The sequence below is a fragment of the Melospiza melodia genome, chromosome 1, assembly GCF_035770615.1.
Source record: "Melospiza melodia melodia isolate bMelMel2 chromosome 1, bMelMel2.pri, whole genome shotgun sequence".
Classification (NCBI taxonomy): domain Eukaryota; kingdom Metazoa; phylum Chordata; class Aves; order Passeriformes; family Passerellidae; genus Melospiza; species Melospiza melodia.
The window spans coordinates 5,599,876-5,671,540 of NC_086194.1; the positions used below are offsets into that span (position 1 = coordinate 5,599,876).

At 45.9% G+C, this 71,665-nt stretch overlaps 1 protein-coding gene across 2 annotated transcripts; it reads left to right on the forward strand.

Annotated features, from left to right (window-relative positions):
• Window positions 1-25,387: 25,387 nt before the first annotated feature.
• On the forward strand, window positions 25,388-40,145 carry CSRNP1 (cysteine and serine rich nuclear protein 1). 2 transcript variants are annotated; one of them, XM_063177498.1, is made up of 5 exons: window positions 25,388-25,467; window positions 32,326-32,521; window positions 34,797-35,056; window positions 35,509-35,805; window positions 36,871-40,145. In XM_063177498.1, the coding sequence occupies exons 2-5, from the start codon at window positions 32,350-32,352 to the stop codon at window positions 37,855-37,857; spliced, it is 1,716 nt and encodes a 571-aa protein (XP_063033568.1). In that variant the 5' UTR covers window positions 25,388-25,467; window positions 32,326-32,349; the 3' UTR covers window positions 37,858-40,145. The 2 variants fall into 2 exon arrangements, with proteins under 2 accessions (XP_063033568.1, XP_063033487.1); XM_063177417.1 differs by lacking the exon at window positions 25,388-25,467 and adding an exon at window positions 27,166-27,561.
• Window positions 40,146-71,665: the final 31,520 nt, after the last annotated feature.

Consider the following 71,665-nt stretch of genomic DNA (forward strand, 5'->3'; position numbering starts at 1 on the left):
ACAGCAATCCCTGTTTGGTGACTCAGGCTCCCTCCCTTAGGATGCTGTAGGTACAGAGAGGTGTTGGCTGCTGCTGGCGTTGACTTGGCAGTGGGGGCTGAAATGCAGGCAGACCATCAGCATTCCCACCACCCAGAGCCACGTTTCCCTCCCACCAGAGCCGTGGTGAGAGCAGGGAAGCGTTGCCTGGTGTGTGACAGTGTTCACAGGGTTCCAGGATGAGGGAAGAGTTGAGGATCTGACTCCATGTTTCAGAAGACTTGATTTATTATTTTATGATATATATTACATTAAAACTATACTAAAATAATAGAAGAAAGGATTTCATCAGAAGGCTGGCTAAGAATAGAAAGAATGATAACAAAGGCTTGTATCTCAGACTCTCTGTCTGTGATTGGCCATTAATTAGAAACAACCACATGAGACCAATCACAGATTCACCACAGCATTCCACAGCAGCAGATAATCAATGTTTACATTTTGTTGCCGAGGCGCCTCAGCTTCTCAGGAGGAAAAATCCTAAGGAAAGGATTTTTCATAAAAGATGTCTGCGACACAAGGGTGATGCCTTCCACGAGCCGTGGAAGCAAATGGCACGTGGGTGAGGAGCAGAGCTCTGGAGATGTCATGAGGGAGGAGAGCAGATGGCAGGAGAGCAGAGGTGGGTGTTGTGATTGATAGCTGAGAGCTCTGGGTGGCTGAGTCCAGCTGAGTCACAAGCCCTGGCACGGCTGGAGGCAATGGGACAGCAGAGCAGCCTGAGGAGCAGGAGAAAATGCACAAAGGGCTCTTTTGTGGTGGGAGGTGAGCCTGGCTCCGCTTGCACCACTCAAACCTGTGGCCACAGGAGCCAGGCTGTGCTCTGAGGCTGCAGCAGACTCATTTAGCATTTTGAGGGCCGTAATTTACAAGCAAATATAAACACTGGCCACCCACAGAATATACCCAAAGCTGGTGGGTGGGGAAGCACGGGCACCCCTCAGCCCCTGCCCTCCCTGTGCCATCTGGCTGGCTGCTGCCAGGCCTGTCATGGCCATCTGCCTTGGGGCTGCCATGGAGAAAGTTAATTATATTTTTCTGTAGAGTGGCCACGGCAGCTGGAGATGCCAACCCAGCATAAGTGGATAAATCACACCCAAATTCCATTGCCAGAACTCCAAGGGAAGTTGTTCCTGCGTTAGCCATGCTTCAGCCCCACCACACCAGCAAGAACAAGGCTTTCCAAGGGTTTGGGAGCATGCTTAGGCTTTGCCATGATGCCTCAGAGTGAGGGGAGCTCTCTGCTCTCAGCATGTGTGCTGGGGCAGCCTGCTCCAAACCCTGCCTGGGCTTGCTGGGGGACAGGAGGAAACGCTCCTTCACCTGATCTCCCGGTTCCCACATCCATCAAGAGAGCACAGCCATTCCCACTTCCTTTGCAAAACGCCTCAAGCAGGAAAAAAAATAGTGTAAGGACACAGTACAAGCAAAAACAGAGCTTTCTTTGGCTCTGCTAAAACGCCTGAGAGACAGAACAGCTGTGCAGGGGCACTGAGCAAATTATTTTCTTTGCAAAAACTCACCTTTTTTGTAGCAACCTTCAGCCTAATCACAACTCACAGACATCCTCACTGTCACCTCTGGTACATCAGCACAGTCCTGAGCCCAAATGAAGCATCTTTCCTTTGGCTCCTGAGGGGTACAGAGGCAATGCCACACTCCAGGCCCCTGCACTCCCCACCCTGTGCTGTGCTGAAATAACTCTGCACCTTTCCATTTTGCTTCATAGGTGAGCCCCCAGAGACCAGACCTTTCCTCCCCTGTGATTTTCGGGGCACCAAACATATTCTGACAGACACTCAAGGGTCCTGTTTTCATTTAGGTCTGGAGGAAGCTGCCTTGTCCTCACACAAAAGAAGCACCAGGGCATGGATTAAACCCTCTCAAGAGACTGGAGTTTTCCAAACTGCCTCATAAAGGGAGCAGCACGTTGTGAGAGAGAAAGCTCCTTTGTTTTGGACAGCAGCTGTAATCTCCACATCAAGCACGTTGGAATGTGTAAGTGGCCATTTAGCCATATTCTGACAGCAGAACAAGGAACCTCGGGGCAGCAGCCAGGCCTATTTATAGAGAGGAGGTTTGAGGTAATATCCTTACCTTGGATGCACTGCCTGCACTTAAGAGCCCAGCTTATGAGGGAAAGTGATGCCAGACAGGCAGCCAGCAAGGAAGGAAAAGAGTCACAGCTCACTCTGCCTGGCTTGCTCTGCAGCAGAGCAAATTACGTTCTACAGCAACAATGGAATTCTCTGAAAACTCAGTTTCTTCCCTAACAAGAAAAGGAATGGCAGGAGATAACCAGCTGGAGGGATTCCTCAGGCCAAACCTGCATGAGCTTATCAGGTTAATGCATCACTGTTGTCACAGCACGGGAGCGTTGGGAAATCACGAGCTGCCCAGGAGGTCAGAGATCTGCCCACAAAATGTACTGACCTTCCTCTTGTTGACGTTGCTGATGACACCCAAAGGCTCAGGAAAGTTCTTGGGACACTCACCGAGTGACATCAGGAACCTGGGCTGTCCCCCCTGACCGTGCCAAGTATTGATGCTTTGAGCCCTCTAAGGCCAGGCTCAAGCAGTGCCAGCTTAGGTGTGCCCACAGGGATGGGCTGGGATCCAAGCCCTGCTGAAACCACAGGGCTGCTCTGGGACACCTGAGAAATGGGGATTGTTCCAGAAACAAACAGGAATGGGGAACCCATGGAAAGCACGAGAAGGGGATGGATTTCCATCTTTAGTCAACCCGAATTAATGCATTTTTTTTCTTTTTTTTTTTTTTTTTTAATTTGCTTGAGTCAGCCAGCAAACCTGAAAGATCAGCTCTTTGCACAGCTTCATCTGACAATGTCAGGACACCAAGGTGGTGGTGAAACACCTTTGATTAAGTGTCAGAACCCAGGACATCCCTTTGGCTGTCCTGGAGGACTCAAGAACCTGGCAAGGAGCTCAGAAACCTTGGCATGAAGCCAAAGACACCTTTTGATTTTAACCCATGGAGAAATTTACCAACTTTATGTGAAGATTTACGAGCCACAAGAGTTTAAGTAGAATGATAGTTAGTTTGTCACAAGGTAGAAAAGTAGAATTTTGGGGTTTTTAAATGGGGGTTCAGAAGCCAAGATGGAGGGATTTGGGTGTGCCTCGTCCTTCTTCTTAGCCTCCATCTTCTGCTGTGATAGTGGCACTTCTGGATTGGTTTAGAGTAAAAACAGACTGTCTAACACGGGTATTGGAAATTTATTGTAAATAATGTACACATAGATTTTAGAATAAAAAGATAACACTGCCCTGAAGGTGGTCAGTGTGCCATGAACCAACCTGCTGGACAAATCTCAGCAGCTCAGAAAAAGAATGTTATAGATAACAGCAAATAAACAACCTTGAAAACCAGAACAGAAGAATCCTGACTCCTTCTGCCACTGCGGGGCAGGAAAAAGAGACTCTAACATCTTGGGGTCATCCTGACCACAGACACTCTGAGAGGTTAGCAGAGATCTTTGAGAGGCTGCACTCACAATAACAGGGCGGAGATGTAATAATTCAGGGGTATACTGTGGTATTTAACAAGATGTGGTGGGATGAGATTCATCTCACAGACAAAAAAATTCTAAATGTAATTTTTCATTTAATTTCAATTAAATTTATTGTTGCATTACCCACAGGTCAGCTGCAAGTTCTGTGTGGAGAGGGATCCCAGTGGCCCCAGGTGAGTGGTCACCTTCAGGACCGTTGCACAGCTGAGATCTTCATTCAACACTGGCCAGCCCAGCACTGCTTTTCCCAAAGGAAGGAAGTTCCTTTCCACTGACTCTTGAAGCCATGACAATGCACCTTGAACCTTTAGGTCACACCTGTCATTGACCTGGTCTGCTTCTGAAGCTCCTCCTCCATGGAGGTAAGATGATTTCCCAGTCATGGAACAAGGAAATTTTATTCTTCAGGTAAGGAAAAGAGGAATATGTATAGGAATATATATTTATAGGAATATCAATTCTAACATCAAAGTTGCTCTGAGGAGTTTTAAGAAGGTTCCAGCCCTGCTCCTTTATCTTCCCAGGACATCTCCAGCCACTCCTTCACTGCCTGAATTAAACAGAAGCAGGGATTGTACTGGGAGGATGCAGATTGTCCAATGTGCACACAAAGAGCAGCAGATTGAGGAGAAAATCCACATGCATCTACACACACACGTGTGGGCACACTACATGAATTTTGAACTGCTAAAAATGGCCAGCTTCCTGAGGCTGATAGTTACAAGCCAAAAAAAGTTAAAAAAAATAATTTAAGGGAAAATGTGACTGATAATTACAAGTTGAGTGAAGCATATTTTGCCTTTGCCCCAAAACGCATATGCACTACATACAGGCTAATGTCTGGGTGACCACTGACAGAGTCAAACATCCAGAGGAAAGAAAAGGTTATTTTAACAATAAGTGAAAAGGAGGAGTAAGAAATTGTAGGATATTGATAAAGGAGGCAAAAGGACAGAGGGAAGAATTGTTCAGTGGCTGCTTCTGTGCCGTGCTTGTGAAACAGCGCAGTGACAGAGTCTTATTGTGTGTTGAAAATTAAATACCTCCACTCCACCAGTACTTGTTGTGGTCATTAAGCAGCAAGTGACTCAAGCTAAATGGATAACTTGAACCCCAGGATTTTCACCAAGCTGCCTGAGGGCTATTAGTATTGAATTTCATTATTTCCAGAGTGTCTGCGAGCTACAATTGGAGACTGTATCAATTCTAGCACAATAATAAACTGCTGATAAGTACATCAGTTCAAATGTACCAGATTAATAAAGACACTAATGTAGTCAATACCAATCAGCACTGGTTCATGGAAAGGAGATCCTGTCAAAGTAAACTTACCTTTTCCCTGTTGAGAGGGACAACAGTGCTAATAGAGTTGGCACTTTATAAAGGTATCAGTAGCACAAGGTATTTTAAGCTGATTAAATCCACTTGGCATAGGTAAAATCTGTTAAGAACTGGACATTTGATAGATCTCAAACTCTAATTGCAACAGGAGACAGTTCATTGAGCTCCTGTGCTTCTAGTGGTGTTTTGCAGAGTTGTTTGGGTCTTATACTTCAACCTCTTTTACTGATATTTCTGGAGAAAAACATGTTATTGCTGTCTGCAAGTGATGGGGAAATCTGGGAACGCCAAGAAAGAAGAGATTGGGGTAGTGGCACCCTGATTTGGTTGCTGTGCCCATTGCAGGCAATCAATGTTTAATATATATTGTACATCTGTCTTCTGAGCAGTGAAGATTTTCTGTTCACATTAACTGTGCAGCACAGCATCCCAGGAAGCAAAAATTTTGGAGAATACTTTCAAGGGGTTTAGAGTGCAAACTGAAGAAGTGTTAATAAACTGGAGGGAGTCACAGGACTGATGAAAGGATTTAAATATGTTTATCTGGCTTGCACTGAAAGGCTTAAAGGGCCCTCAAGATGTATAGGAAAGCAAGGAAACAGCTAAAGGGTGGCTTGATTCTGGTAGGGCATCAAAAGATGACAGAAGAATATTCTGACATGGGCATAATAATATTGGACATCAAAAAATTTGAGATGGACAAATTCATATTAGAAAAAAAAATTTAGTAATTTGTTTGTTTGTTTGTTTTCCCAACAATAAGAACTGTCAATCCCAAAAAACAATTTCTAATGTTAGTATTTGATTTTCCATCTATAGAATTATTTTCTTCATGACATGTTTTTCTTTTTTTCCCTAAATAAAATATATTTAAGTGATAAACCCAAGAATTATTTCCTCCAGGTCGTACAATGAATAAACCTAATTAAAATGTAAATCTATCAGGTTTATATTTGCCCAGGTTCCAGGAGATGCCTAAGGGACCATGAAGTAACCTACTCTGCCTCTTGGACCTGGGATGGAAAGCCAGCACCAAAGTGATCACCTGATGGAAAATTCACTGTAAAATCAGTTCTTCTACAGGTCAGGCTTTATCTGCCAGGCCATGGACATTGTCTCCATGAGTTTTGTCATTCTGCCTTTCAGGTTCTGCAGGATTTACCTGGATTCCCTGGTGTGCCTGAACCCCTGGATGTGTTCATCCAAACAGGAGAATAGAGGAAATAAATCTGGAGTATTTCTGCTGTGTCCTCTAGTCTGGCTCTTCTGAGTCATCACTTAATGACATATTTAATCACATTAATGCTTTCCCTAGTCCTGGTGAGACTTACTTGTGTGCTTAACTTTATACTTTACCAGGTTGACCTACTATTTAATGCAAACCAGGTCCAACCTGGAACTTCCTCCATCTGAACTCAGATAAATTTATCTCCTAATGCCTTAATGGTTACTGTGTCACATGCAAGAGGAGAACATGATAGCTGGATTTTTTAAATTAATTAGTTTGTCAAGCTTATTTTAAAAAGGAGTAACCTGAGCCTAAGTTTGCCTGTCAAGCAAAAAAAAAAAAAAATACTATGGCTAGGCAGGTTTTCCAAAGCATGAAATTCAAGAGGAGTTAGGTTTCCTTTTGTGCCTTTGAAGAACTCTCCTTAGTGCCCAAGAGCTTCATCTTGGCTGAAATGCTCCGGGCACTTCCCCACAGCCATTCCTGGCACGTTTGGCTGCTTCCAGGAGGCCCCGTGACCAGAGGGCTCCAAAACGTGCTGCCAAAATGTCACAGTGCTCATTGCAGCATCCCTAAGGTTCATCCCCGTTTTTTTTTCCCCCCTCATATTCAAGGACTCAGTCACAGAAATGCCTTTGGCTACACACAGGGAATCAGACCACAGCATGATGACTCTGACCTATTTTCCTGTCCCAGCACATGTCTGCTTGACAGCGCTGCCTCCAGAGCCCTGGAGTGCTCCAGCTGGGCTCAGAGCAAGGATGCTTGACAGTGGACACTGAGAGTGGCCTTCCCAGCCTCTTCAGTCAGTCCCAAACAAGATTTAAATACAAGCTGCTGTGGTTTTAATTCATTTTCTTATTTTCTCTTTCTCAGCAGTGATTCCGACAAAGCTGCTTGAGAGGAAAGGGAAATTCTCCACGTCACCAGAGCATCCAAAAATGAGGGGGAACCTATTGCAATACCAGCTCAGATGTTTTTGGAGTGAAGTTCAGCTGAATTGTAGAAAAATTAGATATTTATATTTACTGGTTAAACTAATTTTATTAAATAAGCGACTCATTATGGGCAAATGATGCAAAACAGACTTGCATGAAAATGTTAAAACAAAGTCTGGAAAGATCCTGAGAAAGATTTATCATAGAATCATCTCCTGGTTTGGATTGAAAGGGACCTTAAAGATCATCTAATTCCAACCCCTGCCATGGCAGGGACACCTTCCATTATCCCAGGTTGCTCCAAGCCCCATCCAACCTGGCCTTGGACACTTGCAGGGATCCAGGGGCAGCCACAGCTTCTCTGGGCACCTGTGCCAGGGCCTCAACACCCTCACAGAGAAGAATTTATTGCAGAAAGCCCATCTAAACCTACTTTCTTAGTTTTAATTTCTTCCATCATTGCTGCTGGGGAGGACTCTAATTTGCTTTCCAATCTCAATGAGCCTTGCCTTGTATATGTGTCTTAAAACCTTCTATTGTCCTTCTGAGAGGGCATTTTCAATGTCAATGCTCCTTAAAGCGCTAAAATTAACCTTCAAAACGACCCTGCAAGATGAATCCAGATGCTCCTCATGTAGCACGTCCTCCCTGATGTGCTCCCATTTATGTTCCTTCTCCCTTTTTCCTAGCATGCTTTACTCTTGTGGAAATTGAAGTGCAGAATCAAGTACAAGAGCCACATTTCTTACCATTTTACTTCAATTAAATCTCCAAACCCTCTGCAGAAACCCCAGCCAGCTTCAGTGGGGCCAGGTGGCAACCAAAAAATACCCCTAAATTGGGAATTCCAGAGCATCCTTCAAACATTACAGGCTCAGGAGCACACCCATGTCCTAAGGAGGGCACAACAAGGCTGCTCCAGCCAGGACAGAGGAAGAGCAAGAAGTGAGATGAAGTGCAGAAAAGGCTAATTTGTTCAGTGAACACTGATGTATCATGTATATTTTATTATTCCCGCTTTGTAGGATTCTCATAGGATTTCCTGGGGAAAAAAAAAAAAATTATGCAGCACATGAATATCCCAGGCTTGTCAGGCTGCTGAAAATGCTCTGTATGGATGGGCTGAGCACACAGAACATCTGTGGCTGGGGCAGGCTGAAATCCCAGGCAAGTGTCTGACATCCCAAACACACAGAGCCTTGATCTCCACTCAGAGACACAGGGGCTGCCTGGGAAAACCTGGGGAAATATTCACCTCCCCCATGCCTCTCTCCTTTTTTATTTCCTCACTTTGAAGTTTTATAAGGAACCAAGACATCAGTTTTTAAAGATTGTTAGAGGGGGAAGGGAGTTCATTGTGGCTGGCCATAGCTCAAGGAAGGCTTTAGGCACTGGGAGCCATATCTGATGTTTTGCCTAAACGTGATGCTAATTCAGCTGCCTCTTTTCCTTTTAATATGGTTTTTTTTTAGCCTTTAGGAGCCATCTTGAACTCCAGTCAGAGAGTTTGGCTGTGGCTACAGAACCAAACCAAGCAGGGCCAGATTGACCCAGATCCACCTGGGAGATAAGGACAAGAACATGGCTCATATCTCCAGAGTTATCTCCTCCTTGACCCTTCAAAACACCTCACAGATGTGGGATACCTTGAGGTGACACCCTCTGGCCCTCGCAGTGCCCAGCTGGGAGCCTGAGCAGAGGTCAAAGCAATGAGAAGATCTTGGAGCTCTTTGGAGGTGTTTGATCCCTTGCCCAGGCTCTGGGGAGCTACCAGAGCATTCAGACCACCTACTACCAAGCTCTAGAGACAGAGACAAGAAAATGGCTCATATCTACAGATTTATCTCCTCCTTGACCCTCCAAAACACCCCACAGATGTGGGATGCCTTGAGGTGACACCCCTGGCCCTTGCAGTGCCCAGCTGGGAGCCTGAGCAGGGGCCAAAGCAATGAGAAGATCTTGGAGCTCTTTGGAGGTGTTTGATCCCTTGCCCAGGCTCTGGGGAGCTACCAGAGCATTCAGACCACCTACTACCAAGCCCTAGAGATAAGGACAAGAACATGGCCAGTTCTTACCGTGTTACCTCCTCCCTGACCCTCCAAAACACCTCACAGATGTGGGATACCTTGAGGTGACACCCCTGGCCCTTGCAGTGCCCTGAACAGTGCCCAGGTGCGATGAGAAGCATCTTGGTGCTCCTGGGATGTGTTTGATCCCTTGTCCAGGCTCTGGGGAGCTACCAGAGCATTCACACCTCTTACTGCCAAGCCTCATTCAAGGGCTGCCATCGCCTCCCTCCACGAGGCCCAGGAGGAAGCAGGAACCAGCCAGGGGCAGCAGGAGCCCCTTTGATCTCTGCACAAAGGTGACAACACCTGCAGACAGCGTGGCTGTGACCTGGGTTCATCCATCCCCAGCCTCTCCTGATAAGCTGTATCTGGGGCAGGGAGGTGTTTTTGCCCTGTTTGTACCTGATGGGGATCACCTGGGCAGGCAGACAAACACATCCTACATCCCTCCAGCTCCAGGGGGGTTCAGCCCTGCCCTGCTCCCCTCCCCAGGTTAATCTGGGGGTGCACATCAGTGATTTTGCCCTGCCAAGACAATGCAAACATTCTGCCTTGAGGCTCAGCCCGCTATTTCTTCATGGTATTTTCTAGGGAGGATATTTATTAATATGCCTCCATTGTATTCTGGAGTGGGGAGATGGATGTTGTGCTTTCATTTTCAGTTAGACATGAAGACTCAGCATGAAAAGCTTCAAACTTTTCATCTCCAATGACAGAGGAGCACAGAGGGGTGTTTTTCAGAGCCAGGCTGGCTAGGAAGCCTTGGGAATACATGAAGCTATTTCAATACTTAGTCAAGCAACTTTCAGATTATGAGGAGAATTTCTTTACCAGACCTTAAACTACGTTTTCCATCAGACATCTAAGAAAACTGATTATTATTATTATTATTAGATTTTAAATTTTGATTTCTTAAGGGCTCTGTCTAGTAGGGTGTGCAATGTAGAAATAACTTGCATGGCTTGTAATGATGCCAGTGTTATATGTCAGATTTTAGGGCCTTTTCCTTATTTAATGACAAAATAGGGGTTCAACCTGCAGCCCCATTTATCCTGCCCATTTGCACCAGAGTGTGGTTGTTGATGTATTAATGAGATAATTTGGATATTTGTGCTCTTACTGCCTTTTTTTTGTCCTTCACAAGATCTTGGGAACTTTATATTTTATTGATTTTTTTTTTTTTTTGCCTTTCTGAATGTGGAGAAAAGCTCCTTAACCTACCAGGGAGTCATGTGCAGATTCAAAAACCAGAAGGCATGAGCAGAACTTACAAAGCTGAAGAATTTCCATGAAAACCTTGTGATTCTTAAGTTGATCTTTTCCTTTTGGAGGGGCTCATGAGGCTGAGATTTGACACAACCACAGGTGGATTTTGCTTTCAGTGAAGAAGGTATAAGGCATAAACTGAGTACCTGCAAAGGGGAACTGCTCTCAGCTCTCCCAGCCTCTCTGCTGAGGGACTGAAAAACTCAGTTCTGGCTCATTATGGACTTGATGGTATCTGCCTTGTAAGTTACTAAACCCATTTTGTTCATTTTGCAACACATCAATTTTATGGCTGAGGTTGAAGTATTTACTCGTCCTTGGGGTTTGCAGTTGTTGAGATACAGGATGGAAAAGCAGCCTGCATGTAAAATGTGGCTGAACTCTGCTATCCATTCAGCAGAGAGTCAATAGTTCAGGAGTTAATTCATGAGAAGAAGGGAGTCAAAACACACCAAGGTCAGGATCTCATGACCCACAGGCTGTCTATAGCTCCATCTGAAAGACCCTGTGTAATAGATAGGTATGTGCCTTGGAAAATGCATAATATTGTGGTTAAGGGAGGCATTTCACAAGTTCTGTAACATCACACTCCTGGCAAACCTTCTGGAGTGAACATCACATTCACACCAGAGCTCTCTGCAGCATGGGAAACGTGAGGGTGATGAAGGCTTTAAATCTCACGACGCACAAATTGATACGCCAGAAAAATATTCACAAGCCAGTGAGTGTCCCATAAACTCCCACCAAAGCTTTTTCTCTCCAGGGGCTGTGCTGATTTACACCAGGGCTCTGGTGCTCTCCATCCCGTATCCCAGAGCCAGGCAGTGCCAGGCCCTGGTGGTTTCCCCCAGCTCCCCACTTGCTGCTCCTCCTCACAGCACCTGAGATTCGTGCAGTGTCAGCACTGACAGCCAGTTTCCTGCCTTCCCCTCAGCTCATCGCTGCTGTGCTGCAGATAGCGTTCAGGTTTCCAGCTCTGCACATCCCAAAGTGCAAGCAAGTTGGATTTCAAGGCATTCTCCTTCCTGCCTTGCCTTTAAAACTCCAAACTGCCCCAGCCCAGAAGAGAAGACTGTAGAGAGCAAGTGAAACATGGATCTGGAGAGGCAGGAGAGCAGAGCTGAGATCAGCAGGGCTCAGGGATTCCTGCCCAGCGGGCCCTTAGCCTGGAGACCTTGGGATTCCTTGCTCCAGCCCATCACTTGCAAGCTGGAAATGTTCTAGGAGCTGGTACACCTTTGAAGAGTGGGCAGTGGGTTTGATCCTCAAGGGCTGCAGTGGTGGCACCCAAGGGGTTGATGGCATGGTCACACCTGGCCAGACACTCTCTGCCTCCTCTGACCTGGATCCACTCTCCTAACTGGCCTCAGGACATGACCTGGCTTCAAAAAACAAGGGGAAGGGAATGGAAGACCAGGTTTCCAAAATCTGGATCCTTGAATGGGAAGGAATCAGGGCTGCCACAGCAGGAGAGGGGTCAGGGACGGGGAGGATGGCAAGGAGAGCTGCTCCCAGCCACCACTGCCTCAAGCACTCATTCCATGGTTCCTGAGGCTGCCACCAGCAATGTGTGTGAACTGGGGGGGAAAATCACTGGACTTTCTGTTCCTCTTGTGCAGGACTAAGCTCTTTAACTTCCCTCCAGACCTATCCTGTTTGCTGGCAGCCCGGGACAGATGTGGCAGAGTGTCTCTTGCTGTGTGCAAGCTCCCAGCACCACAAGCTCCCCTCGGGGCCCGGAGCTGCTGCTAGAGAATTAATTCAGAGCAAGATTTGCACCCCAGCCCTCAGTGTACCCTGTGCCCATGGAGGGCCTCTCCTTTTCCACTTGCAGGTTTTTCTTGCAGCAATTTGAAGAGCAAGGGGTAGGAGGAGGGAGGGAGCATTAATGGAACAAACGCTCCAAAAGCGGTTCCAAAAACATTTCCATCTTCCGGCAGAGCAGCAGCTGTGGCATGTCCTAGGCTGTAATGGTCACCAGCTGTGGGGAGCTGCTTTTTTATTGACCAGAGCATTTCTTTGGGGCTGCAATGGATACCAGACACCTCCAGCTCCAAGTTTTGCAGGTGCCCAGAGTTGGGGCTGAATTTGCCCTGTGCCCACGCTGCCCTTCAGGCCCTGAGCAGCAGCAATCTCACTCAGGATGGGAGAGCTGGGGCTGAGCTCTCCTTACCCAGTGCTCCCCAAAGCCAAATGCACACCAGCCCTAAAGCCGCAGTAATTAAAGGACATTTAATGAGGTAATACCCAAGATAAATCATATGGCAATAATAATTTAAAAATAATAAAAGCTAAGGGTTTTATTTCAGGAAGATCTTTTGAGGAGGGGGGCTGGATATAATCTTTTTGAGTGCTCTATTATAGGCTCTGAGTTATAAATAAATCCATATTTTAACATCTGGGATTCATAACATCTTGCTGACAGTCAAATCTCATAAAAGATGTGGTGACTTCTACAGATGTGGGAAACCTCATTCAATGAGCTGCGTAACAAAGGAAATCTCGTTCTTTTTCATTATTCCCTGTTAAATCTGTGTCTCTCTGGCTCCAGAGAGGGAGCAAAGCTGTGGGGTCACCAATTCTTAAACACCTCCTTGCTAGGAAACTCAAGAGCAGCAGCATTGTCTGGAAGGCAGGGGTGAAACCAGCACTCTGTGCTTCATGGGCTGCCTGCAAAGCCCAGGATTTTGGTCCCCCCTGAAAGCCAGGGGTGAAACCAGCGCTCTGTGCTTCATGGGCTGCCTGCAAAGCCCAGGATTTTGATCCCTCCCTGATGCTCCAGGCTGGGGGTTCATGCAATAGCAAGCAGTCCCTGGAAAAATGGTGGGGCACGAGAAGGTAAGCACTGCCTGGGCATCAAAGATGTGAAGATTGGCATGAATTCAGTCTCAACTTGGGATTTTAACAAAGCAAAAACAGAGGAAAGGGAAAAGGAGGGGAGAGAAAAGGCAGCACACCCCATCTCCAAACTCTCATGAGACACTGCCTCCTCAGTGAGGATGTCACTAATCAAGGCTACAGCTCCAACACTTTACAATTAGCTACAATTCCAAAGGAAGAAGGGGAAAATATTTAAGTATTTTCCAGCAAAACTTAGTTACAGCAACCATACCCCACGATCTACACCCAACACTTGCACTGGCACAGGCATTACAGCAAGCTGGAATCTCCTTTTGACTGGGTAAACCCAAAGAAAGCAAACAGTTTATTATGGTCACATTTAATTTGGGCTTATACAAAGCTGCAGCCCTGTAGCCTATGTTTAATGCAGTTGTGGTGGTGGGGATTTGTTTTTCTCCCTCCCCAAATAGCTCGCTATTGATTTTCCTCTTAACAAGTGCTCTTGTTCTGACAGTCCACCTCACTCTCTGTGTTCACACTAAGAGGTTGTAATCTCCTTGTTGGTGATACCTGAATCCCCTGGCCATGGGCATGTTATGTTTTCACTAAAATGGGATTATGACCTATTAATCAAAAAAGATGAAGTGGGTTAGCCGAGCTGTGACAAAGATGTGATTATTTTGCACGGTGCTGGAGGAGCAGGCAGGTGTCAGGCATGAAAGAAAGCAGCACTTCAGCAGCCTCATCCTGGGTTTTCTGTGCCCAACAGAATGGGTGCTGTAAAGTAAAAGTCACACAAATAGCTGCTGCTTGTCTTTGAGTGACCAATCTGCTCTTTTGCTGGGACCCACACAGGAGGAGAGGCTGCCCTGCTCTTCTCAGTGCCAAATCTCAAAGCATTTTATAGCAGAGAATAGAAATCTCTGTGTTTGACAGAGGGGGAAAACCGAGGCAGGCAAAGGTGCTGGGATTTGCTGGTGAGCCTATAGGAAATGAGAGGCAGGGCTGGATAGCAGAAAATGGGATTTGTGTGTTCAGTGAGTCCAGCCCAGCTGGCTGCACTGTGTGACTTGCACTAAGGGGCTGGCAGGACTCTAGAGCTGAGCTGAAGCACTGGAACTATGAACTTCCAAGCTTTCAAATATTTGGATAGCCTATAAAAATAATTTTAAGCTCCTAATCCCTCCCTGTCAAATGGCATAATTTTTTTCCCCTCCTTTTTAGTTTCAACCTTCCTTCTCCTTTGGTTTTGCTAACGCAGCCTCAGCTCTGACATCATCTGAGAATTTCATTTAACAAAATGTTTTGAATCATTTGTGCTGGTTCTGGCAGCTTTGCCAATGGAAACATCCCCTGCAGCAAGTGATTTTAAACCTTGAATATGGATTTTTTCCCCTCCTGTAGTTATATTCAGAGCAATACTGTTCCCTTGACTTCTGGCCAAGTGACCCAGAGGAAAGGATTGCTCTGGGATGTGAGGAGAACATGGTTTGCACAACCTGGAGAGCCCATCTGGTTACAGGGCAGCTTCCACTCATGTCCCTGCTCCCTCTCAGTCCTCCTGGGTGGGAAGAGGAGGAAGAGGATGGGCTGATGGAATGTTTGGGCATTTTTGGGGCTGCATCCCAAAGCAGTTGTTGAGTTGTTGTGAGACTCACAACTTTTAAAGGGAGAAGGCGCAGCTGGGAATGAAAGCTGTGAGCAAAGCACACTCTGTACCTTCCAATATTATGTTTTATTATTATGGCAGTGTTTGCATGTTCTGTTCACCAATACTGCTTCAGAAATTGATGTTCTTGTACTGGGTTCTCCTTCAGCATCTTTTCAATGGTCATAGAAGTTGGAACATCATGTCCTGGGGCCAAACAAGGCAGCAATGCAGGGTTCCATCCTGGAGGCCACATTTAATACTCAACAACCTTCAGATACCCAAAACAAGCAAAATAACCCAATGTGGCCCTCAGATATCCCTGATGCACCACTGCCAGATCTCCTCCTTGTCATAATGCAAAAATATTTGGTGCTTGAAGTTGCCTTTAGGAAGCAGGAATGCACTTTGCAGGTCCTTGACCCACCACAATATGTCTCTGCCCTACCAAACCCAAAAGGCACACATTAAAAGCCTGGTGCTAAATATCAGGACTGGGGGAGTGAAGTTATAAGTTAATTCCAAACAAAATGCTCCCTGAGTCCTTCTGCACCCCAGAACGACCCCATGAAACCTTTGGGTGAGGCGACACCTCTCTTCCAACAGCAAAAGAGACTCCAAAAGGGGAGGTGAGGGAGATTTTATGGCACCATTGTGGCTCCAGTGATATTATTTGAAGCAAATGCAAACACATTCAGGCATATAATAAGAGGGTGTAATAGATAGTAAGTGCAAATGACTCATTGCCTGAGATTTGCCAGGATTAGACAGCAGCAGAAGGACAACAGCTGTGTAAAACGGACTTTAAAAAATAATCTTCTAATAAGATTTTAATAAACCTGTTAGTAAATTATAATGCTTGACTTCAAGAACTGTTTCTCCCCTGCAGTGTTTCTCTGTGGAGCTGGAGCTGTGGTGTTCTCCAAGTGTGCGTGATACAACCTCAGCCAGGCAGGGCAGGGGCTCCTTAGGTCCATGGATGGACAGAAATCACACCTGTGGGGAGAAGCTGAGCCCTGGAAAGCAACTTCAGGCCTCCTGCAACATTAACTTTCTGAATTAAACTCAACCTCTGGTTTTATACTATTCTTGCCACCTTTTTCTTTCTGTTGACCCGAGTGGAATAATTTCAAATATAATATAAAGAGTGTTTTATGAAACAAGGAGCCTGCTCTTTTCATTGCACTCCAGACTGCATGTAGTCAGTGCTGGCTTACCAAAGCCTTCCCCTAAATCCCATGTCTGGACACACATGTGCATATTGCCATGCAGGGGCACTGCCACAGTTTTGGTCCTTTTTAGTGCAGTCTGTCCCCTGGGGTCACATCATTCCATGGCAATCTTGGCTTTTCTTTGGAGGAGAGAACTCATTTTTGCAGCTGCCACAGTTTAGGAGAAAATCCTGTATGTGCAAAGGTTTAGGAACTCAAAAACCAGAATGGAAAACAAACAAAATCAGGTTTATTTCCCTTTCTTAATCCTCTCTGAATTGCAGCAGGGTTGGGTTTAAGCTGGAGTGGCCAAGCTGCTCCTATTTCCTACGAGTTTGTGGGTGTTTCAGCCTCGACAGAACAGTGCTCATCTCCATTTCCCCCTCTGCTTTGTGTTAAGTGAGGTGTCAATCGTTCATCCTGCTGTCTTACAGAGGTTTCTACCAACCACAGATGTCACCACAATGCACACATTATGCTAATAACTGTATCTGTGAGTGTGTGTACTGCAACTTACATCTTCAGTTTTGCTCTTTGGGGCAAGTTCAGGGGCAGAAATCACCCTCAGTTTGACTGCATGATTAGAGAAAATAAACTTCATGTGGGATGAGATGCATCAAACCCCAAATCATCCATCCTGCATTGGGGGCAGGTTGTGCTGCGAACATGTCTGGCTCCCTAAGAGCTTTGCAGGGTTAATGGGGCACAGTGTGAACCAGAAATTTTTGTCCTCCATGACTGTGAGCATTGCAGATTTAGGCGATTTCACACCCCTGATGAGGTCCCAAAAAGAGAGATGTGCCTTCATGCAGGGCATGAAGCCTGCTCAGCCTGCCTGCCAGACAAGACCTGAATCTCACTGCTACCACCACTGTGATGTTTGCCACCCTTTTTGTGGGTTTAAAATTTACAGCAAGGAGTGAAATGGCTCAGAGCAGCCCCAGCGAGGCAGGAGCCCTCCCTGCACCCCAGTTTCTGCTCTTTGCACCCACCATGAGGTCGGGGGGCACTGAGATGGTGGGGCCACATCTCCAGCCCCTGGTGGGGCACAGCCCCATTCCATGCTGGGAACATGTAATGGTGTTCACAGGGGTCTGAGGCTGAGGGAAGAGACGAGGATCTGACTCCATGTTTCAGAAGGCTTGATTTATTATTTTATTATATATATTACATTAAAACTATACTAAAAGAATGGAAGAAAAAGTTTCATCTCAGAAGGCTAGCTAAGCTAAGAATAGCAAAGAATGATAACAAAGGTTTGTGTCTCAGACTCTCTGTCTGAGCCAGCTGGGCTGTGATTGGCCATTAATTACAAACATCCAACGTGGGCCAATCCCAGATGCATCTGTTGCATTCCACAGCAGCAGATAATCAATGTTTACATTTTGTTCCTGAGGCCTCTCAGCTTCTCAGGAGGAAAAATCCTAAGGAAAGGGTTTTTAATGAAAAGATGTCTGCGACAGGGACACAGCCCCATTCCATGGTGGGCACACAGCCCCACTCCACGCTGGCTGTGTAGCAGGAATCACCTCCTGCAGGCTCAGCAGTGCAACCTCTCAGAGCACTGCAGCCCCTGCTCCATGGAGAGGAGCCAGAGCTGAGCAGCATCTCCTGGTGAGTGCAGCCTGCCAGGGGGACAGTGCTTGCAGGGAAGCTGGAGAGGAAAAGCCCAGATCAGTCACAAATTATTCAAGCAAAACTGATGCAAGTGGCTCCTGGCTGCAGAAGGGAGGAGAGGTGGATGCTCCCAGGTCCTCTGAGGTCTGGCCTCCAGGTTTTGAAGGTCATCTCTTTTGTCTGGCAATGAAATCATCAAAGGTTTCAATATTCAATATTTTCTCTTGCAGCTTCCACCTCCCAGGGCGGTGCTCGTCCTCCCTGAGTACCTGTGCTCAGTAGGTGCTGTGAGGGTTTAGGATTCCTACAGAAACCCCTGAGCTCCTGCATGGAGGAATCTGTTTCTAGAGCTTTTCCCCTGCACTGATCTTGGCAACAGCTGCTTTAGGCCCAGCCTCACAACCTCGGGCCTGTGCCCACCCTTCTGCCTCAGTTTCCCATTGGTAAAAGAGGAGTAAGAGCCAGGATCCTGTCCGCAGGGAACAATGAGGGTGGCACAGTGACATTGGGAACACCAAGACCCCTGGCCATGACTTGCTGGGAGTTAAAGAGCTTTACAGCAGATGAGAATTTGGCTCAGAAGCCCCAACATTAACCACAAGGACTTTGGGAGCATGACCTGCCACCAAACCCATACAGAACATGCCAAGACAAATAATAATTAGCTCTCTGTGCTTAATTCCACACAGCTGACCTTTTCAGAGCAAGTTTTTCATGCCACCAGGATCTGCCTCTAAAAAGCCAGTTACCCTGGGCATCCTGCAAGTGTCACAAGGACAGTGACAGCTCACAGATAAAACCAGCACACAAACGTGGACCTGGTGCCCTTTTTGTAGCTCCCAGTTTTAAACAAGAACCATCATCTAGAGCTCTGGAACTGAGGAAAAAGCACTGAAGCATCACTTGCAGCCACTGTGGCCACCAAACACTGCTCCAGCTCTTGGTGGTGCAGAAGAAACAATTTTTTTCAGCTGTGAGTTCTGTCCATCAAGTAAAATATAAAGAGATGCACACACACCTAGCTGTATATATAATTTTACATGGATTTTACTGCTGTTTCAGCCCAGCTCAAGCACGACAAGAGCTGCTCAGGGGAAGCAGTGCCACTGTCCCGTACTGTGGGCTTGTAAAAGGAGAAAATTGAGAGAGGAGAGGGGAAAATTGAGCTTTAGTCATAGAGTTATTTTTAATGGATTTGGATCCTGACTTCTCTGCTCTGAAACCCTTCACTCTTAAGGAGCCACTGCAGCCCTGTGCTGTGCTGGAGGCTTCACCAGCACTCATGGGGGCAGGTGTGCAGCCCCCCAGATGTTCCCATTCACAGTCCAGCCCATTTGCTCTGAATTTGCATCAAAATAGGATCATGCTGAGACCCTGGATTCAACTCTCCAGCCTTTGCTGGAGGCAGGGGGTATTAACTTTTTCAGAGAGCTCAGGTATTTCCTCCAGAGCTTGTCTGTCACATCACTGCAAATGCCCCTGCTCTGGAAGGTTTTTTGCTGGTTAAGAATGGGCTGTGATGAAGGTTTAGGGTGCTCCTTGAAAGGAGGGCAGGGGCTGGTGGGGGCTGGCAGGCAAAAGCCAGACAGAGCAAGTGAGGCTGGAGCTGTGCTGTTGCCACTGTGAGCCACCAAAGTGACAGGGCAGGGGCTTACCAAAGCTCACAGGGTAGGAAAGGAGCCCCAGTGGTATCTGGCCAACCCCACTACCCTACACAGCTTGGGGTCTAGAGCAGCTCCACTGCAAAGTGACAAACAGACAACCAAAATTGCTTTTTCTCTCCAAATGCTGTCCCCAGGCAGCCCAGCAGCAGTGAAATAACCCTCTAGCCCAGTCTCCCCCACAGTTTATGATAAAGAGTCTTTTGTTGCAATTTAATTTGCAAACTTTCTCTTCTCTGCCATTCTCATGTGCCACGGTTCTGGAGACTCATATAAGTATTTTTACAAGAAACTCTTTCAGACAAATAAGTCTGGGGAGGTTTGTAATTTCTATTACCTCATGGTGACTCCATTGATAGACAGCAGCACACCTTGGGAGAATTAGGGAGCATAAAGTAATGGAGGTTTTTGTCCTCTCAAGACAGAGCTGTGAGTGCTGCCTGGCTCGCAGCCAACACCACCAATTACCAACCTGGAGCAGGAGACAGGTCCTAGTGCTGAAAAATTGCATTTTTCCAACAGGCCTGGTAATGATGGAGCTGTGCTGTGAGCTACCATTTCCTCCTGGGCCTGTTAGGCACCCAGGCCTGTGCAGGGTTTGGGCCACCTCAATGTTTGGGGACAGCTGTTGTCTTTTGGGGGAAAACCATGGAGTTTGTGTTCTTCCTCTTGCCTTTGCTGCCACTCACCACTCTTATTCCGGCTTATTTTCACAGGAGCCCTTTCTGCCAGGAGACAGAACAGTCGAGCATAAAGAAGCAATTTCAGAGGCACTGTCATTGGCAATTATGCTTGAAAGCCAGAGATTTAATTATTGTGTGAGAGCCATACCCTTGAAAGAGGAATCACAGCGGTCCCATCACTGGAGAGGTTTCAGCGCTAAAACGGGAGACTCGTGAAATGTCAAGGAGCAGAGCACAGCACTCCTGAGCTTCCCACCTCCAAACCCTGGTGTGAGGCTTTCTGGTGGCACCAAAGTTAGCTGTGAGCTGGGTTAACTGAGGACACAGGTGTCCTCAGCTGTCTGCAGAACGTGGGGTTTTGTCATGCTGGTTTTCTGTGCCCGATCACCATCGCTGGCGAGCGGCTGAAGCGCTTTCACAATTCCCATTTCATGCCTGCGTTTTAAATTAACACTTCTTCGCTCAGGGTGATGATTTTTTTTTGTGTGTTTGTTGGGAATTTAACAATTATATTGGCGCTCACCAGCAAACAGGTCACATTCTGCATCTCTCTCAAGTTTGCAGGGTGCCTGTAGATGGAGGAGAGCGCTGAATTGCCCTGTCCTGATCTCCACCAAGGACTGACAGCATCAAGAAAGCACATTTTGGTAAATGCATAAATAATTACCCAGCAGGTCTACAACAGCACAGCACACAGGGCTTTAAATCCTGTAGATGTGAGTGTCTCAGAACAGGAGCAACTTTGCAGAAGATGGTTCCTGACTCAGCAACCCTGGGGTGCATCTGAGCAGGGAACGGGTTGGGGGGACTCAGGGGAGAAGGTAAATGGGGAGCAGAGGGTGCAGGAAAGGGTGGGGAGTCTTTGGGGGATGGAGGTGTTGGGCTGTGCCCCCTCAACATTTTCACTTTCCTTGTCCTGGAGGAGAGGGAGAGGCCGTTTGTGCTGAGAGTCAGATGGGAAAGGGGGGCAGTCTCTGTCCTGATTGGTGTAAAATCAGTGAGGACCAGGGAGGAGGCAAGCTGGGGATACAGGGGTGATGCTGAACATCTGACTGCTCAAGCTGGGTTGGTTTAGCCAGGATTTCTGTTCCCACATCCCCGTATTGTCCCTCTGGAATGGGTTATTACAGTACCCAGCAACACAAGCATAACCAGATACATACAGATGTTTTAGAGCTGCAGTAGGGATATGACACAAAACCAGGAAAAAAATTCCAATCTCCAAGCCCAGATATTCCTGATTCATCCACCCTTAAGCACCAAGAGCCTTTTAACCCCAGGAAAATCACTTCTCCTGCTGCAGAGGGCAAGCACAAAACCATCAGCGAGGCTCTTGCCATCCGCAGCTTGTCCAGCTCGCACCTCTTATCTCAGCGCTCGCGTATCAGGGATCCTCCCCCGCTCCCTTCCCGCTGGGCTCCCTGCGCTCGCTCCCGGTGCCAGGGCACTTATCCCAGCCGCGGCCGGTCAGCAGGGAATTTCCTCCCTCGGAGCAGCGCTCCCGTGGCTCCCGGCCAGGGACAGCAGCTCCGGGCCGCCGCTGCCAGCAGCCCTTGCCAAGGCACAGAGGGTTTTCCTGGGCGCAGGGGCTGCGAGCTGCTGCAGGGAAAAGAGGATGCTCCTCGAGAGGCGAAAAAAACCGCGTTAAAAACCTCATCAAACTGGCTCAGGGTAAAGAGAAACTGATTTTTTTTCTCTCTCTCTCTCTTTCTGTTTCTCATGAATTAATGTGTTGGAGGAATGAGGCTCAGAAAAGAAGCAACGAAATACACGTTGAGTCAAACAGAGATATTTCTTTTAGCCTGTTTCTTTCAACACAGGAAAACATCTTTGGTTGAGGCTATTTATCCTTCCAGTTATTGATAGTAGTGCTTTTAGGTTGATTTTTAAAAAGTAAATTAAAAATTTCCACTTGAAAAATAAGTTTTGTTTCAACTCCCCCTTCTCTTTCAGACACACACAACTCTGGGCAGTGTGGAGGCAGAATTGTTCATTGCTGACTGAATCACTAAATAATTTCTGCCCTGTGTGGGACTCCTATCTCAGAGTGGCTTTACTTTCATTAAAACTATTAGAAGCAAAAGAGAAAATGGGCGAGCTGGGGGTTGCTGGCAGCCTTTCCAGCTGTTTTCCAGGATATCCCCTTTCCCCCATTCTCTGGGTTTCATGCCAAACTCAGCTTGGGGACAGCAGCAAGTGACCCCCCCTGATCCCACAGACACTGTGCAGGGACAGGTGACATTATACCCTGCTCTAGTGCCATAGAACCCCTCAGTGCCCCCAGGGGCTGTGTGGTGACACCTCCCTGGCGCCAGGACCCGTTTTGGGCCGAGCCCAGGGCAGGGTGATGCAGCCTGTGAGGTGCAGGAAGTGAGGAGCCAGTGAACAACCTGAACTTGGCCACCCTCGACCCAAACCCCGCAGAGGAAAGCCTGCATGCATGACATCTTCCTCTCAGGAAATATTAATCACGGCCATGTCCAAACATGGTAAGTGAAACCTCAGGGAAGCCGCTGCTGTGGCCACCGAGGGCTGCGTGCTGGTGAATTCAGGAAGGCCCTTGTGCCTCAAAGACAGGGCCCACCCCTCATCAGGGCACCAACTCCAGTTATGGATTGCCTCCCTGACGTTTGAAATAAAATCTGAGCTCATCCCTCCCGTGCCTCTGTACCCAGCTGTTGTTTCATGGGCTCGGGAGGGAGCCACGGGGTGAGCCAGGTAGAGGGCGAAGCACCTGGAGAGGAGAAGAACCCACCAGCAGGTTGAGGGTCTTCTCAGCTCACCCTCACCCTTGCAGTGATGTTGTTGGGGTGAGCAGCAGGGATGTCATGCCCACAGGAATCAATGACACACACCAGGGCATGACCAGAAGTGAAAATCCTGGTGGCACCACTTCCTGTGAGACACCTGTATTACAAAAAAAAAAAAAAAACAACAACCAAAAACAAAAACAAACCCAAACAACTACAACAACAACAACAAAAACAAACAAATAAAAACCCAAACCAACCAACCAAACAAACTCATGAGAGGCATCCAAAGAGGTTTACAAATAAAATAATGTTCCTGGAAAGAAGTGTCAGCACTCTGGCTTGCAGGACTGTTAGGGCAGCCTCTTGGAGCTCAGGAGCTCACAAGAGAGAACAGGAATAATCCCACATACCCCAATCCAGCATCATCCACCTTCTTAGGCAAGGCAAATCCAACCTGACTCCCAGGTCTGGATCCCAGCCACCAGGGGCCAAAACGCTTTTTGGGGCAAATTCTTGATTGCAGGCCAAGGCCTGCTTTTGGACCTCAACCCAGTGTGGAGGCCAAGTTTGTCCTGTGGAACTCAAACATATTATAGGGCTCAAATTCCTTGTGGGGGCCACATCCTGATTGTGGATCCCTAATTCCTGTGGGACCAACCATCCTGTGAAGCCCAAATTCATTCCAGGCGCCAAGCCTTTCTCAGGTCCCAAATTACCTGTGCTGTCTGTTCTGGGATCCAAGCCTTGCCTGTGGGTCCCCGTCCCTCTGTGGGGTACAGACATTTTCCAGGGGTCAAGTCTGCTTGTGGGTCCCAAACCATTGTGGGGTTCAAAGCCCCTGTGATGCCCATATCTCTTTTGGGATCTGAGCTTTGCTTGTGAGCCCCTTGTGGGCCCCAAGCCCTTTGAAACAACCACATCCATTCTGGGCCTGTGCGTCCCAAATCCCAAGCAGAGATCCAAGCCATTTGTGGGGTCCGAATCCCTTTCAGAACCCAAGCCTACTTGTGGGTCCCAAACTCCCCGTGGGACTCAAATCTGTTTGGAGTCCAACCCTTGTGTGGGTCACCACATCTCTGCATGGCTCGAACCCCCAGTGGGACTCAAATGTGTGTCAGGATCCAGGCTTTGCCTGTGGGTACCCAATCCTTCATGGGCTCCAAAGCCCTTGAAGCACCCGAATCCTTTTTGGGGTTCACACCTGCTTCAGGTTCCCAACCCCCTGTGGTATTTAAATGCATTCTGGAGTCCAAGTTGTGCCCGTTGGCCCCAAATCCCAAACTTTTGCAGGGACCCAAACACTCTGAAAGGCCCAAATCCCTTTCAGTTCCATGCCTGCCTGGGGGTCCCGAGCCCCCTGTGGTGCCTGAATCCATTTTGGAGTCTCACCTTTGCCATGTAGGTGTTAAACTCCTTGTAAGACCCAAAGCCCCTGTGGTACCCAAATTGCTTTTGGGGTCCAAGTTTTTCTGTGGATTCACAACCCTTTGTGCGCTCTGACATCCTTGAAGCAGCCAACACCCTCTTGCTTTGGGATCCCCAGACTCCTGTGTGCCCAAATGTGTTTTGGGGCCCATGATGTGCCTGTGGTTCCCCAGCTCCTTGTGGGACACAACTTCTCTGAGGGACTCAAATCCATTTTGGGGGTCCTAGCACCCCATGACCACTTGGAGGTCCAAGCAGTACCCGTGACTTCCCAATCCCTTCTAGTATAGCCCTAAATCCATTTAGGTTCTCACTTGAGGACCTCTTTGGGACCTAAATCCATTTGGGTTCTCATTTGTGGTCCCCCAGCCCTCTGTGGTGCTCACACCCACTTTGGGGTCCACACTGTCCCTGTGCTCCCCAACCCCTTGTGGGACACAGCTTCCCCATGGAACCCAAATCCATTTTGGGGTCTCCATCCTTCTGTGCTACTCAGACCCACTTTGGGGTCCACGCTGTCCCTGTGGCTCCCCAACCTCTTGTGGGACACACAAGGGGTTCCACGGTACCCAAATCCATTTTGGGTTCCCCAGCCCTCTCTGGTGCTCACACCCACTTTGGGGTCCACGCTGTCCCTGTAGCTCCTCAAACCCTTGTGGGACACAGCTTCCCCATGGTACCCAAATTCATTTTGGGGTCCCCCAGTCCTCTGTGCTACTCAGACCCACTTTGGAGTCCAACCTGTCCCTGTGGCTCCTCAACCCCTTGTGGGACACAGCTTCCCCGTGGCACTCGCAGCAGCCCGGAGGGATGCGGGGCCGTGCGGGGCAGTGCGGGGAGATACGGAGCGGTGGGAGGGGATGCGGAGCGGTTCGGAGCGATGCGGGGCGGTGCGGGGAGATGCGGGGCGGCGCGGAAGGGTTGCGGGGCGGTGCGGGGAGATGCGGGGCGGTTCGGAGCGATGCGGGGCGGTACAGAGAGATGCGGGGCGGTGCCTCCCGCCGCTCCTGACTCAGCGCCCCGCCCGGCGGGGGCAGGAAGCCGGGCGGGCCGGCCGGCCCCGCTCCTGTCACCGCCTGCGTCAGAGCCCGGAGTTTTCCACTGACGGAAAAGGGCAGCGCGGGGCGGCGCAGCCCGGCCCGGCCCCGGCAGCGGAGCGGGAGGCGCCGCGCCAGGCACCGCCGCTGCAGCCGGAGCCGCCACCGCCGCCGCAGGTAGGGACCGGGCGGGCAGCGGCGCCGGGATGGGGATGGGGATGGGATGGGATGGGGGAGCCGGCGTGGGCGGCGAGGGGGAGGCTCTCGTTCTCGCGTTTCACCACCGGGGGCTGCGGCTGCGGGGTCCGCTCGGTGCCTGCCCAGCGCGGGGCTCGGCCGCCGGTTCCCGGCTCGGAGCCGTCCCGCCCGCTGTGCCGGGGTCGCTGCCGGTGCCCGCCGCTCGCTGCCGGCGGTCGCGCCGCCCCGGCGCCGTCTGGCCGCGCTGCCGTGCCCGGCGGGGCTGCGGCTGGGGCTGAGCCGCCGGGGCAGCGGGACCGCGTTCCCTCCTCGGGGGAAGGGCCGCGGGTTTGTTCCCCCCCCGAGCCGGCCCCCCGCACTCTGCCCTACGGACACCCCAGCAGCTTGATGATATTTATTAGGAGTAGCGCAGAGTTCCCTTCTCGCCCCGGCCCCGGTAAGTCCAGGCTCCGCTCCATCCCCGCGGTTCCAATTTTTTGATGTTGAGAGAAAGGTTGGGGAGGGGGTTGGGGGGAGCCTTGCCGGCTCGCTCTTCCCCAAATGCGCCCGGCTGGGGATGCTTTCCCGTCGCTACAGCAACACCTACCGACGGGCGCACGGAGGGACGGACGGGCGGACAGACGGAGCGGGGCACCCCCCACACCCCCCGCCGCCTCCCGAAATAAGGCATCGCGGCTTTTACAGCCCACCTGAATAAAAAGGAGGGGAAAAAATAAAATAAAAAAAGGATACCCCGTCTCCCGCCCCCGAGTTCTAAGTTTTCTCAGGTTTTTATAATTTTTTTTTGCCTGCTCCCCCCCGCTCCCTCCTCTACCCCCGGCATCCTCAAAAGTGTCTGTCACCTCCGAGTTACATAATGTCGCTGTAGGAAGAGGCTGACACACAGGGACAGCCCTTTCCTAAAGCAGCTCAGCCTCGCTAACGCCTGGAATGCCAACGCCTGGGTGGGATGGATGGATTGATGGAGGGATGGAGGGAAAACCCTCGCGGCCCTTTACAAACCTCGAAGTCACAGAATGAGGGAATCCTTAAGGGCTGGAAAAGCCCTCTAAAATCCCCGAGTCCAACCCTTCACCCAGCACTGCCAGGTTAAGTCTTATCATCTGTTATCAGCAATTGATCGCCAATTATTAATTGATTTTATGACTTTATTTTTTTTCGTGAAAATGGTTTTAGTTTTGCTCTGCTGAGCAGTTTGCAGAGGTGGCCCGTCAAGGTGTGTGTGTGCGGAGGGGGGTGGGGTTATTTTCAGGATGGTTGGGTTTGTTCTCCTCCCGGAGAGACTCCGCAGCTCCCGGCAAAGGCTTTAATAATTCAGCGCAGGAAATGCGTGCGTATATATAGCAGGGAAGGTAACGCACAGCGTGTACCTACAGGAGGACAAATATGGAAACCTGGTGTGAATTATTCATGAGGTGTGATCAAATAGAGGATTTTCCTAGACAAAGCACACTTCGCTGTTTTCCTGTTTGTTACAGCACAATCTGCGCCGAGTACATCCGAACCTCCTTTTATTTTGGGCCGTGTCAGATAACCTTTAATGTATTTGCTGAAATCTCTTATTTACCTTTCAAGCTGTCACGGCAAGAACTAAGGGGCTTGGTAGAAAAATCTGACAAGCCTTTTTTTTTTTTTTTTTTCTTTTTCTTTTATTTATTAATTTTTTTTTCTTTGTGGCCTTCCAAAAATTAGGAGCTGGAGTAAACACTTGTGCTGCTCCTTCCGGGGAAGGTGTTTTGCCTGCTCAGCCTCTGACAGGAGCACAAACTCGCGGTGCTACGGACTGATTCATGCTCCCACTCCGCAGCACGACGTACTTTGGGTTTTGCTGTTGCATAGTAGGCAGAGGCTATTTTTAACCGGAGCAAGGTTATGAAACCTTAGACCCAGCTGGGTGAAAATAATCTGGTCTGAACTGGAAAGCACGGCTTTGTGTGGCTGGGAACACGCGTGGGACTGTCCCCTGGAGGCTCCTGGTGGGATGATCCCGCTCCCCTCGGCTCCAGCCAGCCCCGAAATTGGGAAGTGCTGTCATCGGGAGGCTGTCACGGCGGCACGGGGGAAACCACTTAAGTAAATATGCGAAGAATTAAAATAGTTAAATGATTGAGCAATGAATCAGTGCTGATAGCGTGGCGATTATTCAATAACCCTGAGGTGTTGCTGGGCTCACCGCTGCTGTTAGACATCAGATTTCTGGGATCGCACAGCGGCAGGCTCAGCTCCGCAGCGCTTTTTTGGGGGGGATTCTCACACCGAGATCTCTTTAGAGCCCGCAAGAAACGGCGGCGTGCAAACAAACACCAACCCCGGCGGCTGCTCCACCAGCTGCCCTCGCAGCCGTACCTGGCTGAAATATGCGGTGGTGCTTTTTAAACTAATATTTACTCCTGCTAGACCTGCACAGCCACTGCGGCTCCGGGGGAGGGAGCGGAGCCGCTCTGACTCACGGCTCAGCGCGGTCCTGAGCTCGCTCCCAGCGTCCCGGTGTGCTGGGAACGCTCCATCCACCTCGCTGTGGGCTGGAATAAATCCGCTGTGCCCTCCTGGCATGCAGAATTCCACTTTGTCTCCCTGAGGTTTAAAGTCAGCAAACCAGCTCAAAAAGTCACCGGGGAACAAATGGTTTTAGTGCGCTGTGCTGAGTTTGGGGGGGGTCAAAGGGATTGTTTCTTTGATCGCTTGGCAAAAGAAACTTTGCTTTCAATAACTGATGCACAGATCGGGATGCTTCCATTCTTTGGGATGCTCTGCCAACCAACCCCCCCAAAATCTGAGATATTCTTGCTCCTGGGTGTTCTCCTGCGATGCCATGGGAATTGTGGCACAAGCAAAGGCAGCTGCTGCAGTCGCTGTGAGGAGTTTCCTTTGCTTGGCTTGTGCTGCTGCTTCAAAGCACATCTACAGCCCCCAAACACAGCTCTGAAACATCTCCTCCTCCTCCCAATTGTGCCCAAAGCCTCTTTGTGCAGTCTCCTGGAGACTGGACACTGGTAGGGGTTTTTTAGTTGCCTTCCTCTGCACTTGGCTAAACAAATGCCAAACCTTCTTAAATCTAAATTACTCGAAATATTTACTGTTGAGACGTCGTCCAAGAGGAGGATAGTTAAAACATTAATTCCTTGCATTCCAGTGTGTTAGGGCTTTACCCTGCAACTTGTTGGGTGCCAGAAATGGGACTTTGCAGATTGGGTTCCCTTCCCCCCCCAACTGGACTGCCCCCTCCTATTCCCCCCACCCAAACTTTAATGCTTTAAAAAAAAAAAAAAAAAAAAAAAAAACGGAAAAAAAAAAAAAAAGGAGGGAGAGAGAAAGAAAGGAATGCACATCTGGGCTAAATATTTGTTAGAAAGTATTCCCAGGATAGTGGGAGTTCTGGTGCCAGAGAGGAATTCCTGCGGGTTTGATCCATTGCATTATGTACTTGTTCCAAAAGCTGTTTTCAGTAAAATAGATGAGTAAGAAGTCTTAGCCAAGAACAGAATGTCTTTTTTGGCAACTGAAAGGAAGATAGGATTATTTTATTTCAGGTTATGTAAAAAAAAAAAAAAAAAAAAAGAGAGAGAGAGAGAAGGTGGTAAAATCCTGCACTCCGTGGAGCCTGCAGAGATTTGCAATGGCAAACTCAGATGCAGATATTTATTTTTTCCACGCTTCTGTGGACATTTTTGGGACTTGCTTTTCAGACACTGCTGGTTCCTTGCAAAATTACTGCAATTAAAATATCCTAGTTGTGTCTGAATGGGCCTCGGGGCTTTTTTGGCTGAGTGACCAGTGGCCTTGGTGACATGGCTTTAAAGGCAGCATCCAAATTGCTGGTGTGAATTCTGTCTCCACATGCCAGGGTGAGGAGGGAAGCAGAGGATCACCCTGGCTTTGGCAGTAAAATGCCTATCTGGAGGATTTTTTGGGGTAGGGTAGAAACAGACACTGATGGGTGAAGCTCCACTATGTCTCTCTTGAGAAGGATTTGAAAATTTGGCTTGGAAAACGTCACAGCCATAAATCAGCAATGAGGGGGAAAGTGTGACAGGAGAAAATCACTATATTTTGGCTGGTGGGCAGCAGGTTCACCAGCTTTTTCCCATTAGCTGGGAATCCTGTTTGCACAACGCCTCCTTTGCATTAACAAAACAATAGGTGTCTTGAAGAAGACAGTGAGCCAAAAGTGGGTTTTTTTCCCCTATCCATTTGGCTCATTCTCATAGATGGGGAGCTGCACAAACCTCCCTTCATCCTCCTGGCTGGTGATAGTATTTAAAAAATAAATAAATAGAATTGCACCATCTTATGCACAGCTTGCCTTGGCTCTGGCTCGGTGTTTGTGTTAGCTGGGTTCTCTGGCTGTGGGAGAGCGCTCTGGTTTCCCTCTGGGGTGGCTCTGGGGGGATGTGGTGCAGCCCCTGATGGGAGAGGTGACCTGAGCATCAGGGCTGCTGCATCCTTGGTCCAGCCCTGGGAGTTATCCCTGTCTCAGCAGCATGGCCTTGGCTGTTCCAGCAGCCTCTGGTGTCTCCCACGGGACTTGGATGTGGTCAGCATCGCATCTCTGAGGGTGTTTGCTCTTGGAAATGTGTCCTACAGGCATTCTAGGGTTCCTCCCTCCCTTGGCTACAGTGGCATCCCTCACTGTCATCCCTCACTGTCCTGTGGAGCATTCTCTCTGCAGCAGGAGCTGATGCTCTTTCAAGCCACATGAGGGATTTTTTTTTGCAAAGTTTTTGCCCCTTCCAGGTGTGGACAGTGGGGTCTGCAAACCTCTGCAAACAAAAAGCAGCCCAGGCTGTGGATTTCAAGAATTTCTTTGCTCCTGATTATTTCCTAAAGAGACAGAGCAGGAGGCACATGCACAAAAATAAAGCAAATAAAATTTTGTTATTCGCTGTTTTGCGGCCACCTGCGAGCTCAGCTTTGCCATGGAGCTGGAGCAGGCAGCAAAGGGGTTAATCCAGGTGTTGGGTAGGACATGTGCTGCTGGGGCTGGAGGGTGGCCAAATCCACCTTCTCTGCATCTATTTTGGATTAGGGCCAAAAAAACAACAACCCCTCTGTGGCAAAACCACCTGCAGCTCCAGGTCTGTTGAGGAGGAGGAGGAGGAGGGATCCCTTCTCCCCAGGTTCAGGGGGACGGGCTGGCCCTGTAAGCACGCCTTGCAGCCAATGATTAACTCCTCCAGGCCAGGGAAGTGCTCCAGCCAGGGACTTTTGTGACCTTTAAGGTGACTATTGTCTCCTGGGAAGCTGGTGGTAAACATAATTAGGGAGGGTTGGTGCGGGACTTGGAAGGAACTGTGTGCTCCTGTCCTGCAACGTGATATGCTTGGGGCTGCCAGGACACTGAAAATCCCATGGTGGGGAGGTTCTGCCACTGGTGTGGTGTCTGTGCTGTCAGAAGGGCAGGTTTAGAGCTTTTTTGTTTTGTTTTTTTCTTTTTCAGAGACTTAACTTCAGACATGCAAAGCGGGGTGAGAAAGTGTTTGGGTTGCAAAGAATGGAGAAGTTTTGTGTGGTGGGAGGGGATGTGGACTGTGTGTCTGGCACCCCTGTATCTGCACTGCCACCATCCCAGGGCTGTCTGCTGTCCCAGGTTATCCAAATTCTAGGGATGCTTTAGCTTTTGTGTATTATGGGGTAGCTGGTAGCATCCCACATTGCTGGGGCTCTCCCCTCCTTGCTGGAAGGAGTTCCTGGGCTGGGGCTGCATCCCTGCAATGTGATTGTGTCTGACATGGTGGGATGGGGTCAGAGCAAGCCACCCCTCAGGCAGCAGCTCTCAGCTCTGGGGATGGCTCACTGGCTCCCAAATAAGCTTCTGCAGCAGCAGGGGGAGCTGGGCTGGTGTTGCCAGAGTCTCAAAGGTGGAATGATCCACCATCAATGCATCCCAGGCTGAGTGGGTGCTGATGTCCATTAGAATCATAAAATATCCTGAATTGAAGGGGCCTACAAAGATCATCAAGTCCCAGCTCCTGGCCATACACAGGACCACCCCAAGAATCCCACCCTGTGCCTGAGAGCATTGCCCAAACTTACTGTAGGCAAAGGCTTTCATGTTTTCTTTTTATGTCTCCCGAATTTGCACAAACTTTATAAAAGCAAAGTTTAAAAGATGCAATACAGTTATTTTTGGCTTTCTTTTATTTTATTTTTTTTCCTTTAAGATGAGCAGGGGCAAAGCATGCAGGAAATTTAGGAATCTAGGCAAGTACAGAGCTCCTTTGTTTTTAATTAGCTGCGTTGTTTTTAATTGCTTCTATGCTTGATACATAACCCAGCCTAAACAAGAATAGCTTATTGAATGGGGGACTGACTATGAAAGGCACCGTGAGGAGAAGGGCTGTTCTTCACAGTTGATATATTTGTATTTCAGTGCTTCATTTAATAAGTCTGTTTCCCCGGGGGGCTGTAGCAAGTAAATCATGCCAACAGATTGTTTTCTGCAAACTGGCTTATTTTTGTAATTAGCAAGACGTTAAAGCTGTAACTGCATAGAAAGCGATCTGGGTGAGGAGTGAACATGAAAGAATTAGTAAGCAAAATGTAATACTTACTCTTTGATGACATTGGTGTTGATTGGATTGGTTTCTGGACAGTTTGTTGTCTGGGATAGTCAGTTTTTTCTGCAGTGTTGTGGAAATGGGAGAGAAATTCACAGGTGTGCACAGCGAGTGTAGTGAGATGAGGTGTTTTAGGGGCAGCACTTTTTGGGAATCACATCTGTATGACCAAGTGGATCTGATGGGGAAGTCTTGCTGGGGGTTACAGCTGTCCTGCTCATCACTAGAAACTGCTAAAATTTCCCCGGCTTCATGTTGTGTTTTTCCCTTTGTTTTCCAGTTATATGACAAAAACGGCGTCACCATGAGCGGAGTATTGAAAAGGAAGTATGAAGAGCTGGGAGATGACAGCACCTACTGCTCCTCCTCCTCCTGCTCCCCCCTGTCCTCCTCAGCATCCTCAGGCTGGGACACCGATGAGGAGAATTCCCGTGGAGAGCCCAAGCCCAGCTCTGCCTTAATGTCCAGCTTCACCCGTGAGTAGCTCTGGCTTTCCCAGGGTCAGCCATGCCTCTGCATGGGGTTTTTGTAGGGTGGTGGTGGCTCATCATCTCACAGAACGCCTTTGGGGCACGCCTTTATGGCTGGAAGTAGTTGTGGCACCTGCTCCTTGCTGTGACACTGGTTTATAATCATCCATCCTCCTCACAGTGGTCTTCCTCAGCCCTTCCTTCCAGTATTTATTATTCCTTTGGAATATTTTTGCTGAAGTCCAGGCTTGCAGGAATAGAAACCCAAGGATGGGTGTGCACAAAAGCATGTGGGTGCCTCCAAGCCTTTGCTGCAGAACCATCCCACCAACCCTCAATTCCCTGTCAAGCTGTTTCACAGGCAAAACCTAATCAGACAGTGAAGGCCTGTAATGCTCTTTTTAAAAAATGATTAACCAGTAACGTAATTACCATTTCAGAACTTGTTTCCTACGTAAATTGGGTACTTTGCCAAAGAACATGACACGTTTGACATTGCCTGAGCTGCTAGTACAGATAAAAGCTATTTTGTTTTCCCAGCAATGTAAGTTTTGAGAGCTTTTAGGAAAACACACAGAAGGCAGGGTTGTAAAGCCCTTTATCTGCCGTGTGAAGGGAAAAATAAAAAGTACAATAGAAGAACATCTTCATGGAGGAGAAATAGTCCAACCTAGTAAATTATACTGAACACCCACTGTATGTAGCAGTTAAGGTCCACTTAGCAGACATACACAAACACGCAGTGGTCTGAAAAGGCTTTAGAAGTCTTGTAATAATAAAGAGTCTCATTCTTGCTTGTCTTCCCAGGTTTTGTGACAAAACAATGAACTTTTTGTGCTCTCTGGCTCAATTGGAAAAGGGTCAGGAATGGGAAAACAATTTCAGAGGAGGGGTGCAGGGAGAGGGAAGCAAATGCCAAAGTGCAGCAGCTCGGCCGATAGATGATCGTGGTGGTGAACTTGCCTTCTGATAAAGAGCTCGTGTTTTAGGAGATTGAGTCAAGGTTATTGTGAAAATGCAACTCGCAGTGCAGAGATATGATCAGAGTGACTGCAGGGCCCAGTGTGAACCCCCAGCTATTGAGCAGAAGCTGCTGACACAGCTGCGTGAACACTTCTTTTTTATCTTTTTTTTTTTGTTTGTTTTCACATGAAACCGAAACACTGTATTTTGGCAAGTGAGACCTGTGAAATGTGGGTGCAGTTAACTGTCCAGTCTTGCACTTTCACAGCCTTTGGGGCCCACCAAAACAGCTGAGCCCCTCGGGTTGTTGCAGAATTTTCCTTGGATCCCATGCAGGGCTGCTTGTGGCTCTGCCTCCCAAAGAGCAGGGCTTGATCCCAGCTCTGCAGCACTCACCCATCCTTTCTGGGTTATTTTTTTCCAACCAAAGCACCCCTGCACTAGCAGAGAATGGGACCAGAAATGCCTCCCCACCACAAATTTGGGTGTAGCTGGCTCTTGTTCCTGCCACACTCATGTGGCTGTGCCTGGCTTTGCTTTCTTGGCAGGCCACACTCATGGAAACTCACTGGCTCTGAACCTGCCCTGACTAATTATTCCCCCTGCATCTCCTGTGTTTGCATGTGCAGCTGTGCAAGGCCAGGTATCTCTGGAGAGGCTCTGCTCTAAGTGATGTGTGGCATGTTTCAGCAGTTTAAGATAAACCGGAGTCATGTATTGCCGTGTTTACCCAGGGATCACCTGCACAAAGATTAACATCTTTGCAGCTGCTCTCAAATGAGTCTCTTGAGAATAAACCACAGATTCAGAGTTCCTCCCAGTGGATGGTGAGAGGAAGTACCAGGAAAAACAGCAATTTTGGCTGTTTTCTGCCCTGCCACAAAAGCTGGAGCCTTGAAGCACCAGGAATAGCAATGCCCTGGCATCCCAGGAGCAGACCAGGGGCTCCTGAGCGTGGGGCAGAGTGGATTTAGAGAGGCAGATGTGTAGGTTGCTTGTTCATTATGCTCTGCCACACGTGAAGAATAAGCAAATGGATGTTCCTGGGGGAAGTCAAGCAGGAAGGAGAAGCAGCAGCCACCTTGTAGGGTGAATCTCATCAGTGACTCTGATGCAGCAAGGCTTGGCTCAGCTTCCTCTCCATCCTCATCCCACCTCTGAAGTGCTAGCTCCTAAAACACCACCAAGCAATGTTGTAGCTTTGTCCCAGTGTTTTTCTGTTGAGAGAGTAATTACAAATCCTGCCTGTTTGTAATATTTCTATTCCATCTGCAGCATGGCTCAGTGCTTTTTCTTTTTTTCAATTCTCCCTTTTTAGCCACGTCAATCCTGAAGAAATCCAAGCGACTAAAGAAGAACAATGTGGAGTTTGACCGGGTCACTGTGTTTTACTTCCCACGCTGCCAGGGCTTCACGAGCGTGCCCAGCCGTGGGGGCTGTACCCTGGGCATGGTCAGCAAGCACAGCTCCTCCCGCCAGTTCACGCTGGCAGAGTTTTCAAAGGAGCAGGAGAACGTCCGTCGGGGCAAGCTCGAAGAGAAATTAAAAGAGGAGAAGTTGGAAGCGTTGAAATGGAAAGTGAGTGAGGAGTGTGGGGCTGGGTTGATGGGGAGCTGGTGGATGCTGTTGGTTAATTGGCCAGTTTTTAGTAAGAGCCTCTGAGACCTGAGAACATCAATCTTTAACTCTCAGTTTGGGTCTCCAAAAAACACAGGCTCCAGTGGGGGACTTTCATTTAGTTCTCCACCTTTGAAAAGTGAAAAGACACAGAAGACATTTTTGCTCTTTTGGTAGTACCTCTCTATCCAGGGATCCACTTGAGACTCTTCTCGGTGTCTCCCAAAGTCTTTTCATTTCTGGTTTAGATACTTGATATCCCAGTCAGAAAGACCAGTCAGGTCTTGACTTAGATGTTGATCCTGAGGTTGGCCACCATGGGGAAGAATTCATCCCTTCCTTATTTCCCCTCAGCTGCGGGCTCCAATGGTCCTGAGTCCCAAACTAACGCTTTGTCCATGTTCTGCCCTCAGCTGACCATGAACGGCACCAAGGAGTCGGAGGAGGCCAACCAGCTCACCATCGAGGACATCTCCGACGACGACATCGACGTCAGCAACGTGGACCTGGAGGATGGCTTCTTCCTGCAGCCCTACCCCGCCAAGAAGAGACGGGCGCTGCTGAAGGCCGTGGGCGTGAAGAAGATCGACAAGGAGGAGAAGCGGGAGCTGCACAACATCCGCCTGTCCCGGGAGGACTGCGGCTGCGACTGCCGCGAGGTCTGCGACCCCGAGACCTGCAGCTGCAGCTTGGCAGGCATTAAATGTCAGGTACAGCCTCACCCCTGGGCATGGGGGGATGCTGTGGCTCCAGCTGGGTGTTAGAGCAGGGGGGTGTGAGCAAGAAGAAACTTACTTTTGCTCCCTTATGTCTCCTTTTGGACCGTTTTGTTTTGCTTTTTGGTTTTGGAATCTTTGGACAGGGCTGGGGCAGCCTGTAAATCCATCTGCTTCCACCTCCCCTTGGAGGTGAGGAAAGCTCTTGGAGCATCCCTCAGGCTGCAAGGCAGGCGCTGCTTGAAAGCGTTCTCTTCCCAAATCACACACTCAGCCATCCCCAGGCTGCAATGAGAACGTCCCTGCTTTACATTCCCATGAGATCCATACCTGCTCGATCTCCTGTTGGGCCACGTGGGAATGTCTGCAAGGAAGAGCTCCTTGCTCCTCACACGAGGCTGCGCTCTCTCCCCCTCCCCCAGGTTTTATTTTTAATTCCTTTTTCTTCTGGTGTGTGTCACAAATCCCAGCGCGCTCAGGCGAACGTGGGAGTGTCAGCTGAGCGTCAGCCCACAGCGGAGCTGTGCAGGCCACCTGCACTGTGGGATAATCCCCCTCTATTCAATTAGGGAGTTATATTTTTCAGGGTATTTTTTGCAGGTGCCTGCCCAGCTGTATTTAGGGAGCCTCATTCCCTATTCTGGGCGCTGCTTTCTCCCTCGCTGCCGTGTTTGGAAGCTGGGGGTGGCGGAGGTGGGTGCGCACACACGGGTGCTCCATGTGTGTGTCACAGCCCCCCTCTAGTGGCTGCTGCAGATCAGATAGTGAAATCATTAAACAGCAATAAAGAAAAAACTCACTTTTGCTCCCTTATGTCTCCTTTTGGACCATTTTATTTTGCTTTTTGTTTTTGGAATGTTTTTTCTTCACTTGTACTGAAATCCAGCTTTTTATGACACCTCTTCAAAAGAGCGGGGTGGTTTTCTTTTTTTTTTCTTCCTGCTTTTAAACCCCTCAGCTGTTACTTGGTTTCTCAGGGCAGACGAGTCACGGGCAGTTTTGGTTTTATGCCACTGGGTTCAATCCTAACCCTCCCCTTCTGTTTTTCCCTGTTGCCAGATGGATCACACCTCCTTCCCCTGCGGCTGCACCAAGGACGGCTGCGGCAACACCGAGGGCAGGATCGAGTTCAACCAGGCCCGCGTGCAGACGCATTTCATCCACACCATCATGAAGCTGGAGCTGGAGAAGCAGCAGCAGCAGAGCAGCGAGAAGGTGGCGGAGGCCGAGCCCCCATTCCGGGAGCGGCTCCCTGCGCTGGGATGCGCGGCAGGGAAGGGCTCGCTGGAGGAGCGCGCGGTGCCGCTGGCGCCTGCCTTCCAGTTCAGCCCCGACCTGGAGGCCCTGGGGGAGAACAGCTGCAGCAGTGACATGACAGACTCCTCCATCTCCTCCCACCCCAGCGAGGACCTGGAGGAGCCCTACGAGAGCCTCCCCTCCGACAAGTCCCAGTCGGACGTGGACGACGACGGCTTGGCGCGCATCCTCCACTTCAACGACTCGGACGCCGAGGAGGAGAGCAGGCGTGGCCAGGATGACCTCGGCTGCTTCCATCCCACCGACTTCTTCATCGAGGACCACGGCAGCGAGGCCAAGCCCGTCCCTGGCCACTTGTCCCACCTGTCGGAGTGCCTGGATGAGAATGCCAACCAGGACAGCGGGGGTTTGCTGGAGGATGCAGCCCACGGGAGGTGCGATGGGCTGTCCTGCTGCGCCCCCTCCTCCACTGAGCCCTGCTCCAAGAGCTACGCCGACCTCAGCCTTTCCTCTGATTCCTTGGATTTCTTCCAGTCCTTCTCGGACTATAACTTGGGACCCCTTTACAACTCCTTAAAGGAGTATGAGAACCTGGATAACTTCTCAGCGTTACAGTTTCAGTTGCCTAATTTCCCTGGCTTCCCGCAAGCCGGAGATCAGGGCTCCTGTTTCTTGGAGTCCCTCATTGGTTTGTCTGAATCCGTCCCTGAAACCCCAGCCCCTTTCACAGACAATCAACTTTTGGAGGATGCCATCAAGTCATCACTGATGGAGACAGTGAAGGTGTGAAACACTGATGTGGCTCAGGCAAGGACTGATGCCAAAAGGAAAACGGAGGAACAGTTGGACAGGCAAACTTTCACTGAAAGGATGGTGTGCTACTCAAATCTAAGGAGGAAAAAACAGCAACAGCAGAAGACTTTCTAAGCAAATTAACTATTTTTGGTCTTTATACAACATGGACGTTTTGACATACTGCAGCTACAATCAGTTCTCTTGCTGTTTGTGAAAAAATTTCTAAACTTTCATGATGGGGTGGGGAAGGGAGGGAGGGAGAAAGACTTTCACATGAGAATTTCCTTCTGTTTTGTACGAAAAGACCCGTTGAGAAAAACTCCTCACTAACGTTGCCAGTCGTCCATACAGCCCCTTCTAGAAACGTTTCAGTGTTGCAGGAACTTTTTAAGGCAACTTTTTGATGCTGTATTTATTGTGAAAATTTGTGGTTTGCGTAAGAGTTGGCCCAACACACTCTTACGTTTAAATCTGACGAGGTTTACAGAAGAGATCCATACACTATATACATAATCATTCTTCATCTATTTATTGCAAATTCCAGAATTTAACTAGCCACTGAAGCTTGAACTAGCATGAAACCTTATTTAAATTGGTAATACCTCAGATGTATTATGTGTACAATCATATTTTTTTGCATAATATATCTGTATTTATTTATTTTCTACCTGTAGTACGTGAATAGCACTGTGGTTTGTCGATGACCTGGAAGGGCAATAAGGTCTTCAAGAGGAAGATGACCCTGGTTTTCTGAGTCTGAACGATGTTGGCTGTTTGGTCTTCACTTCACATTTCTAAAAACACTGAACAGAAGTGGTGTGGGAGGGGAGGGACAAGGGAAGAGTTTGTGCAACATCCCTTGGTTTCTCCCAGCCTTGTCATAGACATGAGAATGTTGGTCTCCATAATGTCTCCATAATGTCACTGTGGAGAGCAAAGCAAGCAAAACCTTCAACTATTTAAGGAGTAACATTAATACTAGCCCGAAACAAAACCCAACCCCTTTTTGTAAATTATTTTATAATTTATTTAATTTCCTAGGGATTTGGCCATGAGATCTTTCCCCATCAGTTATGGTGCCTGAATATGCAGAGGAACTGTCAGCAGCGGTGGGGAGGTGGAACCAAAAGGACCTTGGCAGCCCTCATGGGGGGCTTTGGGAGAGCAAAGCCAAAACAGCAGCAGTGCTCAAGCTCCTCAGCAAGTGCTCCTTAGGACTCCCCAGCACCGAGGATGTCGCAGCTCCAAAATCCAGTGGGTCACGCTGATTGTACTATATTTTTATAGAGGCGAATCAAGTAATTCAAGCAAAACAGATGGATATGAAATTTTTTGGGTTATTTGTCCTGTGAGTAGAGTTTTTGAAGACCTGAAGACCAAGCTGGAAAACGGAAGGCTTTTGGTTTTTAAAATGAGAGAAACCTTTGTGTTTAGGAAGGATGCTGGAGGCTGCCTTGGCCTTTTGTTATTTAAGTCAGTCTGAGAGCATGACACTGGCCATGAGATGTAACTGGACAAAAAAAATCTGTGCATCAGTGATACACTAAGTGCCTACACCAGTGGTATGGAAAAAGCAAAATGGATTTAAAACCTACTGGCTTTAAATTCCCCCTTGGAAAATTTGGTGATGGGAGTGATTCCTGGCATTACCAGCACAGGAGGAGGAGACAGTTCTGGTGTCCCCAGCTCTGCTGCCCTGGGAGCAGCTGGAGGGAACTTCTGGGGGTGCAGAGACACACAGACAAGGGAACCAACCCCGACACACGGATTTGAGGATTTTTCCATTGGCTGAACTGTTTCTATCCCTGGCCACAGGGATGGTGCTCTTGGATACCTGCTCTTCGACAGGTGCCTCGCTGCAAACCTGCCGGCAATTTAGGAAACTTCTGGCGTACGAAACGTGGGTTGCTTGGGGTTTTTTTTAAAAAAATCCTTATTATTGCTATTTAATTGTACATCTTCTCTGGTATTGAGCCGGTCAACTTGGAAGGGGAGCTAACCCCCATGGCCACGATCGGGTCCTGAGCCCGCGCTCGCCGCCACTTCCTCCTGCAAGGCGACTGTAGGAATACTACTGGCAGATGGAGGATTTCCTGGATATATCTATTATTATTATAATTATTATTATTGTTATTATTATTATAATTATTATTATTTTTATTATTATTTTTCATTGTCGTCATTGGTTCTTTAGACTGAAAAATCCCCTTTCCGGTTATCTCCTAGGTGGTAGTTCCTTCAGTTCCTTCAGACTGCATCCAAAATACTGACAGTTGAAAGTCTGGTAGCCTTCTGTATTTATTGGCACTAATATATTTTGTAACATTCCTAGGTTTCTCTGCATATATATATTTTTATATATAAAATATGTTGATATATTTTATATATAAATATATATATACACACACACACACACACACTTTTTTTTTAATGAATTATTGGGATTGACTCCTGCCTTGTGGATTTTTTTTCAGTAATTTATTCTTTTATTTGTGTTGGTGCCAAAAAAGAAAAAAACTTTTTTTCTCTTTTTTTTTTTTCCCCAGGGCACTGAATTGTAAATATATAATTTTTTTTTTTCTTCTTGGTATCTGTGTAAAAAGTTGCCTGTTAAACAGTTTAAAAACTGGGTATTTATTGACACAATCTGTAATTATCTAATGTATTGGTTGGAACACTTTGGTTTCAACATAGCTTTATTTTAGCTTTCTTTGTGTATATATTGTGATTATGTTGCTTAAAGGTACAAGTTAAAAAAAAATGCTTTATTTTTACCTTATCCATTTGCATTTGTTTATAAAAAAAAAAAAGCATATTTGTCTACAGCTGCTGTCTCTCATTTCATCGAAGCAATATGAAGAAATTTCCATTACACTTTCAATAAAAGAATTTTGTTTGAAATTCTTCACTAATGTCCATTTTGTGACACAATAACCTTTTCTTTTTTTTCCTAAATAAAGTAAAAATCAGTGCATGCGATGTGGTTTTTCCCAAACTTTTTAGCCTTGTAGATGGTGGCTGCTTGTCTCTAAGGGATGATGGAATAGACAACAATCTTGGCAGCATCCACATCACCAAGGAGAAATCTTGGGAAACCCTGGAAACCACTTTCCCTCCTGGGTTACAAATCATTTCTTATTGCCCCGTGGCCCCCCTGGGACCTGGAAGGATGCAGCTGGGCAGAAGCATCACCATGGTCCTGTGCCCCTGGGGAAAAACAGAAAAAATACACTTGGTCATGGCAACAGCACGGAAAGAAGGGAGTAGCATGTGAAGCAGCAGCCCACTGTACAAAGGAAAAAAGATGAATAAATCCCAGGAATCTAGATGGGGAAAAGCACACCTCTCCCATGGGTCTGTGGCTGTCAGCACAGGCATAAATCATAACCACTGCCATTGACCTGAAAGCAAGGGAAATTGGCCAAAGAATGCCATTGTCTAGTTTTCCATTGGGAATCCATTTATAAAGGTTGCCATCTGCCCCCAGAGCAGAGAAGCTCAATTAATTGAATAAACTATTTGTTACAAATTATTTGCTGAGCTGTAAAAGCAGAAATACTGAAAAGAGGCTCATCCATGGAGGCTCTGCAACACGCAGTGAAGCTCAGCTTGCTTACCCACCCAGAGGGATGTGTTTGGTTGTGGGTTTCTTTTCTTTTAGGGGGTTTATGTCTGTAATTCCCTTTTACATTACCTATTTTCTGACTGGGAGTGGAATAGCTCCCAACATACAGCTCCAGCTGCAGCACTGATGGGATTTTGGCTCATGGTGATGACTTTGTGTCGTGCATTGGCACAAGACATCATCACCAGGGGACCCTACAGCCCCAAGGGACAGTGCTGAAACAGCCCCAAGGTGCTGCATCCCACCAGCCTCTGGCATGGGCATCCCCATGGGGAGTCACAGACTCCTGGAATGCTTTGGGTTGGAAGGGATTGTATTGCAGACCACCTAGTTCAACCCCTCTCCTCATGCCTTTCCCTTCACCACATTGCTCTAAGCCTCATCCAGCGTGGTTTTGGGCACTTCCAGGGATGGGGCATTCACAGCTTCTCTGGGAAACCTGTGCCAGGGCCTCACCACCCTCAGAGTAATTAATTTCCTCCTAATATCTAATGTAAACTTGCCCTCTGTCACTTCAGAGCCAGCTTCCCTGTCCTATCACTCCGTGCCCTTGTCCAAAGTCCCTCTCCAGCTCCTTTAGGGACGCTGCTTTGGATGCAGCCCACAATGGGGCTGGGGCTTCCTGGGCTGCCAGTGCACACTGCCAGATTGTGTCCAGCCTTTCCTCAATCCCACCCAAATCCTTCTCCCCAGGGCTGCTCTCCAGCCATTCTCCACCAAACCTGCGTTTGTGTTTGGGATTGCCCTGACCCTGGTGCAGGATCTTGGGTTTTTTTGGTTTTTTTTTTTTCCATCCCATATCAGTGACAGACTAAAACTCAAATGGCAACATGCCAATAATTGGCCATTCTGCAGTGCCCTTTCCCTGGGAAAGCCAAGTTGACCTCCAGGTCTGAGTTAAAGCCTCAGCTCTTGGAAAATCTGGGGAAAACTTCTGCTGAATTCCATTGGAAACTTCTGCTGGAATTCCATGGCAAACTTCAGCTGAATTCCATGGGAAATGCTCTTGGATGGGCAGAGGAAGTGCCTGTTGCAGTGACACGGGTCTGGAAGCCCCAGCAATTCATCACCTGGGATGCTTTTGTTGCCTCTGCAGAAGATCTGAGGCTCCTTTACCCACTGCAGCGTCACACTGCTCAGACACGCTTCACAAACCTGCCCTTTTCCTTCTGTCGGCGAAACAAACGACAAAAAAAAATTAAAAAAAAATCCAAAAAAATCCCCCAAACCTCCTGCCTGCAAGGCAAGCATAAAACCCTATGGATGCCCACAGTCCTGCAGAGCCAATACCCCTGCTCTCACATTGCCCCGCATCTCCTGGCTTGTTTGTTTTGTTTTGTTTATTTTGTTTGCTTGGTGTTTTTTTTTTTAAATTTTCCTGTGACGGAGTTAAAGTCCACCCTCGCCGTCACTTGATGAGAAAAGTCCTGGAGCGCAGATCCCCGCACGGCGCCAGGTCTGGAGCCACCGGGGCTGGCGTCACGGGCTGTTCCCGTCCCCGGCTCCCAATGACTCATCCCCTTTCCGGAGGCACGAAACGCTCCGAGCCCTGCTGGCACCTCGGGACCAGCCAAAGCAGGCGATGAGTAACGCTGTGATTAGGGAAAGAAAAGGAAAATATATGGAAATAAAGAGGGTGGTTGTGAAAAGTGCACATCGTATGGCTCTACGCAGATATTTGCTATATTTTATGTATTTTACTATATTTTACGTATTTTAATATATTTTATGTATTTTACTATATTTTACGTATTTTACTATATTTTACGTATTTTACTATATTTTATGTATTTTACTATATTTTATGTATTGTAATATATGTATTATTTATGTATATGCAATTTATGTGTTGTATTGATTAGCAGCGCTGTATTAGCATTTTAATAACATGGTAAATGTAGTTATGTAGTTTTGTCGTTAAAAGGTAACTTTTGTAGGTTAAAATAGGAGCTATGTGTGTGGGATATTTTTTTAAGAAAGCAATGAGGTTCTCACTGCAGATAGCCACAGGACACCTGAATCTTTCAGAGAAAGAGAATTTATTGCTCCCTTATCAGGAGAAATGAACTTCTTCCTGCCTTGCTCAGCCATGAGGACGCCATTTAGGATTAACAGGAAGAAGCTGACCCTGACCAGACAGAATCCTTTGTTTGAATGGAATTTAGGCATAATGTATGAGATGTATGAATATTCAACAGGCTATTGCTTTTAAGGGTTAAACCTCTGTTAACCTGGGTCCTTTTTTGGGCTTATTTTGCTCAGAAAAAGGTACCTGGACATCTATAACTCCTTGTTTCTATTGTCTCATATTGCCCTAATCCAAACTGTCCAAGTTATTATTACTCTAATTATATTATTATTTTTATAATAATTTTATTACTATTAAACTTTTAAAATTTTAAACTTTTAAAATTTAAAACTTTTTTAAATTTTAAATTTTTAAACTTTCAAAAACCAGCGGTTGGCGTTTTTCACGGTGGCGAAGCCCTGAGCAAGGTGGGGACGGGTTTACCTGGGGTCAGTGAATCAGCCCCTGCCAGGGATGGGAAGGAGCAGCTCTGCCTGGTGCCAAGTGGGGCGGGAGTGCCAGCTGGGTGTCACCAGGCTGGGACAGGGCTGTGTGACAGGGCTGTGAGACAGGGCTGTGTGCAGGCAGCTGGATGGCCTCAGCCCTGCCAAGGGAAGCTGTGGGTGGCAGCTGGTTTAACCCTCCCGAGGTGCAGCTCTGTGAAATCAGGTGGGCACGGCTTTAACAGCAGCACCTGGCAGAGGGACCATGTCCAGCCAGCCCCAAAACTCCTCTGGCCTCACACTTCAGGGGAAAGGTAAACTCCCCCTGGCAGTGGTAAACTGCTGCTTCCAGGCCATGAGGGTGCTCTGAGAGCTGGGGGTGTTCACCTGGAGAAGGGAAGGCTCCAGGGAAACCTTAAAGCTCCTTCCAGAGCCTGAAGGTGTCACAGGAGAGCTGGAGAGGGACTGGAGACAAGAGCACGGAGTAATGGGTCAATAGCTTTAAAATGAAAAAGGAGAATGGCTTTCAACTGAAAGAGAGAAGGTCTGGATTAGATATTGGAAGGAAATTCTTCCCTGTCAGGGTGGTGAGGCTGCCCAGAGCAGTTCTGGATTCCCCATCCCTGGGAGTGTCCAAGGCCAGGCCGGACAAGGCTTGGAGCAACTTGGGATAGTGGAAGGTGCCTCTGCTCATGGCACAGGGTGGGAACTGGATGATTTTAAAGTCCCTTTCAACCCAAACCAGGAGATGATTCTATGATTCTCCTCCACAGCTACAACCAGTAGGAATTTTCAGGGCTGCTTAATCCACACACGGCCATCAGCTTGTTTTACCCCTCCCAGCCTGCTGCTGAATAAATGGCAGTATTGCCATCTACTGGGCAGCTGCCTCCTTCTCCCAACCTGTCAGCTGGCCAAATTGCTCCTGGACAATGCTTGTGGGACCAGATACACCACATATCTCACTAAGATATTATAGTAAAAGAAAACAAAATATGGCTTAAATGTCCCACTGAGGTTTGGAGGAGAGATGGGGGTGTCCTGGGGCTTCACTGGCCTGGCACACACATCCTCAGCTGGGTGAAACCATCTCCAGAAAGAAAATGGAGATGATTTCAAACCCACCTACCCGCCATGGATAAACCTCTATTTTGAGCAGGGAAGCTGAGTGAGGACAAAATGTGCCTGACTCCATTATATCAGTAGGTACATGAAACACACCAAAACTGGAGTATCTGCAACCACAGAGCTGAAATATTCTGTCACAAGCACAGGGGCTTTTAGTCAGCCCAGTTGAGAAGGCTGAAAAACTTGAGATTCCCTATGGATCACACGAGCCACACACTGGGCTAAAACATTACAGAATTAATAACATTCAAGGTTCTCCCTCCAAAACAAACCTGCTCCCCTGAGATCCTCTGCAAAGGAAACTATTATCTATTACATTACCCTGGAAATAAATACTTGGCTACTACTTTGGAGTAAATAGAGATGGGAACTTAATGGTACCTAAGTGCTTTTCATAGTCAGAGCATCCCAAAGCACTCTCTGGTAATTAAGGCTGAATGGCTGTCAGGAGGCAACTGGGCCCCTTGTACACACATTCCCAAATATCCATCAATTTTGCCTGCAGGTGAGCAAGAATTGATTGGTAAAGGAGTGGTACAATTTACAATTTCAGCTGCAGAGGTTTTGGGGTTGTCCTGATAAAGGACAGCAGTGCCAGGGTAGGATTTAGGTGAGGAGATGTCTGTAACCAGAACATTTTTTGCAGCCATGGTGTGCCTGGGGGCCCTAATGCTGAGCTTAGCTCTGTGTGACTTGAAAGCTCCACAGCTCTGCTGTGTTTTGGGGCACCTGAGATGCTTGAGGGTATGAAGACATCTCCATCGGGGTGGTGTGTGGAAACCGAGGGCACTGGGAATATTTCTCTGTCTGCTATGGGGTGCCCTGACCCCCAGGGCAGCACTGGCTTTGACCCTCATTCATGGAGAAAGTTTCCCAGACTTCAAGATAGACCAGAATCCACAAAAGTGTGAAATGGATTATAGAGAGCAGTGTAGGTGTGTCACTTGGTGAGAAATTGAGGTTTTGGGGTTTTTAGTGTGTTGTGGATGGCAGCAAGATGGAGGGCACAGGGTGTCATCCTGGGTTTCTTCTCCATGCTTCTTCTTCCTCCTTCTCCATGGGTTTGGGTGGCATTTTGTAATTGGGCAGAAAAGTCCCCATTGCAGTTATTGGGTTAAAAGGGAAATAATCCAGGTCTCAGTTCTTAATTGGATAGTTTAGTCTTAAAAGCCCTTGGAACAAGAGATTGTTGGCCATTTTGCGCCTTCTAATGAAAAGCTGCTGAACTCCCAGCAGTGAGACTGCTTTACTGATAAGAAATAATAAACACCTGAGTCAGAACATGAAATAACATCTCAAATGCCTTCAATCCTGACCCAGAGAAACAAACAACTGGTACCCCCACAGTGGTGAGATGACAAGGGACCTCAGGAAAGCTGTGCCCTTTTAACACAGAAAGGGAGGATGGGATGGGATGGGATGGGATGGGATGGGATGGGATGGGATGGGATGGGATGGGATGGGATGGGATGGGATGGGATGGGATGGGATGGGATGGGATGGGATGGGATGGGATGGGATGGGATGGGATGTTCTCACACATTTCTAATGCCACTGACCCCTATATTTAATCTGTGCATCCCCTGCTCCACAGCATCTGCAGGCTCCCCTCTCAAAATACCCCAAAGTGTTGCAGCCAGCCTTACACCTCACCAGAGCACCCTACTCCTGGCAGAGCCAGCCCTCCAGGAGCTGATTCTCCTGTTGCCACAGTTATCTCCTTTTTCTACTCTCCATAAACATGTGGGCAGCACCAGCTTTCCAAAATGTAGTTAATTCCCCACTTCAGCAGCACCCTTACCACTTAGTTTTGGGGGAAAGGATGTGGACATTCCCTATGAGCATTGTAACAGCTGTGTTTTCCCAGTACCTCTGGATATTTTGTTGCTGTTAAACCTATCATCTCCACACAGTAAATCCTGGACAGGCTTTCCAAGGTGGGCTCCTGGGATCAGAGTTTTGCCCAGCAGAGCTGAGGAACACACAGCTCCAGCCAGGCACTTGGATGGAGGGAGGGAAAGGAGGCACAGGAGAGGCACACATGCCCTGACCATGTGCTGCCAGCTCCTGCCTCCCTCTTATCCTACACAATAAATCATGGCTGAGCAGCACAAGCTGTTCCTGTCAGCAAAATGCAGAAGGAAAACTCTGCTCTTGGCACTGGGGATGTGATAATGACCCTGAATCAGAGCTGTGTTTCTCCAGCACCTGATTCTCCTGCTCCTGTGGGCAGAGCCTGAGGTTTCTCCTCCTGGCAGTCGTAGGAACAGGTCCAGGACTTGTTTATGTGGTAGAAGGGTTTAAAGGAGCAATGTCCAGCCTGGGTTTCAGGGCAGCGTGTGACCAGAGCTTGCAAGCAGCTGATGGAGAACACAGGGGTTGTTGCACAAGTGTGGGCAGAAGCAGGGACAGCTTGTCACTGCTGTCACATCAGGGAATGTGACCGTGTTCACAGGGGTTCTTGGATGAGGGAAGAGACGAGGATCTGACTCCATGTTTCAGAAGGCTGATTTATTATTTTATGATATATATTACATTAAAACTGTACTAAAAGAACAGAAGGATTTCATCAGAAGGCTAGCTAAGAATAGAAAGGAATGATAACAAAAGCTTCTGTCTTGGAACTGAGACTCCAAGCCAGCTGACTGTGATTGGCCATTAATTACAAACCTCCAACATGAGACCAATCCCAGACCCCCTGTTGCATTCCACAGCAGCAGATAATCAATGTTTACATTTTGTTCCTGAGGCCTCTCAGCTTCTCAGGAGGAAAAATCCTAAGGAAAGGACTTTCCATAAAAGATGTCTGCGACAGGGGACAAACAGAGGATGGCTGTGGTGGTTTGGGTTGTGGCAAGGCATGTGCACACTCCATAAATTCCTGGTGTGGTCCCAGAAGCTGCAACATCGCCCAGTGATTCCCATCTCTGCTCAGTCCTGGCCAGGGACAGAGGCTGATGAGAAACTGGAGCCCTCTGGGACATCCCAAACCCCCTTACAGCAAGCATACAGGGTTAGACCCCCAGCCCAAGCATCAGGCACAGAAATACTTCACTTCTCAGCATATGAGTAATTTTGGGTAGTAGTTTGGGAGGCTCCCTTTGTAAGCTGTAATTTCTCAAAATCTTTGATCTTGTATCTTTTTAATTCCTTCTTTTTGAGGAAGAAACTTGAACACAGTCAAACAAGGTCTCAGGTGCCAGTGAGCTCCTGACATTTGGCTGCTGAGTGTTCTTAGAAGGGATATTCCTGGGACAGAGCACACCCAGGCCCTTTTAGAAGTGTCCTGTCCATGGCAGGGGGCTGGAATTAGATGATAACTTTAACCTTTCCAGCCTGAACCATTCTGGGATTCTATGGTGTAGCAGCAGAAATCACACATGCTGTCTGAAAAGGAGCAAGAGCCATTCAGCACTATTAAGGGGTGGGAAAACTGAGATTCAGGGGGTTTTAATTTTTCAGAACTGCCAAACTACTGAGCACCCAGGAGACACTGCCAAGTGCAGCATAATAAAGTTGAGAGCCAAGAATACAGCCAGGACTTTGCTCCTTCACAAGCCTTACAGAAAACACCCCTGGTTTCATTTTCGTCTGCCATAATAAGGAAGATTTAACTGTTTGCAGAGCAGAGCTCTGGGAAACAGAGGTGAAAAGCAGCTCCTGTGTGTCACTGCTTATCTGTGGGTCTGCAAGCAAACACAGAGGGCAGAGTGCAAGGCTGAGACACGGCACCTTATCACTCTTGGCCCAAAAAGCTCCCTTAGCAGTCGGTGATAACCGTGTGTGACATTGCCTTGGTTGGCCAATGCCCTCTAGTGGCTTCTGGAGAGGAGAATTGAGCATTCCCCGAAGAGGATTTTGCTAAAATAGTGCTGTGCCCCAGGTGTGTGCAGGTTTTAGGAGATGTCTGAACCCAGGACATCCCTCTGGCTGCCCTGGGTGATTCGAGACCCTGGCAGGGGCTCAGAGACCTTGGCACGGAGTCAAAAACACCGGTGCCTTTGATTTTAACCCATGGAAACAATTACCAACTTTCTGTGAAGAGTTACAAGCCACAAGGGTTTGAGTAGAATGTTAGTGAATTTATCACAGGGTGAAAAAGTAGAATTTTGGGGATTTTGAATGGGCATCTCCTCCTCCTCCTCGTCCTCCTCGTCCTCCTTCTTATCCTCCTTATCCTCCTCCTCCTCCTCCTCCTCCTCCTCCTCCTCCTTCTTCTTCTTCTTCTTCTTCTTCTTCTTCTTCTTCTTCTTCTTCTTCTTCTTCTTCTTCTTCTTCTTCTTCTTATCCTCCTCCTTCTTCTTCTTCTTCTTCTCCTTCTTCTTCTTCTTCTTATCCTCCTCCTTCTTCTTCTTCTTCTTCTCCTTCTTCTTCTTCTTCTTCTTCTTCTTATCCTTCTTATTCTTCTTCTTCTTGTCCCCCATTTTCTGCTGTGATGGTGACACTTTTGGATTGGTTAGAGTAGAGACAGACTGTCTAACATAGGTGATAGGTATTGGAAAATTATTGTAAATAAAGTACAGGTAGTTTTTAGTATAAAAAGCCAACACCATCCCAAGGGTGGTCAGTGTGCCACAGCCCAACCTGCTGGACAGACCTCAGCAGGTCAGAGAAAGAATGTCATAGATAAGAGAAAATAAACAACCTTGAAAAGCAGAGCTGAGGAATCCCAACTTCTTCTTTGGTCACGGGGCTGGGAAAGAAAAAGACTCTTTAATATCTGGGGAGCCATTTCAGCAACACAAAACCCAAGAGGAGAGATAGGACATGGGTGGTTTAAAATTATTAAAGAGCTAAATCGAAATCCTTCATCCATAAATGTGCATCTCACACATGGCAAAAGGGAGAAAGGGGAGGTTGTGGGGTTCCCTGTGTTTTCCAGGAGGATGGTTTTGTACTTTATAGAATCCTAAAATGATTTGGGTTGGAAGATTCCTTAAAGGTCACCTCATTCCAACTCCCTGCCATAGGCAGGGACATCTTCCACTATCTCAGGTTGCTTCAACCTGGCCTTGAGCTCTTCCAGGGATGGAGAAGGGATGGTTTTGCAGATCATCAGAAGACAAATCTTGCATTTTTGTTCACGTACACCTTTTCTTCCATCATCCCCCTTCCCTCCCTTTAACAGCTCTGCTGTGTGTCTAATATTTGGAAATATGATTCACTGCAGACAGACTTGCCCAGACTGAATAAGGGCCTCTGCACACCTTACAGCACAGGGGATTGTTTTACACGGAATTTATTGCTCCCTGCTAGAAGAACATGCACCAGAAATGCCCTTTTCTACATTCTCAGTCCTAAAAATCATCCTGTACAGAGTGAATTTGAGAACAAGTTGGAAGGATTGTGCTTTCTATGGGCTGAGTTTGCCAATACACTTGAGGAAAGTGCTCTCTTTAGGAGCATCTCTATGATTGAAGCTGTTTGTTTGGGAATATGAAGAGAAGCCAGTTCTGCAAGCAAAACCTCTGCTGGCTGCTGTGAGAACAGATCAGGACAGGAGGATTTTACTGGTGCTCAGCAGCATAACACTGCTCTGTTCCCACTGACCTGGGAGCACCGAGCTGACCACCCCTGCCTCTGGTGGGGTTATCCCTAAGGAACCCCTGTCTTGGTTTGAACAGACAGGTGTCTGCTAAGGAAGGCAGGAGCCCCCCCTGAAATGTAAAATGTAAATCCCTCCCTCTGAATTATTACAATTTTGAAATTAAGTGGGTCACAGGCAAAAATACGGGAGTAGGAATAACAGTTCTTTATTCAGGAAAAAAATTAAAATAAAAATACATTGATACAGAACAACCCTGCCAGAGTCAGAGCAGTCCCTGCCCCCTGTGTGTCAGGGGGTGTCCCAGCCCCATCCCAGGGGGGCTCAGCCCTCCTGCAGTGCCAGCTGTGGCTCTGCTGCAGCAGGGATCCTGCACAAGGGGGGAGTTTTCCTCTGCAGCTCCAGGGCTGCTGCAGATGGGCCTGGGCTCCCTCTGGCCATGCAGGGCAGCAGAAAGCTGCTCCTCTGGCAGTGCAGGGGGCAAAGGCTGCTGTGCTGTGCCAGGCTCAGATTGGATCCAGGCAGGAATGCTTGGCTCCTCCCCTGGGCGGAGCATCTCCCCATGGGATGCTGGGATTGGATCAGCCCTGCAGGGACACTCAGTGGCCATGGACAGCAGAGATCTCCTGCAGGGAGGGTTGGCTGTGGGAGAGAGAAAGGAAAACCTGCCCCATGAACAGAAGAGAACTGCCCCATCAGATAGGAGCAGAATACACACACCCATTTCCAACATAAGCCCTCAAGGAGAAAAATCCATCATGACCATTTTCTGTGGGTTTGGTCCCAAAATGACCGCCCTGCCCAGCCCCAGGTCAAGGGCACTGTCACAGGCTGGGAATTCTCTGAGCCTCCTTCCCTGCTGAAGGGCTTGGACCCGGTGCCTAAGGCACAGCAAACACACCCACAGGTCACTGGCTGCACTCACTGAGACTTATTACACCAAAATTAGCCAAATCTTGCTGTTAATGACCCAGAGGGGTGCAGGAAGGATGAAAGGAGGATTAAAGAGCACAGGTGCTTAATTGTAGCTCATATATTCAAGCACCAAGTGATCCTTTTCTAGAAACGTCTATTATTCTCCATAGTCTGGAAAGCAAAAAAAAAAAAAAAAACGAGATTAATTCAGCAGAGAGGCAGAATAAGGCATGTCTCCATCCCCGGGAATGGTCTGAAGAGGATTTGTTGGTTTGTTGGTTTTTTGTTTGGTTTGTTGCTGGTTTGCTCCCAGCTGAGCCAGGGGAATGCTCTAACAACCAAAAAGTTTTATGGACAGCAGTGGCCCCGATCTACCTAACACTGATTTAAAATACCTCTCCCCACCTTTCTTTCCAGCAAAAGCCACAATTTACAGAGGCTTTTCCACAAAACCATCCCCTGTGCTTGGGAAAAGGCTGCTCCTTGTGCCAGTCCTTATTTATGACTGAGAAAAGAACTCATTGTTCATTCCCAAATGTAAAGCTGAGTGTGGATAGAACAGCACTGCAGGATCTGCACTTCTAGAGATGCTTTATGTTTGCTGCATTTCCCATCCATCCCATTCCTCCCATGGTTTCCTGCAGCAAGGCTTTGTCTGGGTGAATGGTGATGATAATTTTTTGGACACAGAGCCCAGCTCCTGCCTGGCTTGAATTTTGTCTGTGGCCCTCAGCAGAGCATTTCAGCTCTGAGGCTGCAGCTGCTTCCTTAAAATTGTTGGACTACACCAAAAGTAGCATCAAACATCCTGATTTTAGACCTCCCCAGATCTCCCTGTTCCACTCCTAATGGTTTAATAAACAGAAAAAAACTATTCTGAATGAAAAATAAATTAAAAATTCCTCTGGCCAACTCCTTGCTTTCAGGGGGGATGCAACTCATGCTGTAGATCCAGTCCATGTAGGCTGACACATGTGGAAACTGTGGGCTTCTGGTGGGTGATACAGTAGGGAATTAACCCAAAATTCACAATCCCATGGGCTTCCCAGTGATTATCCCTGTAGCAGTAGAGAGAGCTCCCAGATCCTCCTGGATTGGAGGAAGGAAAAGAAATATTCAGCCAAATTATCTGGATAGGATTAAGGAGCACTAGAGACTTAAAATATGTGAGAAAGAAAAGCTTTTCCTGAGCTCAGAACCTGCCACACACACAAAAAAATTACACTAAATATCTACAGACCTATAATTATCCCATACCTGTAACTGTATTATGTATAATTGTACAACCTGCTTCATTTCTATATGTTTCTATACTATATTCCTATATTTACATAATCACACATAAGGTATTTTTGCACAAATTTTTAAGGGCTCTGCATGGCTGCTTTTATTAGAAGCCACCTTTGCAGTGAAGGGAATGGAGGAAGAGATAACAAGTATTTCTTGAGTTCATGTGCCAAACTCTCTCGGAATCTCTGCTGGTCAGAGTGACCCTGAGATGTGTTAGAAAATCTCTTTTCCCAGCCCAGCAGTTGAAGAAGGAGTCAGAGATCTTCAACTGTCATTCTCAAGGTTATTTATTGTTTCTTATCTATAAAATTCTTCCTCTGACCCTCTAAGATCTGTCCAGCAGGTTGCGTTGAGGCACTCTGGCCGCCCTCAGGGTGGTGTTATCTTTTTATACTAAAAATTACGTGTGCAATATTTACAATCACTTTCCAATACCTATCACCTATGTTAGACAGTGAGCTTCTACTCTAAACCAATCTAAAAGTGCCAACACCACCCAGAAGATGGAGGCTAGGAAGAAGGAAAAAGGACAAGGCACACCCAAATTCCTCCATCTTGGGACCTCGAGCCTCCATTCTAAAAACTTCAAAAATCTATTTTTCACCCCGTGACAAATTCACTATCATTCTACTTAAACTCTCTTGACTTGTAATTCTTCATATAAGGTTGGTAAATTTCAGCTGTAAACATAGTGGATGGGATGGAGAAGGGTGACAAGCAGGAGGCAGCAATGCCTGGCTCAGGGTGCAACAACACAGCAGCATTGGAAGAGAGGACAAACCTCCTTGTAGCTTCACCATGCAGAGCCCTTAAAAATTGTGGGAAAATACATAATGTGTGATTATGGAAATACAGGAAGATAATATAGAAATTATTCTATAATAGAATAGAATAGAATAGAATAGAATAGAATAGAATAGAATAGAATAGAATAGAATAGAATTCATATGGAATATGGAATATTTCCATATTCCATAGAAATATATGGAAATAAAGCAGGTTGTACAGTTTTACATAATACAGTTACAGGTGTTGGATAATTATAGGTCAGGGCAGAGGCAACTTTCAGGGCAAAGTTTCACCCTTGTCCCCAGGATCTGGTCCTGGGGTTTCACATCTTGTCCCCAGGATGCTGCTGAGAGACAGGGCCAATCTACTCTCCAAAATCAGAGGGGAGAGGTGAATCCTGAGGGTCTGGAGATTTTCCTCTCTGCTTGCTGGTCTCTGGAGCAATGTGAAGAAGGCCTGAAAGCAGCAAAGGGGTCAGGATTTCCAGGAGAACTACTGCAGGTGGAGAAATGCCAAAACCAGAACTTTAATTCTGGTTTTCTTCCGGTTTTCTGGTTTTCAAAACCCGAACTTCAGTTCTGGCAAAACCAGAACTCGAGGCACAGCAAGGTGAGAGAGGGAGGAAAAAGAAAGAGGGCAGCTTGAAACCCCTCTGGTTATAGGAGCTCTCACACTGCATCCTGCCCTCACACCATCTCCACCTGCACAGAGCGTGGTGTCCTCTGCCTGGGGTCCCCACCAGCCCTGCTGGGAGCAGATTTCATGGTCCACCACTGGCAGCATCCCCTCCTGCAGCCTGGCTGTGCCACCCCTGCACAGGAGAGGGGACATGAGAGAGGGGGACACCTTGGCCCAGCAGCTCCAGGGGCTGAGGAAAGAAGTTTTGTCTGTGTGGTGGTCATCCTGGACACTCCCAATTCCCCCTTACTCTCCTCTGACCCCTCCCCAGGCAGTAGCATAGCAGGGATACTCATTGGGGAAAATTTCTCCCTTCCCAGCTCAACAAATCTGTTTGCATTGGCAGGAGATTTGAGGCACAGCAGGGCGATGTCAGAGCTGAAACAGAGCACAGGTGAAAGATTCCTCACTGAAAATCCTGTGTGAGGCATGAACCACACATCCTCACTCCCATTTCATCACTCACACAAGGCTCCAGCCCCTCTGTGATGATAGACAAGCGCCTTGCAAATATAATTAATTATTCCTAACAGCTGCCGCAGGTGACAGCAAAATAAGAGCAACTGAGAGAGAAAAGGCCAGGGTACAGACTGATAGTAGGGATAACACTCCCCAAAAGTCTCCTACAGGTTTGGGGTGAATTTTGGTCGACCCTGGACAGAAATGTCTCTGAGGGGGGTTTGAGACAGTCCTCCAGCATTTTCCTGTTGGCTTTCCTTCAGCAGATGCAGACGGGGATGTGATTGCAGGCAAGCCCTTGAATCTTCTGCACATCCTAGATCCATTTGCTTTTTTACCCAGGATAAGGAAAACAGGCCCAACTTGGGTAAAACAGGGCTGAGATCATCAATTTGGACGCCATGGAACACCTCCAAGAGAGGAAGCCATTGGGGAAATCTCCTTTGCAGCATCTTCCAGTGACTCCCACAAATCCAGCCTCACTGGGAGTTGGACTGAACACACACATCAATGCTGGTGAGAGAGGATGCTCAGTATCCTTCAGCTATCTGACAGCAAAATTAATTAGCTATTGTATTTGCTGGGAATGCCCGAGGAGGCAAGAATAATGAATCTGACTCCATGTTCTCAGAAGGCCAATTTATTATTTTATAATACTATATTATATTAAAGAATACTATGCTATACTATACTATACTACACTGAAGAATACAGAAAGGATACTTACAGAATGCTAAAAAGATAATGAAAACTCCTGACTCTCTCCAGAGTCCCGACACAGCTTGGCCCTGATTGGCCAAAGAGTCAAAGCAACTCACAGCAGAATCCAATGGAACAATCACCTGTGGGTAAACAATCTCCAAACACATTCCACATGAGCACAACACAGGAGAAGCAAATGAGATAAGAATTGTTTTCCTTTTCTCTGAGGCTTTTCAGCTTCCCAGGAGAAAAATCCTGGGTGAAGGGATTTTTCAAACCTAAATTTTGTTGCTAAATAGTTTTATGAATCAGGCATGTGCTGCCTGCAGTTTGCTGGTGAAGAAACTGAAGGTGCAGCATCAGCTATTGCAGTGCTGAGCTTGGTGTTGAACAAGAGGGTTCATTTTCCATTTCTGCACCTTTCTGGTGAAGGACCAGCTAGTTACACCTTATTTTAAGATAGGAGCAATTAAAGGGGACAGTTGGCTTGCTGGTGTCCTTGTCATGGCCTGAGAGCAACCAAACTCCCCTTTTGTTCCATCTCTCCATCTCTGTGCAGGTCTCTCAGGATGCAAACCTACGAGGAATGCTCACACTCATGCAAATGCACCTCCTCTTATGCAAATCAGCAATCAGCTTGATTTCCACTCCCAGGAAGTCAGCGATTAATATGTAAATTCAAGGCTGAAGGCAGCAGAGTTCTCCAGCTCCCCTGATTAAGTGAGCAGGGAGATGTCCAGCTGTGAGCAGGAAAAGGGTCTGGCTCCCACCTGCAGCAAGAACGGGGAGCAGAACAGGAATTTGAACAGTTTTTATCCTACCCACACGCTGAGGCAGTGCTGCAGCCATGACCCATTTGCTGCTGATAAGGGTTCCACCACAAAAGTGGGTGTAGTGCCCTGGATTGTTGGGGTAGGAAATCTGAAGTGATACCTGGATCGGACAACAACATGTTTTACACCCAAGCCATGCCATGGCTCTGCAGAAGCTGTGTGGCTTTGGACAGTGGAAGCTGTTATTTTCTCACTGGGTTTTTTTGGGTGGTTTTTTGGTTTTTGTTTTGGTTTGGTTTTTGGTTTTGTTTTTTTTTTTTTTCTTTTTTGGGTTTTTTTGTGGTTTTCTATTTGGTTATTTTTTGTGGGTTTTTTGTTGTTTTGTTTTGTTTTTGTTTTTTGGGGTTTTTGTTTTTGTTTTTCTTTTGGGGTTTTTTTTTTTTTTTTGTGGATTTTTTTTTAGGTTTTTTGGTTGTTGTTTTTTTTTTTTTTTTTTAATTTAAGGTTTTTTGTCAAGTATAAGACTCCAGCATTACCTGCCACTTCCAGCTGTTTGGTTGGGCTCCAGTCACTCACCCTGCCAGCACATCCTTCAGGGCAGTCCCAGAGATTGCCCCTAACACAATAAAGCAAGGAGAGCAGTTTGTTGTGCAGATTCCTAAAGAGCAATATTCACCACAGCCAGCCAGGTCTGGAAGATGGAGTGGTTGAGGCTTGCACGTGCTGACACTGTGGCCACTCTCCATCCTGGAGTGAATTTTTCATTCTCCTTGAGTGAAAAGGACCAAAAAAGGTCTTCAATATACAAAGCTCTCATATAAATTTATTTGTTTCCCACACTCCATCCCCATCTATTTGTACCATGCTACATCCATTTTCTTTTGGGTTGCAGGTTTTTGCTCCCTCAGAAAATTCCCAAATCTTTCTCATGGAGATAATGCTCCCACAACAGAGGAAAACCCTTCCACATTAGGTTTTGGCCTAGCACAGAAACTGAAGAGAAAAAAAAAAATTATATGCTTTAATCTTCACCACTTAGAGGTTGAGAGCTTCACCCTTTCCCAGCTCAAATAAATTGAAACTTACCCAGCCAAATGAGAAGAACCAGAAACTGAAACATCTTTAATGAAATGGTCCCATCTTTTTCCAAGAAAATGTCTCTTCATACTAAAATATCTGCCAAGAAGCTGTGTCTAAATCTGGGATCAATGCAGCTTATCTATACCCATAACTCATTAAACTGATCAAAAATGTTCTCTCTGTGGAAAAGCCCAACTGCTCAGTGTAGAGCCCAAGGCTACACAAACACCTCCACACTGTATGGTTCCCACAGAGACATGAGGCAGAAATATCCTGAGAAATTAGGAGTTCTCTCAGAACAAGTCAAAACCAAGGCAGGGCAGCCTCAGGCTCGAGAGGCCGTGGGTGCACATTTTGTATTATTATGCTCATGTTGTGTCATCTCTCTTTTAAGAGATTTATTTATTTATAAATCCAGCTTTCTGCTGCTCCATGTGACATGAACTGATCTTTGTCAGAAACCAGAGTTTTTTTTATATCCCCATTAATTGCAGTTCTTTATATTTTGTACTGGTGGAATGTCATTATTTATATCTATGTAATGGTTAAAGGTGAAATCAGGGAGCATAGCAGATGCATTAATTCTTTAGTTATATAGATAAATACAGATATAGATATAAATGTAGATAATACAAATATATATTTTATATATCTATATATAACAATAGGACAATATTAAAATATAAACTATAAAATGTATAAAATTATAAAAATATAATATATAAAATAAAAAAATATAATATATGACTATATGAATATATAACTATATAAAATATTTTTATATTTATATATAAATATATATAAAGTAAGTATATATAAAATATATTTATATAAATATATAAATAAATATATATAGACACAAAAATATAAACACAACCTGACTTTTTGTTTCCAGAGAGGAAGGAAACAAGAAATGCCTCCAGCTGAGGGAAATCCATGGACTGGCTTCCATGGTCAAGGGAAATTCTCTTGGGACTCACAGGCCATCAATGAGTGGGAAGTAAATCTCACCTTGAACTGCAGTCAGAGAGCAGCTGTCAAGTAAAAAAAGGGAGAGTTAAGGAAATGAACTGGAGAAGACAGCAAGGGTCACCTAGCCAGGTGTGCTAATGGGATCCATTCTCCATGGATGCATGATCCAGCACCTTTCCCATATACAGTCCTCTTTCACAAATAATTTTTATTTTAGTGGGAGCCATAAAAAGTCCAATGTGATATTTCAGCACTGAGACCCCTTTTCTAGTCCTTGAGCACATTTTCCCCCTTACATCACAGGTCATTTTTAGCTCCCAGTCAGTTTTGGTAGGAGGTCAGAAATGGGAAGGCACTCCTACCCAAGCAGTCTCTTCCCTCACCTTCACTGCATTCACCATCCCAGTTAGTCCTGGCCAACTCACTCATTTCCTACCACTAATTTATTTTTCCAAAGGCTTTATGTGTTCCCTACATACAGCCATGTTTAAGATTGCAGTTGTTTATTCTCCTTTGGGACATCAGGCATTTATCTTGGGCAGTTGTTTGTCCATAATCTGTCCTCCCCAGCCGTGCACACGCCATCCTCGCTGTGGCTTTGATGCTGGGCTCTGTTGTAATGCCCAAAGGAGAAATAAATGACGCTGGGGATGATGAATTACAGCTGTTTCCAGAATTCCTCCTCTGCAGGCATTGTTTCAGTGCAGAGCTCTTGAGGGATGTCTGCATTTCCCCCGGGACCCAAAATGATCATTGTGTCCAACTCCAACACCACAAAACCGACTCGAGCAGCCCTGTTTGTGTCCATATGGCAAAACCCTTTTATCTCTGCAACAGAGAAGTCTCATCCATGTTGTCTGTGTGCCCCTGTCCATACTGGCTTTTCAAACCATGTGTAAAAGCTGCTATGAGGAGCAAACCAGTGTTATGCCAGTGTGTTAACATTTTTCTGTCCAGAAAAAGCAGAATATCTCAGTTGGAGCTCTAGCACTGCTTAGTTAACAGGACCTCTGGATATGTTTCAATAATTAGTGATCTAGCACTCTTTAATTAGTATACAGCCTTTTGTCCTCGTTCACAGAGTACCGGGATTAAATATTTTGATGACAGAAGCATTTTCTAGGTGAGCAGAATATTCTAGGAGGGATAGGAAGCATAAGGGGGTTGTGGGGGATAGGAAGGGTCTTGGGGAAAGATTCTTTACAAAGGACTTTACAAAAGACTTTACAAAGGACTTTACAAGCTAATAAGGATATTTGGGTGGACTTGATCAGATCTAGTGTGAGTTATTAAGCACAGAAATGAGGATGAAATCATCTTTCAGGGGGGCCTTAAAGCACAAACTGAATTCCAGACATACATATATATATATGTATGTATGTATAAAATATATATACTCTAATGTTAAAAATGTTTATCAGATTTAAAGTTGCTCTCATGAAATACAGACGCTTAATCCATATTTACTGTTGTTTCACAAGGTGATGTTTGATGGAGAGAGCAATGAGCTGAATATCATCCCAGTTCAGCCCACCCTGATCAATGAGAAATGCCACCTGATCAATTTATCAGGCAGCTGAGGTTCAGAACTGCTGCTTGATAAATTTATAGGGCAGCTGAGGTGCAGGGAAGTTCTAATGCACACAGAAACTGTCCCGTTCTCAGCTGTTTTATGGCCTGGAAAGGCCCGGGGTGGCCTTGAGCAGCCCGTGCTCCAAAGGACGAGAAGAGTCTTCAGGTTTTTTCTCGGTCTTCAGTGTTTATTAGTTTTTTATCGACAAGATTTTCTCTCGGCCCGACAGAGGTCTGCACAGCAGCCAGCCATGAGCACACTGAGAGCCCTCGGGGCGGTCACTTTTCTTTATACCCAAAACTACATATAAGATATTCACTTATTTTCCCCAATACCTTTTACCCTTATTGACAAGTGCACTTTTAGTAAGAACCAATCCCAAAGTGCTACCACCACCACAGAAGATGGAGGCCAAGAAGAAGAAGGACAGGACACACCCCAATTCCTCCATCTTACTTCTTTAGACCCCCCTGTACCGAAATCCTAAACCCTGTGTCTTACACTCTAATTAACCCATCCCTTCACCATTTATCCCCGTGAGATCCTCCCATCCTCATACAGGTGTTGTCTCCTGTGCAGGATCAAAGTCCAGCCACCAGACACTTCTGGCAACATTCCAGGACCTCCGAGCCCCCCAAGGGTGGTCTCGGTGACTCTGCACATCAGGACTGATGTGCTGAGATCCCACAAGAAACTGCTCTGGGAGTGATTTTTTAAACAAGTTTGAGGGACAGACTGTTGAAGGCACGTGGAACATGAGAGGGTCTGACTCGATAAAGTTACAAGATCAAGGAATTTTTAGTGCACACAAATAAAAGGGAAAGAGATAAACAAAACACAGGGACACAGGTCTGGCAGACAAGGGATGAACAGGGTGGGGATGAAGAACAAAAGTGGCTAAACCAGCACTGATGCGCCATTAAGGGACTAACTACAAGAAGAGCTTTGGAGGGAGCAAATTGGGAAGGTGCAACTGATAAGAAGAGAAAAAGAAGATGAACTTGAGGATTTGGGGCACTCAAGAGGGCTATGCAGGACAAGTGGTTGGACTTGGTGTTCTTAGAGGTCTCCTCCAACCTTGGTGATTCCATGATTCTGTGACTTGGAGGCAAGGAGAGATCACACAGCAGGTATGAGGGTCTGGTATTCCAGCAGCTGGGCAGGAGAAGTCCCAGGTTCTAGGGGTTGCTGGAGATGTCAGGCCTTATATAATGTTCTTAACACAAACCATTGCATATGGCAGAATTGCTGGTTTTATTTAAAGCCTTTTCTGCACCATCTGGGGAGGTGATGGATTCAGGGCTGCTTTGGCACATGTTCTACTCAGGGAGTAAACCAGTGCATAGGGCTCAGTGAGTGTGGAGATGAGTAGTGTGAAAAACGCCAATCACTCGTTTTTAAAATTTAAAAAGTTTAATAGTAATAAAATGGTTATAAAAATAGTAATATAATCAGAGTAATAAAAATTTGGACAATTAGAATTTAGGAAATATGAGACAACAGAAACAAAGAGTTACGGACATCCAGATACCTTTTCTGGGCAGCACAAGCCTGAAAAAGGACCCAGGTTAACAGAGGATTAACCCTTAAAAGCAATAACCTGTTGCATATTCATACATCTCATACATGATGCATAAATTCCATTCAAACACAGGATTCTGTCTGGTCATCATCAACTTTTTCCTCTGAATCCTAAAGGCATCTTTAGGGCTGAGCAAGACAGGAAATAAGTTATTTCTTCTGATAATGGAGCAATAAATTCTCTTTCTCTGAAAGATTCAGGCGTCCTGTGGCTGCTATCTCAGTGTGAATCCTCTTTTAAAAAAAAATATCTTACATAGCATAGTTTCTGTTTTAACCTTATGTTATAGCCTAAAACTATATTTAACACAGTACTTAAGGGAATTAATACAGCATAACTTTCTAACACAACACATAATATTTGTTTTAATATTTGCCAAAAACCAATCATAAAATATGCATTTTTCACAAGTAGCAACAACTAACACCCCACTTTTTTGTCATCAGCATCATCTGACAACACCCAGTTTACTTTTGCTAATTGTCTGAGTTGAATTCTCGCCTTGGAACTGTGTTTTAAGTGTCACATGGACTTGGGTCGCTGTGAAAATAATTTGAATGTTTTCTTTGCAAGAAAAGAGCAGCTTAGAGCACCTTCCAGCACCTAAAGGAGCTACAAGTGAGCTGGAGAGGGATTTCTGACAAGGGCATGGAGTGTTGGGACAAGGGGAAATGGGTTCAAACCGACAGAGGGGAGGTTTGGATTTAATATTTTGGAGGAAATTCTTCCCTGTGAGGGTGGTGAGGCAGTGGCACAGCTGTGCACCTGAATTCCTACAGACAGAATCTCATAAAAATGAATTAATATATTAAATATAAAATCTACATATTAAATCTTTATATTAGGGCAACATATAATTGGCAAACTGGATGGAATAGATGAATCAAACGTTCTTACCATTAAAACCTCACAAAAGATTTCAGCTTTTCTGAGAGCAGAAGATACAAAAAGAAAACCATCTCCCCTGGTACAGGCAATGATACAATTTTCAGGAATAACATCTTACAGCTGAGTGCTGTATGAAGAATTAGGATGGTTAAACTCTTAATTATCCAAAACACTGCTCATCACATCAAGGTCAAAGGGCTCCTTTAGGCAGCAACACTTGCCACCTGCTTTAATATGTTTAATGATTGATGATTAATTTTGAGCATTCATAAAGCTCCACTGAAATCATTAACTGCTCATGTGCAGCTTGTAATGAAATGTTTTGTTGGGTCAGACCAAAGTGCTCAGTTAGTTCTCATTTCACACTGTTATTTCTCAGTATTGATTCGATTATATTGGAAATTCTAAAGAGAGGAGCAAAACATCAATAATTCCATTTATTTAAGCACTACACAGAACTGAAAGAAAAGTCCTGAGAAATAATGTCTTATTTATTTACTTCTAATAGCAGAGTAGCTTGATCTTGCTCCACATTCTGCAGAACATTCAGTCCATAACTCAATCTCCCATTTCAGTATTTAAGTAACCATTGCACTAGAAAGAAGTTTATTGAAATCCACAGTTTTCATAACTCTTAAGAGTTATGGGTGTGATTTTTCTACAAGCAAATAAATTGTGTGCTTTAGAAAAATTGGTCTGTGGAACATTATAAACACTCCTAACTCCACTGAAATGAAAGGAAAAGTTTAGTATTTATGACATCAGAATCTCACCCACTGTGCTTACTGGAAAAGCTCACTTTGACTTTAAGTAAAGAGGAAAAAGTACAAGATAAACAGCTTGCATTCTGTCTCCGAGTCCTTACTCAACATGGAAAAAGCAGTAAAAACATTCCTATATAGTATTTCAATATCCTTATTAATTTAATTTCAGTGTTTCTTGTTTAAAGTGAAAATGAAAATGCTATTCACTGTGAATTAAAAAAGGTGGAAAGGCAAATCAAGAGCTTATATGCAATTTGTAACAGAAGGGAATGTGCGTGAAAATTTCTAAAGACTATGTTGATTAATTTTAAGAAAAATTTCTACAAGTAGAATGAGAGCTTTTACAACATCTTCTCTGTCTGTAGTAGTCATTACACAGTATTTCTGCAATGTCTTTAGATTATTTGAGCCCTCTTGCAAACAAGCACAAAACTCCTTTAATCACTTTTCTGCTGTTCTTCCCCTGTTGCCCCTCTTCCTTCTATTCGTCTCAATTACAACAACATTAAAATTCTCACTGGCATTTCCCAGCTCCTCAAATAGTGACTAATATAAAGCAAAATGCAGTTTTTGCCTATAAATCCTGGCTTCCCCACGCGTCAACAGGGCGGTTACTCATTTACTTTTCTAATTATCTCATAAATCACACCTTGCCCCAGCCTAGGAATTCATCACCTTAAACTGCTACAACCTGCTCTGTAGCTCCAGTGCCTTCAATCCAGACCCAGAGAAACCCACAAATAATACCAGGACACTGCACCAGAGCCCAAGGCTTGGCATTTCCTTCTGCTGCCTCTTGTGACACTGCTTGCACAGCTCCTGGTGTGGTTTTGCCCCATGTCAGCCACCACAGTCCCAGACAATACTTGGTCACATTTTAGAGCATAATAAGGGCCAGGAATGATTCCAGTGGGCAACTGGGATGCCCACACTCTTGTTTAGAGGTAAAAGAGTTTAACCACACGGATGTGAGCTGTGTGTTGCCAGCTGGACTCAGGAATAAATAATGTGTGCCACCCATTTGGTTACTAATAGACTCAGAGTGATGTGTTCATCTGCTGAAACCCTGCTTTGTGTAAGCCTGATGCTGATGCAAAGGGTTGCAATTCATCTTTTCACCCTCAAGTGTATGATGAGCAATATCACATTTTTAAAAAGCCTGGATGCTGTAAAGCAGTTGAGCAACAGAATTCTCTACTCATGGTCATGGTTCAGACCCATGGTAAACAACATAATTCAACCTGAGTGAGACCAGAAGATAGTAAACCAATTTCCTAATGGGGATTTTCAATGGCAAACTTTAATAACAGTGTTTGAATGACTGTGTTCAAGTTCCTCAAACCCTGAGTGGTTTCCCAGCCTCCTCTAGTCTTTAACAGTGGCAAACTGTTTCCTCTATTCTTTAATAGTGGCAAAATTAGGAAACTGCCTTTGAAATATTTTTATATGGGTTTTGGTATTTTAGGATAAGATGTTCACTTGCAGCAGTGGCAGGTCCTGACTGGAATCTCCTTCCTGCCCTGAGAAATCCAAGGAAAAAGATTGCAGAACTGAACTGTGCAACTCCAGGGCGAGATGATGAACACTTTTAGCTCTGGGGTAGCAGAGCTGACAGCTCTGCACTGAACATTGTGCTGATGCACAAAGGTGGGAATGGAAAGGAAAGAGAAAATGGCTTTGACACCTGGAACACAAACTCAAAATGCCTGTTTTGGTGTTAAAGGCCATACCAAGGTGCTCAAGCACAAAGCACAGGGTACTGTCAGTACTGCTGAAAGGTTTGTGCTGTTCTTGAAGAGCTCACAGTGACTGGAGCAAAGAGAACATTGTGGGTTTGAAGGAGCTGAGGACACAGTGGCACATTGTTCTCTCCCTGGAGAATAACAGGATAACTCCTTGGAAGTGGTGAACCAGATTAGTCCCTTTCAAAGGGTCAGAACTTGCTCCAAGCACTGAAAAAGGACTGGAAAAATGAGTTCTGCTCTTGACACTTAAATGAAAATGCACAGGAAAACTTCAGGATAGCAACCAACCTTCCTTACAGACAGCGCTGCATGTACAAATGTTGGATTTGATAGGGACAAAGCTTGGGAATGGAGCCTTATCCCAAACAATGGAAGGAGTGGTTAAGTTCACCAGAGCAGAAAAATCACTTCCAGAAGTTATAAACAATCTGTCAGAGAAGTTCTGGTCCTGTTCCACATGAAGAGCAAAAGCCTCAGAGGATCTGGACAAATCTGAAGCACACTGCTCTCTGTCCTTTCCAGCTTTCCCAATTTATCCCAGGGCTTGATTAGATTGTCCATGAGCCTATTTGAAAAAAAAAAAAAAACAGAGGCTGACCAATCTTCTCAACATGAAGCTTCCATATTTACCTATATAAAGCTATAAATATATATATATAAAATAAACAATGAAATATAAAAGATATTATAGATAGAATAATTCATATCATATCATATCATATATCATATAATATCATATAATATCTATAATAGGTATATTATTATTATTTATATATATATATAATAAACCATGAAATAGAAAAGTTGTTTTACAAAAAAAAAGAATTTTGAAATATTTGCTGTAAGCATAAGTCTGCACATAAATTTATAAACAATAACTGCATGGTTTTTTTCAGATAAATGTCTGACTTTTTACAATATATTGATGAATGTACAGGTTTTCTCATACATATGCCATCCTTCACATGCCATTTATAGCTTCACAGTTCTTACAGTTTTACACATCATGTGCTTGCCAGTTCTGATGCACAGATTAATGGAAAATCAACTCTTCAAAAAAGAGACAAATCAGGCACTAAGCATGTAAACCCTGCCAAGGAAGAAGTCAGCCTGGGAGGAAAATTAGTTTGTTTACTTTTCCCCAAGTACCACAACTCTTCCATCCAATCATGACAGCTTAAGTACCTTGTTTCTGATTATATGCTCAGACAAGGAATGCTTCTGCAATTAATGAAGTACTTCTGTCAGGCACTAAATAAATTTAAACTCTGTTGATGGCATGTGTTGCTGGAAAGCTGCCAATCCAAATCTCTCCCTGGGACACAGATGCCTGCATTTCTCCAAACTTCTCCCTTGAATCTCCAAGCTGATGCTCCCACTCTCACCCTGAAATCACAGCACACCCCTGAGCTCTGTCAAGTGCACAAAGCCCCCTTTGTTTTTTATGAAATTCTCATAAAAAAAGAGATTTTATGGGTCATGCCAGGTGTTAACTGAGCTGTTTAACACCATCCACAAAAAGACATCTGCATGGCTGTGATGGTGACAAACAAAATCCAGCTCAGTGTTAATAAAGAACAGCATTTCCTTTAACAACTGGAAAGAACAATCCCTTGGAGCAGCTGGGGAGGGTAATTTATTTATTTATCAGAGAAGCATTAGGGCACTGGCTTGTGGCTCTGCATTTCCAGGTACTGATAAGTGATGATCAGCTGTGCTGGGGGTGCTGAGTGTTGAAGATTGCCATGCAAGATGTTTCCAATTCCATCTGTATGGCAGATTACCTTTGTCAAGTGGGCAGTTTGCCTTATCTCTCTCTTTGAGTGCTCACAATCACTCCTCCCTCGGGAGGGGACATTGCTGATAACAGCTATTGAATGTCACTGCATGGCTGATAAGAACTACAGCATCCCATTGGGAGATGTGAGCCCAGAGGGAGGAGCCAAGCATTCCTACCTGGATATAATCTGGAGATTCTGGAGCACCAGCACAGCTTTGTCCACTGGATTCCCCAGAGGAACAGCAGCTGCCTCTCCTTCCACTGGATCTTCAGAGGAAGAATACATCCTTCTCTACAGGATCCCTGCTCCAGCAGAACCACCCCTGACACTGCAGGAGGGCTGAGCCACAATTCCAATGGGACTGCTGCCAACACCCTGACCCACAGGGTGTCAGGCTGGGTTCTGACTCTGTCAGTGTTGTTCTAGTGTACCGCATTGTTTTATTTCATCCTTTAATTTTTTTCCTTTTTCCTATTAAAGAACTGTTTTTTCCTGCTCCCATATTTTTGCCTGAGCCCCTTAATTTTTAAATTTATAGCAATTCAGAGGGGTGGGGAGGGTTTACATTCTCCATTTCAGGGGAGGCTCCTGCCTTCCTTAGCAGACTCCTGGCTTCCCAAACCAAGACACTGAGCTGCTCCAACAGCTTGTTGCTGCAAAAAGAAGTGACTTGTTATCACTCCATTCCTGGTAACAGATCCCTCACTTGCCTTGAGCTCTGGAATCTTTCCTCTCATGGGGTGAAAGGATTTGATTCACTAAGCCCGGGAAAATGTATTCTGTCACAGACATCTTTTATGGAAAATCCTTTTTTTAGGATTTTTCCTCCTGAGAAGCTGAGAGGCCGCAAGAACAAAATGTAAACAATGGTTATCTGCTGCTGTGGAATGCAACAGGTGCATCTGGGATTGGCCCATGTTGGATGTTTGTAATTAATGGCCAATCACAGTCAGCTGGCTTGGACAGGAAGCCAAGCGACAAACCTTTGTTATCATACTTTGCTATTCTATTCTTAGCTAGCCTTCTGATGAAACCTTTTCCTCTATTCTTTCAGTATAGTTTTAATGTAATATACATCATAAAATAATAAATCAGCCTTCTGAAACATGGAGTCAGATCCTCGTCTCTTCCCTCAACCTAAAACCCCTGTGAACACCATCACAGTATTCCTATTTTTGCTGGATATTTTAGAAGGCTGAATCAGGTACAGAATTAGAGACCCTGTGAGAGAATTAAGGCTGGAGGAGGAGCAGGACCTCCCCATTTCAGCACAGCAAGTTCTTGAGGGGCTTTTTAGTTGCACATCAATGATTACAGAAGTAAAAAATATGTACATCTAAATAATGAACATTTTGCTGTGCTTTTCATCCAGTGCTGCCAGTGCCATGCAGGATAAAAGATCTGTGCCATCCACTCTCACACAAATCCCAGCCTACAGGGAGAAACCCTGGGTAAATACAGGGAAATCACTAAAGATGGGAACAGATTCCAGTTACAATCTGGGTTACAAACTGAGCCTTACAGCCATCACATAAACTGCACAGAGGTGTTGCTCTGAAAATCCCAAATCCACAAATATTCCCTCACATGCCTTACCAGCAGTAGAGTCCTTTGAAGTAGTTATATCCAGATTCCAAAGTTTATTTTTTCTTCAACATTCCAAAGAATTAAAAAAAAAAATTTCTTTTCTACTTTTATAATTTTGCTACTTCTCAGAAAATTTAATACTTCCAGGGCTGAAAAGTTACCATAAAATTCTAAGGCATTAAAGTACATTTTATCACTACCTTACAATAACTCAGATGATATCAGATCTGGAAAAAATTAAATACTGACTTAAATCATGCAGATTTAATTTTGCTTGGTTTTGTGTCTGTAACAAATCAGACAAATACTGCTTTTCTCTTGGGAAAAGAGAAAGGTTTTTAAAAGAAATTATAGCAGAGCAACAGAGCCAAGTGGAATTCAGATGCTGCTGACATCTCCAGCTTCTAGAAGTGGAAGCCTCTTCCAAAACTGTCAAATCTATTAATTCTCCATGTCACACTACAGAAGCGCCTATGAAAACCTGGATTTTGCCCAGAAGGGGAAAATTTTGTAGGTAAAATTAAGAAAATATAGTTCTCATCTTTTCATAAGTTGTTTTTTTGAAAACTTGGAGTGGAAATCTGACAAAAATCACAATCTTCAACCTTATTTAATGTGACATGTTTATGATTCTTATACAACATTCTGGTAAAGGTTTATGGCCTGTTCATATTTCTGTTTCTTAAGCAAGAGATCTCTCCTTATCTAGAATATAAAAACTTGCGAAAATGAAAAAATAAAAAGCCCTACACATGCATTGATATTAACCAATATTCTGAATTTGTTTACTTTAAATTCTATCAGAATAGATAATAAATTGACTAATATTACCATCCCAAAAGGTGTGTAGGACATTTTCCCTTTTTAGGAAGAGTTCCAAACCCATCCTTAGGTGTGACACTGTAATGGATGGATGGAGCAGTGTCACCACTTTGGTGACAATGACCTGCAAAACACAAATATTTCTTCTCTTTTTAGATGTGCGCATTGAGTGAATATTTTTTCTCTCCTACAGAGACAGGATTTAGGGGATACTGATCTCTCATTTTCATAATTTCATTTCTTTACTCCTTTTCTATGACTTTCTCTGGAAAAAAATTAGTGATGCCAACCTATCTCATGGAGCAATTTCCTGCTTGGTGCTTTTATGTAAAAACAGTTTGCTGGTGTGTAGACTGTAGAAACAGTTATTGCATCTTGACAATCAATCACCCAAATTAAAAATAAGCCAACTTCATTATTGTCTGAGAAAATAAGAAGTAATTAAAAATGAAGTATTTAGATAACAATTGTAATAAGTATCAAGAGCCTCTTATTTTCTCTCTGCTGAGTTCTATCACAAAAGACAGAAACAGAGCAGATCGATTTTTTTCCCAAAACAATTTCAATCTAGTTTTATAATTAAATCAAAGATAGATTTCCCCATTAGCACAACTATTGCAGCATCTGAGTAATTATGAATAATCAGCCAAGGGTATTTTTTACTGATTTTCCTTGTGCATCATTAATTATCTGAAGTGACAGGCCTAACATAATTTCTATCATGAATAAACAAGGAGAGAAACACAGAGGAAGTCAAGTACAAATAACAAGGAGATGGCCTCTCTTTGAAAATCAGAGCAATCCTGCAAAATGTTAATGGCTGTTCTATTTAAATGAAGCTGCAAGACATTAAAGCTTGTGATATGTTGCATATCATTAATTCTCAGTAAAAGTGTAGATGGAATTCATACTTAATTCAATGCAATTTTCTGCCAGTTAATGGCCCTGAGAATCAAACAGTCACAAATGTAAATGGGAGTTTTTCCATACCAATACTTTATGGGCTTTAAGAATTGGCTTTTACTGTGAGTAGAAAACTATACCTGAGCAATTTTCCCTTTTCTTGAATGTGACCTGATTTTTATATTTGTAATATGATGCTCTCTTCTGATGATTTACTGTATTACATGTGGCATTTAAAACATTTTTCAATTTGATAATTTTATTTAATGGAAAAATAAGCACAAATATTGCTAACATGTTGTCTGAATTTCCTTTTAAAGTTTGTGTTCCTTTTTGGTTGTTATTCCATTTCAATGCCAGAAATACCACTTAAGAATGCCCTTATGATAATTCCATGGTTTTGAAAAAACTAATCAATATTTCCTTTCCTATATTTTTGAGGCTGTGACACCAAAAGAACAATTTCCCTCACCTTGTATAGTGAGATACTGCTTGAGATTTTTAAAAATACTTTCTCTGCTATCTGTTGGAGTGGAGATTGAAGCATCCTTATAGCTTTCAGCAGCTTGTGCATAGTCCTGTTGCTGGTGGTGCTGGACATTAATCAGTGCTGCCAAATTCTGCTGGGAAGAAATTGGTCCTGGCTGCTTTGAAGGGTCAGGGTTCTGTGTTCTCTGCTGTGTCTCAAAAACCTGCAGCAACGATGAAAAGTGCAAAAAAATAAAGTAATAACCACAACAACTCCTGAAAGTTTTTCAGAGCAGTTTCATTTGTCTGTGTGAAGGGGAGGGCACATTGAAATCTCCTTTTCCTGGTCCAAACCAGAGCACTCAATTCAACAACTGGCTGTAAACTTCTCTCCCCAAGCTCTGAGGTGACTTTTCCCAAAATCCCAGAGTGCTGATGGCTGCATCGCTGACTGCTGCCAACCCAGCTGAGCAGCTCCTGCATCCATCCTAAAAGCTGGAGCATTTCCAAGGGCTCTGTTTGCACAGGAAATACCTTTGTCTACCAACCCAAGCAGCTCTGATAGCACCAGGACAGTGTAAAGGAGACTAAAGAATAAGCTGGGGAGGCTCTGCAAGGCTTTGCCATGAGAAAAATCAGATGTTAAACTCATATAATGCTCTACACAACTGCAATGAATAGAGCTGTACCACAACTTCCTTTACCATCAGCATCTTATTTCTATGAAATGGAAATTCTCTTTTGTGAATACAAGAGGGAGCTTGAAACACACCTGAACAACAAAATCCACAAAAATGGACATGGCTGAACCTTTGTCTCTGCCTGGCAACTCTTGAATGTAGAATTATCTTTCTTTATGCTTCTCCAAGGTTAAAAGATTCAATGCTTTACAAGTTCTGAAGAGGTGATACTGTTAACGAGGTGATATTGTTAACAAGGTGATGATAATTTAAATTCTTTATGTATGATGCATGTATGAAAGTGTTGTCTAATCACTGTTAGAATTCCCACTTATGAGCATCCTGTGTGTGCCTTCCAAGAGGTATAAATAAATCTGACTGAGGATTGTGACAGATTTATTAACATTTAGCAGTGAAGTGGATAATTCCATCAGATACATAATTGTTCAGCACTAAATTCAGTTGTTCACATGACAAAGGTCCTGCAAATCATCTGCACAAGTGGAAGATGAAATGAATCTCCTTAAGAAAATGCAGTTGAA

Coding starts and splice junctions, on each gene's coding strand:
- CSRNP1 (XM_063177498.1), top strand. CDS start 32,350: ATGAGCGGAGTATTGAAAAGGAAGTATGAAGAGCTGGGAGATGACAGC. Junction 35,057..35,508: donor TGGAAGCGTTGAAATGGAAA/GTGAGTGAGGAG, acceptor TTCTGCCCTCAG/CTGACCATGAACGGCACCAA. Junction 35,806..36,870: donor TGGCAGGCATTAAATGTCAG/GTACAGCCTCAC, acceptor CCCTGTTGCCAG/ATGGATCACACCTCCTTCCC.